Genomic DNA, 72,089 nt, shown 5'->3' with positions numbered 1-72,089 from the left:
TCCAACCACATAACAACCAGAATATGGCATCCCACAAAGTTTTGATATTGTCATGACATAGACTATACCTGGTTGTAACAGAGACCCGTTGGTTGTAATCTGGTTGCATAATTTATTTTCAACCAGAGACCAGCCTGAAAGTCATTATGATGTCACATGGAAAATTTTGCACAGCAGGCAATATTTGGATCTGGTATTTTGTTGGCTTTTTAAACTGCAAAGCGATATTTGGAAATACATTTTCCATCAATGCGCAAGGGTACACATGCAGTGGTCGCAACCAGGAGACAGCTGCGCAGGTAGATGGAGCAGAAAAACATTGACTCAGACAGCAACAGTCATCTGCTTAATGGATATGACCAACAACACACTGTTTCAACCTCACTGGAATGATGAAAGAACAGTCATTTTACTGGGACAAACTGCCAACCAATGGCACTCCAGTCCTCACTGGTGCCTCACACAAAGCATCGGAAGAAACCACGCCTGAAACACTTGACCTACTCCTGCCAATAGAAACTTGTGGCTTTCCCTTCGCCACATGCCGTCTGCAATGTTGAGTCCACCATCAATTATTTACAGATGTTGTGGGAAGAGTAGTTTAATACTTCCTTTAGTGAGGTTTGTATAAAGGTTATATATATGAATTGCTTATTTAAGGTATTAGTTGACCTTGCACTAGGCCTTATAGATATGATATTGATCATCCTGTGGATTTTATTTGAAATCTATATGTTGTTTTATTGTGTTGGTTTATTATTGAGCTCTGCCCTTTAAAATTACCTGTCTCATACAGATCCGTACCAGGTAATTATATTCTCCTGCAGACTGGAATGAATCCCAAATGGCACTCTATTCACTAAATAGGGCTTTATGGGTTCTGGTCAAAAGTAGTGCACTGTATAGGGAATAGGGTGCCATCTGGGACACAACCTGGCATGGCTACGAGAAGATGTTTATGGGTGGGGGTGTTTATCTTCGAGAAGAGTTAGGGGGTGCTGAGATAAATTGCACTGCCCAGACATCCTGCATTATTGACCATGTGAGAATTGGCCGCTCCTCAAAGCAATTTAGTTGACGGTGCTATATTATGATGGTAACATTCAATTCAACAAATCCTCAAGCTTCATTACAGTGTAAAAGTGATAAACTTTAGCCTACCACAGGGGCGGGACTGGGACCAGATATAGGCCTGGGAATTTCAAGTGAACCAGTTCCCGCGACTCAGCAGGATGATGGCATGGCGCCGTGTTCTGCTGTACTCCCTTAGTGTAGCCTGTAGGTCTGTCAATAGCAGGCCAAATACTAAGATAGTAAATTTAATTCTAATCACAGGTAGGTTCAGTTCTGTCATATTTGTCAATTTAAGAAACCATTCTCCCCATTGAGTCTACGTTGAGTCATATCTCAAAATAGAGTCAGCATTTTCATCCAAATTCAAACCATAGAAGACTGTCCTACCTTACATGGTTAGCAGGTGGCGCAGTAGTGACATTTTCTCTGCAACCCTGTCAATAACCCCCATCACTGTCAAGGGCCGGCAGTATCTCTTTCTCTGTAGCCATCAACATGAACCCCTCCAAGTGGTCTTGGAACATAGTGCTTCTCAGTCTGTTCTTTACGAACTTCAGAGTAGAGAAACTCCTTTCACATGCCAATTCAGTGACAGACATAGTGAGGATGAGTATTTAAGTGTGTTATTTCTATCCAGTGTATGCTGCTGCATCTGTTCTCCCTGGTCCTGTTGTACTCGACCCTGCCAAAGGCACATCTACAGGCTGACTGATTTGGGAACAAGAAGCATCTCCCTAGCTACACCTATTGGCAAAGCCAGGCTAGGCCTACGGAACATGTCTGCCTTGTGAGACCGTTGCCATTTCTCTCAATTTCTCCGCACCAGCTTTTCTTTTCCTCTCCATTCTGACAACACAAGGCTACTCAGAATAGTTATTTGGAAAACATGATTAAGACACTGAAGATGGAACAAATATGAAAAAAACCTTTGCTTAGGCTATTGACCAAACCCGTTAGCAATAATGCCAGGCGAGTTCAATTAGGGACGGCCAGTCTGCTCTTCCGGACGGCCAGTCTGCCTCTGGCCTACCATATTGTTTCTCACTATCCAGTCAGTGGACAGGCGCCGGTCCATGGGATGTTGCTGGCTGGATCCTGTTACAAATGCACAGAGGCTTGTTATGCAATTAAACTGAACATCTTCACTTCAGATCAACATGTTAACAACTCATCCAATCATCACATCTCCTTTCAGGCACAACGTGCCTGCTCCATTCTTAAAACCTCTTAGGGATTGCGGACCGCTAGTGGTCCACCTGCGACAACATCTGGTGAAATTTCAGAGTGCCAAATTCAAAATAAGAAAACCGTAATATTAAACATTCATGAACATACAAGTGTCTTACATCATTTAAAAGCTTAACTTCTTGTTAATCCAACCGCTTTGTCAGGTTTCAAAAAGGCTTTACGGTGAAAGCATACCAGTCGATTATCTGAGGACAGCGCCCCACATCAAAATACTTTTTCAACCAGCACAGGTGTCACAAAAATCTGAAATATCGATAAAATAAATCACTTACCTTTGAAGATCTTCCTCTTTTTGCAATCCCAAGGGTCCCAGCTTCACAATGAATGTTTTGTTCGATAAAGTCCTTCCTTATATCCAAAAAGTCAGTTTAGTTGACACCATTGATTTCAGTAATCCACTCCTTCAACATACATATACAAAGGAATCCAAAAAGCTCCTGGTTAACTTCGTCCAAACAAGTCAAACAATGTTTCTAATCAATCCTCAGGTACCCTAATATGTAAATAAACTACAATATTTCAGACAAAAAGAACGGTGTTCAATAGAAAAGGAATAACGAAGAGCCTATCTTTCCTGATGAAAACACCTTGGATAAACTACAACTACTTGTTAGTTTTTCAAGAAACAAGCCTGAAACCCTGTCTAAAGACTGTTGACATCTAGCGGAAGCGATAGGAACTGCAATCTAGGAGCTATTTTTTTGTATATCCCATAGGCCTGTATTGAAAAGACCTGTGACCTCGAAAAAAACAACAATTCCGGATGGATTTTCCTCTGATTTTCGCCTGCCATATCAGTTCTGTTATACTCACAGACATTATTTTAACAGTTTTAGAAACTTCAGAGTGTTTTCTATCCATTGCATATCCTAGCTTCTGGGCCTGAGTAACAGGCAGTTTACTTTGGGCACGTCCATCTGGAAATTCAGAATACTGCCCCCTAGCCTTAAGAAGCAACAGTATTCAATACTCAACTGAGCTACGACACCATATTACTGAACATAACATTCATGAGGTGATAGAGAACAACGGCATGGCTTCTGCTCATTTCGAATGCAAGTCATGAATGACCAGTAGGTATCTTGCGTGTGCAACTCTCCTCAGATATCCAGCTTCAAGTGGTCCGAGGGAGCCTTTGGCCATTCCACTGGTGTCAGGGGTGAAGGAGTGGGTCTGCCCAATGTCCAACTCATCAGGCATGCTGTGCTGTCCTTCACAAGGGACTCAATGTCTCTGTCAATATTTTGTCACCAGACCGTGTCCCTGCATCATTGCTTCACCTTAACGATGCCCAGTTGCCCCTCATGTGCCATGCGAAGCACTCGCGCTTTCAGGACCTCTGGAATCCGTGTGTGATGTCCTCTGGCGATGCACACTTCCTCCCAGCATGAGAGCTCATCTCTCACCCTGTATAATGGCAGTAGGTCTCTGTCCACCATAGCAGGCCATCCTTCCCTGATGTAGGTGCGAAGCTCGTCATCCTGTGGTGCCTGTCTGAGTTCATACATTGAGACTTTAGCTTCCCATGGGCCATGTAGCATGTGGACTCAGTTGTTGTCATCCCCTTCTGTTGCACACCATAGATGCAGGTGAGATCGTCCTGGACAGCAGGTCAGCCACAGCATTGTGGCGTCCAAGGTGAACTCAAGATCTACATTTTACTGGTTCAGACGGTCTGCCCATCTGAAAAGCCACAGATGCTTGTGTTTGGAGCCCCGGGACGCCATAACGTTGTGGCTGACCTGTTGTCCAGGATGATCACACCTGCATCAATGGTGTGCATAGCAACAGAGGGGGAGGCAACAGAGGGGATGATGACAACTGGGTCCACATTTGAACATCTTGTCCATGTTCTGTTATAATTTCCTCCCGGCACAGCCAGAAGAGGACTGGCCACCCCACATAGCCTGGTTCCTCTCTAGGTTTCTTCCTAGGTTCTGGCCTTCCTAGGGAGATTTTCCTAGCCACCGTGCTTCTACACCTGCATTGCTTACTGTTTGTGGTTTTAGGCTGGGTTTCTGTACAGCACTTTGTGACATCAGCTGATGGCTTTATAAATACATTTTATTGATTGATTAGGGGTTGATGGTCTGCGCGGAGTTTGAATGGTCTGCCATACAAGTACAAATGCTAGCGCTCGCACGCCCACATGCAAGCCAGGGCCTCCCACTCTCCCATAGAGTACTTTTGTTCAATCGCAGACAAGGCCCATGAGGCAAATGTCACGCCCTGGCCATAGAGAGGCTTTTATTCTCCATTTTGGTTAGGCCAGGGTGTGATTAGGGTGGGCATTCTAGTTTCTTTATTTCTAGGTTTTCTGTTTCTATGTTTTGGCCGGGTATGGTTCTCAATCAGGGACAACTGTCTATTGTTGTCTCTGATTGGGAATCATACTTAGGCAGCCTTTTTTTTCCACCTTAGTTGTGGGTAGTTGTCTGTGTTTAGTGGCCTGTATAGCCCTAGTAAGCTTCACGGTCGTTTCCTTATTCTTTGTTTTGTTGGCGACATTTATAAATAAAAATAAATGTACGCTCACCATGCTGCACCTTGGTCCAGTCATTTCCACCCTGACGACGGTCGTGACAGCAAAAGCCACTGGCCATTCCATGCCTCCGTGCAGTTGAGACAAAACAGCTCCAAGGGCAAGTGTTGCCAATAATTTGTGAAGATTGTCGAAATGAGCCAGAATTGGGGTCGATGTGAGCTGCACCTTGAGCTCCTGCACAGCATCCCGACGGTCCTGAGGTCATGTCCATGGTGCGTCTTTTTTCAGAAGCCGCCGAAGAGGATCGGTTATCTCAGCATAGTTTGGAAGAAACCTTAAGCAGTATGTTGCCATGCCGAGGAATGACGCCAGCTGTGCTGCATACTGAGGCTCAGGCAAGGTGAGAATGGCATCCACATGGGACAGGATGGGGGTGATGCCCTGGCTGGAGAGCCTGTATCCAAGGAGCTCAATGTCTGACACCCCGAACACACACTTTTCAGTGTTGAGTCTGGCCCTGTTCTCGAAAGCTGCAAGCGAGAATCGTGCTCTGTTTGTGATGCACCATGTACCACAATGTCATCCAGATAGATTGACACACCAGAGATGCCTGCCAGGAGAATAGTCATAATCTTCTGGAAACAGCTGGGCACAGAGCTGAGTTCGAATGGCATGTGTTTGTACCTGAACAGCCCCCCTGTGTGTTATGAACGCATGAGATCTCGACTCTCATGTGCCAGGGGAACCTTGAGGTATCCCTGCTTCAGGTCTACTTTGCAGAATACTGTGGACCCATAGAAATGGGTTGTGAGCTCCTCAGCGGTTGGTAGCGGGTACTTGACAGAAAGATTGCGGTCCATGCAGGTCCTGAGGTCCATGCAGATCAGAAGATCACCATTTTTCTGGGATGCAACGACTAGGTTTGAGACCCATGGAGAGGCATCAATGGGCTCGAAGATGACAACCTCCTGGAGAATGACAAGTCCCTTGTCAATGGGCTCCCTAGGGTCAGTGAAACCCTCTTCAATGGTTGGATTACTGGCTTGTTGACTCTAGGCCAATGGACAAAACCTCCCGAGGTGACCTAGCCCCTCAAACAGTTGTGAGTACTCCATAGGCACTGGTGTAGGCAAGTGTTGCACATGTGCACCAGTTGAATCTGACAGCTTGAACCTAGGGCATGAAATAAGTCCAGTCCGAGGATGTTACGCCATCTGTTGCAACATAGAACTGGGTGGTCTGTGTGGTTTTGTTGTTGTAACAGACTGGCAATGAGACAGTCCCAATGATCGGTGTGGTTGTAGCTGTAGAGGGATACTGCAGGTCTCTGTAGTGGCACATGTAAGAAGAATGAGTCATAAGTGGCTTTGTTCAAAAGTGACACGTTTGCTCCAGTGTCAATCACCAGTGAGGTTTTAACACCCTCAGTGTAGCAGTCACATTGCTTGAACACAACTGAGTCATCATGTACAAAGTTAATGGAAACTGGTTAACTTCGACCTGCATCTTCTCGATGCTGTCCTGCCGACTACGGGCAAAATTATTGTATTTGTTGCAGTTCTTGCAGTGTTGCCCCTTTGCTGGACATGTAGATGCTCTTGCAGCATGCTCACTGGAGACACAATATGAACAACGTCCTGCACATTTTTCACTGGTGCCTCAGCCAGTGTGTGAAGCCCTGCCATGGAACAGGTGGATCTCTAGGGAACGGGAGAAATGGAGATGGTGGAGGTAAGCTAAACTCGGCCATCCGCACCGCCAAATTTTACAAATGCACAGAGGCTTGTTGTGCAATTAAAATGGATGTCTTTACTTCAGATTCACATTCACATTTTAACAACTCGTACAAAACTCATGTGTCCAATACTCACACCTCTGTTCACGCACAACGTGCCTGATACATTCTTAAAGCAACAGTATTCAATACTCAACTGAGCTATGAGACCGTATTACTGAACACAACAGTTCCTGCACAGCACATTTCCAGTGTTAAATGAACACTGACACTGTTAAATTTAACACTAGTCCAATGTTTATATGGGTCCACACTTTTCAGTGCTAAATTAACACACTGCTTAGTGTAAAGCGTTATTTGCATATTTCCCAGAGTGCCTTTCCTTTCGAGTGAACTGTTCAGTTACCACCCATGACTGTATTTGTTAGTGACAGAGACATTTTCAGTCCTGTGGCCTTCATCAAGTGAGATCCTAAGCGAATATGCTATAACTAAAATAAACATCTCTACCAAATATTACCCAAATGTCTAGTCTGAAAGGATGTTTTGTGCCCAGTGGGTGGTTATTAACACCAAAATGGGGGTTATTTTACACCAATGATTGTTAATTTAACACTTACGGAGTTAATGTAACACCTGAATCATCACTAGAAATGTTACACTGAAAAATCAACAAACTAATCAACACTTAGAAAAAAGGGTTCCAAAAGGGTTCTTTGGTTGTCCCCATAGGACAACCATTTTTGCTTCCAGGCAGGACCCTTTTGGGTTCCATGTAGAACCCTCTGTAGAAAGGGTTCTATGTGGAACCCGAAAGGGTTCTACCTGGAACCAAAAGGGTTCTACCTGGAACCCCAAAAATGGTTCTCCTATGGGTACAGCCGAAGAACCCTTTTAGGTTCTAAATAGGACCTTTTTTTTAAAGAGTGTAACTAACACTGGCCAATTTGCTATGTAAGACAATTAGCACAGTAATTTCGACATTTCTACAAGGATAGTTTTAATGTCAGCTGTCCCCAAGGAAAAACATCATAACTTGTCGGTCCCTGACACAAAAGCAGAATGAACAGAATAAGGCTACATCATTAACTCAATTTAGAAAAAATGCAGATTGAACCTTTATTTTGCAACACAAGTTGACATGGGTTACTATGGCAACAACTACAGATGTTCATTTCACCTAACATTGACAAGAATAACAATTATAAAAGTCAGTCCACAATATTGATAACCTCTGATTAGCTCAAGTTTCAAGTTTTAATGTCATGTGCACAAGTACAGTGAAATACCTTTCTTGCAAGCTCTAAAACCAAAAATGCAGTAATCGATATCAATATAGTACTAAAAATAACATAAGGTAGAACAAAAACATACAAGAAATAAAAATAAGAAGAACACGAGTAGTAAGTAAGCTATATACAGGGTAAGCTCCAATACGATATTTACAATGTGCAGGGATACTGGAGTGATAAAGGTAGATGTGAATAGAGCCATTATAAAAGTGTGTGAATGACTAGGTGGTGATTAGGCATCGGGATGTAAGAAGCAGCAGTGTATATGATGATTGTACAGTCGTGGCCAAAAGTTTTGAGAATGACACAAATATACATTTTCACGAAGTCTGCTGCCTCAGTTAGTATGATGGCAATTTGCGTATACTCCAGAATGTTATGAAGAGTGATCAGATGAATTGCAATTATTTGCAAAGTCCCTCTTTGCCATGCGAATGAAGTGAATCCCCAAAAAACATTTCCACTGCATTTCAGCCCTGCCACAAAAGGACCAGCTGACATCATGTTAGTGAATCTCTCGTCAACACTGGTGTGAGTGTTGACGAGGTCAAGGCTGGAGATCACTCTGTCATGCTGATTGAGTTTGAATAACAGACTAGAAGCTTCAAAAGGAGGGTGGTGCTCGGAATCATTGTTCTTCCTCTGTCATCCACGGTTACCTGCAAGGAAACATGTGCCATCATCATTGCTTTGGACAAAAAGGGCTTCACAGGCAAGGATATTACGGCCAGTAAGATTGCACCTAAATCAACCATTTATCGGATCATCAAGAACTTCAAGGAGAGCATTTCAATTGTTGTGAAGAAGGCTTCAGGGCGCCCAAGAAAGTCCAGCAAGCACCAGGACAATCTCCTAAAGTTGATTCAGCTGTGGGATCAGGGCACCACCACTACAGAGCTTGCTCAGGAATGGCAGCAGGCAGGTGTGAGTGCATCTGCACGCACAGTGAGGCAAAGAATTTTGAAGGATGGACTGGTGTCAAGAAAGGCAGCAAAGAAGCCACTTCTCTCCAGGAAAAACATTAGGGACAGACTGATATTCTGCAAAAGGTACAGGGATTGGACTGCTGAGGACTGGGGTAAAATATTTTTTTCTGATGAATCCCCTTTCCGATTGTTTGGGGCATCCGGAAAAAAGCTTGTCCGGAGAAGACAAGGTGAGCGCTACCATCAGTCCTGTGTCATGCCAACAGTAAAGCATCCTGAGACCATTCATGTGTGGAGTTGCTTCTCAGCCAAGGGAGTGGGCTCACTCACAATTTTGCCTAAGAACACAGCCATTCCTAAAGAATGGAACCAACACATCCTCCGAGAGCAACTTCTTCCAACCATCCAGGAACAGTTTGGTAATGAACAATACCTTTTCCAGCATGATGGAGCACCTTGCCATAAGGCAAAAGTGATAACTAAGTGGCTCGTGGAACAAAACATTGATATTTTGGGTCCATGGCCAGGAAACTCCCCAGACCTTAATCCCATTGATAACTTGTGGTCAATCCTCAGGAGGCAAAGAAAAACCCACAAACTCCAAGCATTGATTATGCAAGAATGGGCTGCCATCAGTCAGGATGTGGCCCAGAAGTTAATTGACAGCATGCCAGGGCGGATTTCAGAGGTCTTGAAAAGAAGGGTCAACACTGCAAATAGTGACTCTTTGCATCAACTTCATGTAATTGTCAATAAAAGCCTTTGACACTTATAATTATATGCTTGTAATTATACTTCCGTATTCCATAGTAACATCTGACAAAAATATCTAAAGACACTGAAGCAGCAAACTTTGTGAAAATTAATATTTGTGTCATTCTCAAAACTTTTCACCATGACTGTATATAAGTGTGTGTGTTCAGAGTCAGTACAACTGTATGTGTGTCTTGGGGATAGAAGCTGTTTAGTAGCCTGTTGGTGTTAGAATTGATGCACCGGTACCGCTTCCCATGCAGAAGCAGAGAGAACAGTCTATGGCTTGTGTGGCTGGAGTCTTTAACTATTTTCCAGGCCTTCCTTTCACAACGCCTGATATAGAGGTCCTGGATTGCAGGGAGCTCAGCTCCAGTGATGTACTGGGCTGTCCGCATCACCCTCTGTAGTGCCTTGTGATGAAGGGCGGTGCTGTTGCCATACCAAGCAGTGATGCAGTCATATAACGTTTTGGAGATTTGAGGGCCGATGACAAACCATTTCAAACTCCTGGGATTGTATCATTACATCCAGCACAGGTTACAAGTATAGTCTCCTGAACATGCAAAATAGCAAAATAGCCAATGTAGCCTATATTCACTTCTTTGATGAACGCAAAATAACTATGTGAAAGAATTAATTCATGAAATGTCATTGCATGAAATTAGGCTACATTGTGAGCGGGGACCCCAAATTTGCCTGTCAAAGGTCCACTCATCCAGTGATCAAACAAAGCCCATCTGACAGCTTGCTCACACTCTTATCCATCTATTCAGGATTCTGATAGCATGCCTTTCATCAGTATCAAACCATTAAACAGACTACACTAAGACTTGTTATGGTAGGAAAAGCAGCTTGCTACATCGATGTTGATGTCTAAATTATCTGATCACAAAACATTTTGTCGTAATTGTTTTACTTTCAAAAGCCAAGAGGAAAAATACATTACAATTATATATTTTACTTAATAAGGACTGCCAGGACTGTCAGGCTACCATGCTTGGCTAGGACAACGAGATACAATTTCAATTAGCACTGAAGCGTGTGAAGCGAGAGGTGTCAAAGCCTTTGAGCCCAACAAATGGCAGGCTACCCCACCCAGATCCAGAGGCCTTGAAGCCCCCTCCTGCTGTTCAAAGACCATCCCTTGGCATTTTCTACAAGAAATATGCCTACAGAATTAAAAGCTTCTCCCAAGTGGTTGACACCAACTCCCATTGCCTGCTGCACTGCTGCTTTGATTCCACCTGGCGATCTGTTCACCGTCTGCCCTGGCCCGTCTACCCCAACCACACTCTAACCCTAAGAAGTTCTGGAAAACGGTTAAAGACCTGGAGAATAAACACTCCTCCTCACGGCTGCCCATGTCCCTTAAAATTGACGATGTGGTTGTTACTGACAAGAAGCACATGGCTGAGCTCTTTAATCACCACTTCATTAAGTCAGGATTCCTATTTGCCTCAGCCATGCCTCCTTGCCCGTCCAACATTTCCTCATCTCCCACCCCTTCTAATGCTCCTTGTTCAGGAGCAGAATGACATACTTGATCCTTGTCAGCTCGGGGATTCGAGTAAACACAGTTGACAGTGAGGACGTTTCTTTTTTTGCTGAGTTTATATTCATACAATACACTGGGACCTAGTAGCCATATGAAACAATCCCTAATTTGCTAGTGCCAATAAACATGATCTCATTTTGATTGTTCGGATCCCATAGCCCAGTGTTAGTCGTAGTTATCAGACTGGGATGGGCCCATTCCCATGGGAACACTTTACATTTTCTGTGGGCTTACTGTATGTTGCATGTGTACTGCGTTGCTCAGTTGGCTCAGAGTTTCAGTGGTAGAAGTAGGCACACTTGATGGAGATGTAACAATGTTCATTCCTCCAGCTAATTAGACAGGATTTATACCTGCATTGAAATTGAACAGCCCTTAGATAAACATGTTTAACATGTTCACATAGAAATGTAGTGTGCAGAATGTATATGATTACTTGATTAGGATATCTGCTATAATAGAATTGGTAATGTTGTCAGATCTACTGATTACATTTCTATCTGAAACATTATGAACCTTTCACCTCATCGAATAGGCCTACATGGAACTAATGCCATGGGTGTCCACTAGTGGATTCATTTTTATTAATACAGAATATGAACAATGTAAGAGGTACATACTGTATAACAGAGTTATAAGAATTCCATATTTTCGTTACACCCCTCCTTCATATAGTACATGCAGTGACAATCTGCAACTTCTAACACATAGTCATGCATAACATCTATGAATATATTTTTTAAGTGAGAGAGTAAGTAGCAAAACATTGACCCGTGAAGAGCTTTTAGAAGGAAGAATAGGAAACCCGGACTAAGTAACACTCATAATATCCTACTCTGTTTTGTATTTCTTATGAATTTATTATATAGAGTAGCTGGAATATCCAGTTTGTATGGATGTTTTAAATTTTTTTTTACCTTTCTTGTTTAAAGGCTCACCAAGTGGTGACCACAAAGAGGACATAGAGAGGAATCCAGCGCATCGAGAGCCTCACCTCATACTTCACAGAGAAGTAGCTCTTGTGAACAGTGGAAGCCTCTTATGGTTGTGCTCTGCTTCCCTTCTTCTTCTCTTGCATTTCCAGCTTCCTCTACACACCATCTGTATATGTATCACAAAAAAAACATGGAACCCAAACACAAATGTTTAGACCGTTCAATGCATTCCTGACATAGGTTTTATTGGAACAAACAAGCATCTGACTGATAAAGCATTCTGTTTGTTCTTTGTGAGAGCTTGTACATATTCACACTATGAAAGAAAATATGTCATTAGTATAGCTTGTATTTCTATTTTCCTCCGATTTATAAGACTACACTATACAGTGCATTCTGAAAGAATTCAGACCGCTTGACTTTTTTCACATTTTGTTACGTTACAGCCTTATTCTAAAATGTTTTTTCCCCCTCATAAAAAACACATTTACATAAGTATTCAGACCCTTACTCAGTACTTTGTTGAAGCACCTTTAGCAGTGATTACAGCCTCAAGTCTTCTTGGGTATAACGCTACAAGCTTGGCACACATGTATTTGGGGAGTTTCTCCTGTTCTTCTCTGCAGATCCTCTCAAGCTCTTTCAGGTTGGATGAGGAGCGTTGCTATAACAGCTATTTTCAGGTCTCTCCAGAGATGTTCGATGGGTTCAAGTCTGAGCTCTGGTTGGGCCACTCAAGGACATTCAGAGACTTGTCACTGAACCCGCTCCTGCATTGTCTTGGATGTGTGCTTCTGGTCATTGTGCAGTTGGAAGGTGAACCTTCGCCCGAGTCTAAGGTCCTGAGCGAGCTGGAGCAGGTTTTCATCAAAAATATCTCTGTACTTTTTTCTGTTCATATTTCCTTCGATCCTGACTAGTCTTCCAGTCCCTGCCGCTGAAAAACATCCACACAGCATGCCTGCCACCACCATGCTTCACTGTACGGATGGTGCCAGGTTTCCTCCAGGCGTAATGCTTGGCATTCATGGCCAAAGAGTTCAATCTTGGTTTCATCTGACCAGAGAATCTTGTTTCTAATGGTCTGAGATTCCTTTAGGAAAATTCCAAGCGGGCTGTCATGTGCCTTTTACTGAGGTGGGGTTTCCGTCTGGCCACTCTACCATAAAGGCCTGATTGGTGGAGTTCTGCAGAGATCGCTGTCCTTCTGGAAGTTTCTCCCATCCATCTCCACAGAGAAACTCTGAAGCTCTGTCAGAGTGACTATCGGATTCTTGGTCACCTCCCTGACCAAGGCCCTTCTCCCCCGATTGCTCAGTTTGGCTGTGCGGCCAGCTCTAGGAAGAGTCTTGTTGGTTCCAAACTTCTTCCATTTAAGACTGATGGAAGCCACATTGTTCTTGAGGACCTTCAATGCCGCAGAAATGTGTTAGTACTATTCCCCAGATTTGTGCCTCAACACAAACCTGTCTCAGAGATCTGCGAACAGTTCCTTTGACCTCATGGCTTGGTTTTTGCTCTTTTTGCTCTGACATGGAACCATATAGATGTGTGCCTTTCCAAATCGTGTCCAATCAATTGAATTTACCACAGGTGAACTACGATCAAGTTGTAGAAACATCTCAAGGATGATCAAAGGAAACAGGATGCACCTGAGCTCAATTTCGAGTCTGATAGCAAAGGGTCTGAATACTTATATTAGTAAGGTATTTCTGTTTATTATTTTTAATACATTTGCAAACATTTCTAAAAACCTGTTATCGCTTTGTCCTTACGGGGTATTGTGTGTAGATTTGGATGTCTTCACTATTATTCTACAATGTAGAAAATAGTAAAATAAATAAAAACCCTTGAATTAGTAGATGTATCCAAACTTTGACTGATACTCTATGTGGACACCCCTTCAAATTAGTGGATTTGGCTATTTCAGTCAAACCCGTTGCTAACAGGCAGTGGCGACCTGTCATTCAGGGTAGGTGTGGCAGACCCCGACATTGAGCCCCACATTTTTTGGGGTTGCCTGTTTTGCATGTTATTTTGGCATTAATACGTGTCCCATATCAGTTTGCAAACAATGTAAAATCATTAAGTTAATAAAGCTGCATACAAACATGGTCTCTTTTTTGATGTATTGAGTATGGCAGCTACAAAATGCAGGTGTTTCAGCCTAGCTCTGTGCTTTCTGTGGTGGTGGGAAAATACGGAGCGCAGGGGTTGGTAATGTTCTATTGTTGCGCCGTGACTGGGTTATGTTCTCTAGTTGTGCCGTGATTGTCTCAGTGTTCTGTCACTCATGGGGACACTACGTCACCACCAAATCTAAGGGTAGATCCCCAAAATGCAAGCCCCTTGGGTGCTGCCATAGTTACATTAGACAACTGGGAACTCTGAAGTCTGGAAGTGCCCATCCATGGTCATTGGCCACAGATAAAATGACATCAAATCATGTTATATCTACAGGAGCTTTGATTGGACTGATCATGTCAACATCATACTTTCAAAATCTTAGCTAGCAAGCTAGCAGTCATCATCATGAATCAAGTCGACAATCTACTGGCAAATACTTTTTAATCCTTGTAATTTGAAGATAAATGATGAAGAGAAATTATAGATAAAACGTATGGCCATTGGCCATAAACATTACACAACAAGTTGGAAATCGCAAATTCAACAATGAGTGGTTTGGAATGAATTAGTGGTTAACTGCAAGCAGTGAAAAGCAATCACTAGCCTGCTATTCGGTGGAGTGGCTGTGTGGTCCCAAGTATGATTTCTGCCGTGCTCAAAACAACTGTTAACTAGGAACTGGGAAATCTGAATTCAGTGAGTTCAAGGCAACTGAGAACTCGGGGAAAAACGTGCTCCAACTGGGAAAATAAGTTTTGAACGGCCTTCCAACTTGGAATTGTAAGTCGGGAAACCGGGCCTCTTTCTAGAGCTACGACCTGAAGATCACTGACGTCATCATAACTTGACATTGTTTTTTTCAGTGTTCCCAGTTGTCTTGAAAACTCCATAAATCCAGAGAATGCCAGACTTTCATAACAAAGTTTGATGACAAAATTTCCCCCACGAAGGACCACCACACAGCACAACAAGGTGAGTCCAAAAATGTATTGTATGCTGCTGCATAAATGATGTAATATCCCAGGGTGATATGTATACTCTATCTAAGAAAGCAGTCATTACTGTATGTTGTAAACTGTTAGTAGCCTGTATGCCTCACCCTAATAATTTGGTCTATTTTCCCCTCTTAATTTTACCTACTGTTCTGACTTGGTGGTGCACATGTAGCCTATTCAGTAACCTGTTTTAGAGAAATGTAATCATTGAATATTGTAAGAGCTTTCATTGTTTGCATATATGCCCCCTTTATTTATCATATGTTTCTAACTTGTTGTACAAGGAGAATACTGTAAGAATGGCCCATGTTCTGAATTCTGTCGCTGTACATTTCAAAAGTGCTGAACAAATAGTTAGCTCGCTCATTAATGTCTTAATCTAAATTACAGAGTGCCTCTTATCCGCTTGTCGTCCCCTTATGCCATAGTTTGTACATCTCAATTGTCGGTAGAAACCAAATTTGTTTAAGCAAGTCAGCAATATCAGCTATGTCTTTTTTAAAGGCAGAAAATTAGGCTAAATTAACTTTTTCGCTGCCAGACAAGGCTCCGCTGATAGCCAGGTGTAGTAGTGGTAAGGTGTTGGGACTGCTATTGGGACTCTGCTGTTGGGACAGCTTTATTTAGGCCCTAACAGTTTGTAGGCACCGTTAACCCACTGTTCCTAAATAAGAAAATAAGAATTTGTTCTTAACTGACTTGCCTAGTAAAATAAAAATTCAAATAATTGTTTTGCTTTTTAATGGAAATTCCAAAGCCAAAAATAGTGAACATTAAAATTGCCAAAATACTTCAAATATTCCATTGTCTCTGTCAGGTTCACATTGGGTAGACATCAATAGAAAAATAGGAAATGACTATCAAATAATACAATATTTCAGTTGTGTATATTACTTAGTTTTGTTTGATGGCTTTACTTTTGATTTAATTCCTTAAAGTCCTCATCTCATCTCTGCTCTGCAGACAATAGCAGCCAAACAATGTTATCTCTGTACTCCCAATACTGTTCTGTCTTTTGTTATTATATTTAGCTAGGCTAGCTGCAGAGCTGTCTGACAAAATTATTTCACTAGTTCTTCAAAGAAGACAAGGCATACTTTCATGAACAGTCCCTCTCTCTCATCGTTGTGTACATTCCTCTCTGTGTATCTAACCTAGCATAACACGAGCAAAAGTGTATCCACCTGCCTGAACATAAAAAACTGAATTGAATGCTAAATAAATATGTTTAATTAAATATCATGGTGCCCCAAAAATAAATCAGTGCATAAATGAAAGGTGAAAACAAAACACAAATATTTCGGCCTCAGGCCATCATCAGTGTGAATCGTTGGCACACACACCTGGCTTGTATTAGGATAATTGCATATATCACATGATCAAGCAAGAACACACATAAAAAAATCTATGAATCAGTACAATAGAATAGTAGGGTCCTTGTCCACTACCTTGTATACAAAGCCTACAGACAAGAACAGTATACTTCATGCCTCTAGTGCACATCCCACATTTCTGAAGGAGGGATTACTGTACACACAATTTCTGAGACTGAAGCGCATTACTGGTAAAACAGACTTTGAAAATTAGGCTATGAAAATGTATGGAGCGGTTTAGAAACATTGGAATGTGCTCACGGCTGATCCTGCTTGTCAAAATATTTTCTCTGACCCTGCTCTCTTTTCACACTACAGTGCCAGGAATGTCAGGGACTTCATTGTTTGGGCTGACACTCATGTCCCCCTGTAAATAAATGATGGAAGACTGGATGAGGTGGCTGGCTTCTACCCCTGCCGTAGTTGTATGACATGTAGGGATTGCTGTAAAAAAAAAAGTTAGCGAATTGAGCAGCTCTGCCACTGGCAAACAATACACTATCAAACAGTTCCTTACATGCAGCTCTTTTAACGTCATATACCTTATCCCATGCAATAAGCAATACGTGGGCAAAACCCGTAGACAGATAAGAACAGGTATTATAGAACACAAGAGTGCTGCAAGGAGAAATTACCCTAAATCCCCTATTGCACCTAACTTTTCAGAGTCAACCTGTCTCCTCCATGTCCTTCTGTGCTATACAGCAGATAAAACTTTTGCGTAACAATGAAGAATTGTTATTGAAGTGTTTTCTGTAACTGGTATTTTGCCTCCCACTGGTGTTCAATACCCCCATCTGGTGGTATCTCTAGCTCTATACTCTTACAATCCTGTGTTATTTATTCTGAGGAAATGTTCAAATGGCATTTGTAAAAGCAATAATTTATGATATTTCTCTGTCTGCTTTTGTATATTTTGTGTAAAATATAGATCATGCACTCTATTCTACTAGGTACTGAATCATAGATTTAACATCTTTATTTTGCATCCAAGCCTCAGTATTGGATGTATTCTTTTTCTTGACAGTGTGCGAGCCTCCATCTCTTCCATTGTAGTTAATTACCACGTTTCTGCCCTGAACTAGGTTGAATATTTGCTTAATGAAAACTCCCTTCTGCCCAGCGTCCCACATATTTTTGGTTGTTAATTTCTCTGTAGAGAAATGGCGTGTTGGGCTCACAAAAAAATAAATAATAATACAATTAAAGTAATTTAACTGAAAAAACTAAACGCAATGTTGGTTAATCGCTCCAGTGTCTGCTAAATTACTCAAAATGTAAAAATACCCTTCATGGAAGGCAGTGGTGTGTATTCAATGGAAGCAAGCTTCTCTCTGGGCTTCATAATTTTCATTCAATTCACAAGAGGCAGAATGTATCTCAGAGGAGAACGCATCCAAACGAGTGAAACAGCGCCCCTCTGTCTCTCTATGTGTAGGTCATCTATCTGATACGGTCTGGTCCAAACGAGTATGACATTGTTGCCGCAAGTAGCATTGAATGCAAGGGAAGCCAGCGAGCATTTGGCCTCCCTTGACAAAAAAAGTATAAAAAGTTAGCCAATCAGCATTGAGCTAAACTGAGCGAGCTCAACTGTGAATGGTGGCGGAAAAAAATAAGTGTCAAAAGAAGCCAACTTGGATTTGGCATCTCTCCTATCAAATCTCTTTAAGAGCATACGTCCTTCACAGAAACAACTTGAATTGTTGCATCTCGTTGTGTGGTTGTCCTCCGGTGGCTAGCTAGCTAGCAAAAATGGTCCCTTTCCTAAATTAGCCATGGATGGAGATAGGGATTTGGACTTGTGGTTTGACTTAATTCTCTGTACTGGCCAATGATTATAACAGCAATCCAACCATTAATTCAAACACTGGCCTGAGTGGATAGAAATTCAATAATTACAGTAGCTAGATGTAGAAGGCTAATATTAACTAGCTAATGTTGTCCATGAATGGAAGTTAGGCTAGCGAGCAAGCATTTTAGCCAGGTAGCCTTGGACAACAAAAAATAAGTGAATGCACGTACACGCGCAAACAGAAATCAGAACCATGTACAGCCACATCATATTTAGCTTATGTTGATTGGACAAAAATAATGTTGGTATCTTTTAGTTGTCACTGTGTTAGACTAAGCAGAGGTGATTTGATTATGTTGAAATGTTGAAGTTGAAATGGTGCTGGAATAGTGGAGACAGCTCCTGTTTCCTTTGCGACTTGCGGTATCCGAAAATGTTGGAAACATTAACTTGCTTAACCATGCTGTAGGTCATGTAACTGTTTGTTATATGCAATATGCGTCAAGGACATCACCGGACAGAAGTTTCTATCTGGTTTTGTGATAAAATAAAGGTGTGGTTGGATTTATTCTGCCACTGTCTTCTTATTGTCTCGGCCTTTAGATCACAGTCACAAGGCATATGAATTAACAGCAAACAACGCAATTATGACAACACACACAGTGTAGGTTGTAATATGGGGGGGGGGCTTGGCTTCCCCAGTGTTTTTACCAACACACCGCTACTGCTGGAAGGAGATTACAGCTCTTGTAAAGCAGAACGACAAATCATTGCCATTTTGCACACTGTTGACCAAATTTTACCAGACAGCTTGTTTTATGGGGCTTTGACTCCATCTACTGGTCTATCTCACCATTCAGGTCTACCCAATATGTCACCTACATCATGCTTGAAACATGCAAAAACAAATATTTTCATATGATTATACCAGTGTACCTTTTATTTACAAATATGACAGTCTTGGGCTGCATGTTAGATTTTTTGGGGAGGGGAAAGTAGGCCCTGCACTCTCCAGGGCAGAGGGTTATTGAAGGACAGCTGCTGCACAAACAAACTACACTTATCTACAAGCGTACAAACCAATGCTGCCATCTCTTGCAACTTCTGGCTGTATGACCAAATAAGAGTATTCAATAATTTCAAGAAGAATTCAACAGTTAAACATAGTTTTGTCATCTTAAAGTCCCCCGACCAATAGGTGTCACCGTTTTTATTATGGCCTTCCCAACTTTTTATGAATAAACTCCAAATAACGTCTGATATTCGCTACATTTCATTCGTTCGAACAATAAAACATGATTATGTAGACATTGTCGATACATATGACACAAAATCGGCTGTCAAACACTTGTATAATAAACACGTGGCAATGTTGTATAAACACGTCTTGTGTAATTTTCTGTAGGGAAGGGGAGGGGCAATGGATCCAGCAGCGTTCCGCTGTCTTTCGAGGCATCAGAAGACAAGAAGATGGCGGCACTACGAGTGGTCGTGCTATCGGGGACTGGACGAGCCTTCCTATGCACGCCAAAAATGATTAAGGCTCCTCGGGTATGATGACATGTTTATGTTGTTTTGGAGTTTGTTCGTTTCTAAAAAATATTTCCAAAGCCACCCTGACAGCTAGCCGGGTAGCTAGCTAACACAGACAAGGTCACTCGAGCAATGATTATGTTACCCAGTGTGAGGTAGATAGCTGCATGTTGAAGTGCAACTCAGTGTGCGAACTAACGTTGCTACATTTGACGTGGTGGATGGTTGATAATAGTGATGTTACGTTTGATACCGGAGCATGCGTTGAAATTGAAAAGCAGTTGACTTTAAAATCAAAGCAGTGTGCCGATGCCGGTCTCATAGCATTTCGTAATACTCCGTACATAAATCCGAGACATCCATTTAGTATGGTGTGTATCAGTACTTGGACGGGAGTTCACCTGAGCTGAGTTACGTAAACTAACTCACTCATGTACATCGCCTTGGTCCGTACAATGTACCTTTATTTTTCCGCCCCAAAAACGTAATACTTCGATAGCGCGCCGGACCTCCGGCTAGAAGGTCGAGGGTTCGAGAACTGCTCCCTGCCGTTTCATTATATTACCATTGTAAAGCACCATTTCTCTAACAAAATCAATGACGAGACCTCCACGCTGCCCGTTTCTGTATGATTCAAGAAGGCAGTGAGCTCCGTCGGGTGTTTTGAAAAATAGCGGGTCGGGAAGCGAAACTAATGCGTGATGGTCAGAAGGGGAGATGTCGTGTGGGGAAACTGCTTTAAAAAAAAAACTTAATCTGTCCAATTTATCGCCTCTAAAATGTAAATAAAACACTATAAGGAGTTTATATAATGTGTTATTACATACATATTTGAAGGTTTGTGTCGAATTTGAATCGGGTTTTTAGAGCAATGCTAAAGTGATCTTCAGAAGTTAACAGTGGCATTTGAGTCATGATTGCTTGCAGTGATGACGCAAAAAATGACTAGATATCCCCCTTACCCCTGTCCATTTCTTGTTTTCAATTGGTAGAGAAGTGCTACACCTGGTGGAGAGAGATTGTAAGACAAATAGTTGCTTTATGCGTGCTGTATGTTACAACTTTCAACTTTTCTCCAATACTATAGAGCCATTACCATGTCGATCAACGTTTGAATAGAAACGTAGGTCACACCCCAGATTTCGAAGTCAACACAGTCGCTACAGTCCCATTAGTTTTCTTTGCAGCCTCGTTTGAATGTCGCGGTTGCGCACATTTGTACGGAATGGGGTGAATTTATGTTACTGGTGTTGTGCTGAAAAGTTCCCCCCTGCCAGAACCCCCACCCCCTTCGCGTGAATGCGCACGCACTAAATTCTTCATTGCTGCAACATGCTTGCTAGTTGAGATTTCTGATCACTTTAGGCTGCGTTTCATTTGATTTTTATAGGGGGGGTGGTTATTTATGGACTAATACAGCAACTAGCAATACAGCAACTAGCAAGCATGTCGCAGCAATGAAGAATTGGGTTTCGGCACAACACCGGCCCCACGCGTTCTACTGCTTGATCTCCTGTTAATCTTATTGAATATTAGCTCAAAAGCTTTGTGGATGTCCTGCACCTATAAACAGTACTATTTCAGTCCAGGTCAAGCACGGGTATGAATTTATTTGTGTCCATCACCCATTTCATATGATATGTTACAAATTAAAATTACTATGAATTCTAGCTAGGTGGCTAACGTTAGCTGGGCTAGGGGTTAAGTTTAGGAGTTAGGTTAAGGATTAACTTGAAGTGTTAGCTAACAAGCTAAGTAGTTTACAAATTGCTAAAATGCTAAAGTTATTGATTATGAAATACACTGATTGTTTGAAGCAAAACTACCAAAACTATTACTGATGGTGAACCTGAACAATCAAAATAAAATCTATTGTATGCTCCGTGCTGCATGCATATCCAGATTTGTCTCCGGTAGCACTAGCTTACTTTTATTCCGGTAAAACACAATTTAACAGGGCATAGATGAAAATAACATAGCAAATTATAGTTAGCTTACGCTCTTTTGTACATTGCGCTGTAATATACAATTTACCTTATTTTAGCACCCAAAAAACATAATACTTTCAGGTTAACTAATATGAATACCATTGTAAAGCTGAATTTCTTCCCTTTCCAGCAAGATCAATGACAAGACCATGTTGCCGTCTTCATGATTGAAGAAGACAATGAGCTCTGTCGGGTCTTTTTAAAAATGGCGGGTGGGGAAGCGACACCTACTGCGTGATAGGGAAAGGGGGAGATAAGCCTTGTGTGCAAACTGCTTTTTTCACCTGATCTAACTTTTCACCGCTAAAATGTAAATAAAACACTATAAAGAGTTTATATAATGTGTGAATCTGGTTTTTAGAGCGGAGCTAAAGTTATCTCCGGTCTTCTGGTCAGACTTTGGAGGTGCGCACACCACCCACTGCTTCAGTATATTACTCGCTAACGTCCAGACTAGATAACAAGGTAGATGAAATTAGGGCCAGGGTTGCTTTCCAGAGATACATCAGGGATTGTAACAATCTTTTCCATGGAAACATAGCTCTCTCGGGATATGCTGTCAGTGTCGATACAGCCACCTGGATACTTTATACGTCGCGCCGAAAGTAATAAACATCTCTCCGGGAAGAAGAAGGGCGGGGGTGTATGTTTCATGATTAACGGCTCATGGTGTAATTGTAACAACATACAGGCACTCAAGTCCTTTTGTTCACTTGACCTAGAATTCCTCAAAATCAAATGCAGACTGTATTATCTCCCAAGGGAATTGTCCTTGGTTATTGTTGTGTATATATCCCCCTCAAGCTGATACCACGACGGCCCTCAAGGAACTTCACTGGATTTTATGAAAACTGGAAACCATATATCCTGAGGCTGCATTTATTGTAGCTGGGGATTTTAACAAAGCAAATTTGAGAACAAGGCTACTTAAATTCTATCAGCATAATGACTGTAGTACTCGTGGTGGCAACTCTGGATCACTGCTACTTTAACTTCTGCAATGCATACAAGGCCCTCCCTCCTTTTGGCAAAACTGACCACGATTCCATTTTGCTCCCTTCCTATAGTCAGAAGCTCAAACAGGATGTACCCATGTTAAGAACTATTCAATGCTGGTCTGACCAATCGGAATCCATGCTCCCAAGATTGTTTTGATCTCGCGGACTGGGACATTCCGGGTAGCCTCAGAGAATAACATCGACATATACGTTGATTCGGTGCGTGAATTTATAAGGAAGTGCATGGGAGATGTTGTACCCACTGTGACTATTAAAACCTACCCTAACCAGAAACCATGGATAGATGGCGGCATTTGCGCAAAACTGAAAGTGTGACCCACCGCATTTAACCATGACATGGTGATTGGGATTATGGCCAAATACAAACAGTATAGTTATTCCCTCCACAAGGCAAACAAGCAAAATGTCAGTACAGAGAGATTGGAGTCGCAATTCAACGGCTCAGACACGAGACGTATGTGGCAGGGTCTAGAGACAATCACGGACTACAAAAAGAAAACCAGCCACGTCACGGACACCGTCTTGCTACCAGACAAACTAAACACATTCTTTGCCCGCTTTGAGGATAGTGCCACCGACGTGGCCTGCTACCAAGGACTGTGGGCTCTCCTGCACTGTAGCCGACGTAAGACATTTAAACTTGTTAACCCTCGCAAAGCTGCTGGCCCAGACGGCATCCCTAGCTGCGTCCTCGGAGCATGTGTGGCTGTGTGGTTGGTGTGTTTACGGACATATTCAATCACTCCCTATCCCAGTCTGCTGTCCCCACATGCTTCAAGATGGCCACCATTGTTCCTGTACCCAAGGATGGGACCGAGAGACAGAAGCTGTTTTTCAATCTCAAGGCCATCCAACTGTTAAACAGCCATCACTAACACACAGAGGCTGCTGCCTACATACAGACTTGAAATCATTGGCCACTTTAATAAATGGATCACTAGTCACTTTATTGTTTACATATCTTTCATTACTCATCTCATATGTATATACTGTTTTTTTATACCATCTATTGCATCTTGCCTATGCCGCTCTGTCATTGCACATCCATATATTTATGTATATATTCTTATTCTATTCCTTTACTTAGATGTGTGTATTAGGTAGTTGTGGAATTGTTAGATATTATTGCACTGTCGGAACTAGAAGCACAAGCATTTCGCTACACTGGCAATACACATGGTTAGCAGATGTTATGTGGCCAATAATATTAGATTTGATTTTGAGAAGTACACGGCAGCTTTTGAGAGTCATGATGGCTTGCAGTGGTGACTCAAAAAATGAATGCATTCAGTACAATTGACTAGTGCTGCGTTTCAAACTCAAAAGACACCCTCGTCCACTTGCCTTATGCCCTTGGGGGAATCCCCATCACCATCTTGGACGTCGGTCCAAACGATTAGCCAAACAAGAGAAGTTCGCAACGTAATCCCCTCAGCCCTCGGTTTTTGATCGAGTTTGCGAGTGTACAATTATGCACACTTCGGGGCTTGAAACACCCCATAACTCAATTCGCAATGATCGTACATCCGCTAAGAAAAGTCTGCCGACAGGTCCGTTTTTTTTCCAACTTTTCTCCAATATTATCGGGCCATTAACCATGTCAATCAATGCTTGTATATAAACATAGCATCAAAATCTGCAGTGTGAACTAACGCAGTCGCTACAGTCCCATTTTGTTTTCATTGCAGCCTCGTTTGAATGTAGCGGTTGCGCAAATTTGTACGAAATGGGGTTAGTCAACAGTACATGGGTTTACTCAACTAAAGCTTAATATCACACAAGCCTTTTTAGGGTTTGAATGCTGAAGGTGCCACGTAGATGTCCAAGATCAGGAACAGGCCGTCTACAGTTTGACCAGGCTACTGATGTTGCCTGTGGTTGTTCGGCATCCAAAATGACTTAGATCAATGACTCAACACAGTTAAATGCAGTTCGACACTGAAGGAGAGAAAGCATCGGTTGTCACAAAATATTAGGTATTTTCGTAAGGTAGAAAGATTATAATATGAGCAAACTTTTTTGTGAACTGGTGATTTGTCATGTTTTGAATTGATTTTCCTGACATGCATGCTACGTTTGGATCAGTTTGGGGTCTGCTGACTGATGCACTTGTATCTAATACATTTGAATCAGGGACCGATGTGAATTGTCCCATCATTACACTATAGTATTGGTTACCTAGCAAGCTAGAAAGGAAGACCCAGGTAGCCAGCATTGAGATGGTAACTGAGCCAGAGCAGAGGTAGTTTGAATTTTACATAGCTAACGTTGTTCGGTAGCTAGATAGCCAGTTTGAAAACAATTGATTAGAAACTTGCTAACGTTAGTCAGTATTTTGAGGCTGCAAACTGGGAAACGTCCTCCTAACTACGTGAGCTTGTTTCTCGGTGTTTCGTGTGTGGTTATCATTATCCTTGTGAAAGGTATTCGTTGCCAGCCAGTATAGCAAATTGATATCCTACCGACTTCATGCAACTTCATTAATCACTAGCTATGCTATCTATGTTGCTGTTTGCTGACCCGAGTCCTCTTGTGATGCTAGAAGGCTGACTCCTTTGGTATCTGTTGTGAAACCCAGGATAGAAGGGCAGTTTCATAAGTGCTTAGTTGTATGCCTTTGCCTTGACATGGGATGCATATTCAGTGATCTCATGAACCAATAAAGATTGACCACAATATTACGGTTATTTTGGTTAAGGCAAAAATGAAGGCGACGAATACGTCAAATGAGCAAATGGACGACAAATGTCAGTAGCTAGCTACATTCATTCTATGTCAACTCTCTTCCTCAACAGGCCAACATGTCGTTTGCCAGTCTACCCAGGTCAAAGAAGGTGGCCCTGACAACATTGGGTGTGTTGACAACTGGAGGGGCCGGACTGGCTCTGATGCTGCAGCAGTCGGTTAAGGCTTCAGACCTGGAGCTTCATCCCCCCAACTACCCCTGGACCCACAGCGGCATGCTGTCAGCCCTCGACCACGCCAGGTACTAGCTAACTCCTAACCATGAAGGCCATACAATTACTTGTGTAATTGAAGGCCATACATACATGAAGGCAATCCATATCTTGTGTAATTGCATGTTACATCATATTATATCACCATGGCTTTTTCCAGTGCTAGCAATAGGAAATTTGATTTGAGACATTTAGAGTTTTAAGGAAATATAATTTTTCTTAAGGAATCTTATTACATGCTAGACCATATTTACCTGAAAAGGAGGACTGGATGTAATGTCTGTTATTCTTTATATTGCAGCATTCGCCGTGGATATCAGGTGTACAAGCAAGTGTGTTCAGCGTGTCACAGCATGGAGTACCTGGCCTTCCGTAACTTGGTCGGAGTGTCGCACACAGAGGCCGAAGTGAAGGTTTTGGCTGAGGAGGTAAGGGTTTGTCCTTGGCCATTAGATTAAACAAGGTCATGGCCTTATAGATGACTGTCAGTCACTGGCTAGAACGTGTCCATTATGAGTGAAAAATTAAAAGCTGACCTATCAGTTTCTAGGGACATCTTGGTCATTCTCCATGTCACTGACCACTGTCTGTTCTCTGCTCAGATTGAGGTGGTGGATGGCCCTGACGAGTCAGGAGAGATGTTCACCCGTCCAGGAAAGCTCTCAGACTACTTCCCCAAGCCATACCCAAACCCAGAAGCTGCCCGTGTGGCAAACGGGGGAGCCTTGCCCCCAGATCTCAGCTACATTGTCAATGCCAGGTACCCTGTTGCTCACTCCAGGGCAACGTTCTCCAACCTTTTCTAGCAGGAGAGCAACAAAAAAAATGTAACCTGTCACAGAGCTACTCATTTTTTTTGGTAGCTTTCTAATAGGCATGTTCTTCTCTCCTTCCCTGGGTCCTCAGTGCACTACTTTCTCTTTGACACTGTTTTCTGTCAATATACCTGGTAAAATAATAATCAGAATATGTTCTGTTTTTCACTCAACATTACAATTGTTCATAGAGAAACAACATTGGATGTTCTGAGTACATGCCAATGCTTAAATCACATCAGAATACTTGTTTTCTTACAGACCTTAAAAAAACGATGATTTGATTTGACTAATTCCCCTTAAATTGCGCATCTAGCCCGTGAGGAATGTGGCGGTCTAGTGATGGTTCCGCACTGCTGCTCCTCATTTCATGGCAAAGTTTATAAATATCAAATAATAGATACAAATTATATACTTCTGCCTGGTAAGCCTACGTTGCAGTTTACATTTGAATTGATAAGGTTTTTGGGAAAGTATCTGTCAACCTACACAATGGTTATCACATCAACTGGCTACACACGGAGTGATAGACAAATGTACTCACCACACAGGCGGGCAGTATTGCTGGAAATTAATTGGCAGATAGTTTTATGTTTCGCTTTTTATGCCAATAGTGGCTAACCAGCGTTGGGGTAATGTCAATGGTACTGATTAGATGGGCGCTTGCGGTGTCTGATACTTGTACGATTTGTTTGACAGTTTGCGGTGGACAATGTATGTATTTTCAGAATTGTTTGGCGAGCTACTCATAGGTAGGCTGCGGGTTACCGGTAGCTTACGATTGACCTGTTGGAGACCCATGCTCCAGAGTGTCTGGTGATTTGGGAATATCGACAGTAAACGAAACGTTAGATTCAAGGTAGAATATATTGTAACCTTTACTTCACCAAAAATCTTTTTAAGTGTCTATAAAGCAGGATAATACTTTTGTAAATCCACAACAAGACACTCCACTGCTACCATGATATTGTACCTTAGCTTGCAAGTGCTATGTCCTAAGTTGTTTTTCTCCATTGTTCCAGACATGGAGGTGAAGACTATGTGTTCTCCCTGCTGACAGGCTACTGTGAGCCCCCTGCTGGAGTGGAGGTGAGAGAGGGCCTCTACTACAACCCCTACTTCCCTGGCCAGGCCATCGGCATGGCTCCCCCCATCTACAATGAGGTCCTGGAGTTTGAGGACGGTCAGTAGGATTCCCTCTGCTAGGGATCACTAACTTGAAATAATATAATGATAAATCGATTCAGAAAGTGCTTCTTTTTTTCCTCTTTTATTTTTTTTTTGCATCGCTCGCAAGACTCCATTTTGACCCTTGACATGCCAGACTGAATGTCTAGGTTCTGGTTATAGATTAATAGACTAAGGGCTTCCGAGTGGCGCAGCGGTCTAAGGCACTAGTTCGATTCCAGGCTGTATCACAACCGACCGTGATAGGGAATCTTATAGGGCAGCGCACAATTGGCCCAGTGTCGTCCAGGTTAGGCCGGGGTAGGCCGACATTGTAAATAAGAATTTGTTCTGAACTTACTTGCCTGGTTAAATAAAATGATTTGATATTGGATATTTACTGAACAAAAATAAACGCAATTCAAAGATTTTACTGATTTACACTTCATATAAGGAAATTGGTTAATTTAAATGAATTAATTAGGCCCTAATCTATGGATTTCAAATGACTGGAAATGCAGATATCCATCTATTGGTAAAAGATGGCTTTTTAAAAAAATAGGCATGGTTCAGTATCTGGGTTGTCCACCATTTGCCTCATGCAGCACGACATCTTATTCGCATAGAGTTTATCAGGCTGTTGATTGGCCTGTGGAATGTTGTCCCTCTCTTCAATGGCTTTGCGAAGTTTCTGGATATTGGTGGGAACTGGAACACGCTGTCGTACACACTGATCCAGAGTATCCCAAACATGGTCAATTGTAGACTGGTGAGTATGCAGGCCATTGAAGAACTGGGACATTTTAGCTTCCAGGAATTGTGCACAGGTCTTTGCGACATGGGGCCGTGCATTATCATGCTGAAAAATGAGGTGGATGAATGGCACGACAATGGGCCTCAGGATCTTGTCACGATATCTCTGTGCATTCAAATTGCCATCAATAAAATGCAATTATGTTCATTGTCCGTAGTTTATGCCTGCCGCTACTATAACCCCACCGCCATGGGCCACTGTTCACAACTTTGACATCAGCAAACCACTCGCCCACACAACGCCATACATGTGGTCTGCGGTTGTGAAGCCAGTTGGACGTACTACCAAATTCTCTAAAACGAAGTTGGAGGCAGCATATGGTAGAGAAATTAACATTACATTATCTGGCAACAGCTCTGGTAGACATTCCATCAGTCAGCATGCCAATTGTACACTCCCTCAACTTGAGACAACTGGCATTGTGTTGTGACAAACCTGCACATTTTTAGTGGCCTTTTATTATCCCCAGCACAAGGTGCAATGATCATGCCGTTTAATCAGCTTCATAATATGCCACATCTGTCAGGTGGATGGATTGGCAAAGGAGAAATGTTCGCTAACTGGGATGTAAACAAATTTGTGTGAAGAATTTGATACATTTTTGTGCGTATTAGAGGTTGACTGATTATGATTTTTTCAACACTGATACCGATTTATTTGTAATAATGACAATTACAACAATACTGAATGAACACTTTTATTTTAACTTAATATAATACATCAATAAAAATCAATAATGAAACATGTTCCATTTGGTTTAAATAATGCAAAAACAGTGTTGGAGAAGAAAGTAAGTGTGCCATGTAAAAAACCTAACATTTAAGTTCCTTGTTCAGAACATGAGAACATATGAAAGCTGGTGGTTCCTTTTAACATGAGTCTTCAATATTACCAGGTAAGAAGTTTTAGGTTGTAGTTATTATAAAACTATTTCTCTATACCATTTATATTTCATTTCCTTTGACTATTGGATGTTCTAATAGGTACTTTAGTATTGCCAGCCTAATCTCGGGAGTTGATAGGCTTGAAGTCATAAACAGAGCAATGCTTGAAGCATTGTGAAGAGCTGCTGGCAAATGCAGGAAAGTGCTGTTTGAATGAATGCTTATGAGCCTGCTGCTGCCTACCACCACGCAGTCAGACTGCTCTATCAAATCATAGACTTAATTATAATATAATAACACACAGAAATACGAGCCTGGTCAAATCCAAAAAGTATCATTTCGAAAACAAAACGTTTATTCTTTCAGTGAAATATGGAACCGTTCCGTATTTTATCTAACGGGTGGCATCCATAAGTCTAAATATTACTGCTACATTGCACAACCTTCAATGTTATGTCAAAATTATGGAATATTAGTTTGCAACGAGCCAGGCGGACCAACTGTTGCATATACCCTGACTCTGCGTGCAATGAACGCAGGAGAAGTGACAATTTCCCTAGTTGATATTGCCTGCTAACGTGAATTTCTTTTAACTAAATATGCAGGTTTAAAAATATACTTCTGTGTATTGATTTTAAGAAAGACATTGATGTTTATGGTTAGGTACATTCGTGCAACGATTTTGCTTTATTCGCAAATGCACTTTTGTTAAGTCGTCCCCCATTTGGCGAAGTTGGCTGTCTTTATTAGGAAGAAATGGTCTTCACACAGTTCGCAACGAGCCAGGCGGCCCAAACGGCTGCATATACACTGACTCTGTTGCACAGAACGCAAGAAAAGTGACACAATTTCCCTAGTTAAAATAAATTCATGTTAGCAGGCAATATTAACTAAATATGCAGGTTTAAAATATATATACTTGTGTATTGATTTTAAGAATGGCGTTGATGTTTATGGTTAGGTACACATTGGTGCAACAACTGCTTTTTTCGCGAATGTGCTTGTTAAATCACCCGTTTGGTGAAGTAGGCTGTGATTCAATGATAATTTAACAGGCACCTCATCGATAATATGCAACGCAGGACAAGCTAGATAAACTACACGTTTGATATTACTAGTTAACTAGTGATTATGTTAAGATACATTTAATGCTAGCTAGCACCTTACCTTGGCTTCTTGCTGCACTCGCATAACAGGTAGTCAGCCTGCCACGCAGTCTCCTCGTAGAGTGCAATGTAATCGGCCATAATCGGTGTCTAAAAATGCAGATTACCGATTGTTATGAAAACTTGAAATCGGCCCTAATTAATCGGCCATTCCGATTAATCGGTCGACCTCTAGTGCGTATGGAACAATTCTGAGATCTTTTATTTCGGCTCATGAAACATGTTGCATTTATATTTTTCTTCGGTGTATTCCACATCTTGCATTTTTGTCATGAACTTCTTGACGCACCCATCCCTTTAGCGGGATCATTTTCATCAAAACCCGCTGAATTGCAGCGCGCCAAATTCAATTACTAAAAATTTTTAATTTTCATGAAATCACAAGTGCAATATAGCAAAACACAGCTTAGCTTGTTGTTAATCCACCTGGCGTGTCAGATTTCAATACAGCTTTTCAGCGAAAGCATAACAAGCGTTTATGTAAGAACATCTATCTCAGTAGACAAAATATTACAAACACTAGCAGCCAAGTAGATTGGTCACGAAAGTTAGAAAAGCAGTAGATTAAATCGCTTACCTTTGATGATCTTCGGATGTTTGCACTCAAGAGACTCCCAGTTACACAATTATTTTTATATCCAAAATACCTCTATTTGTTTGGCGCTTTATGTTCAGAAATCCACAGGCTCGAGTGGTCACGACATCGCAAACAAAAATTCCAAATAGTATCCGTAATGTCCACAGAAACATGTCAAACGTTTTTTATAATCAATCCTCAGGTTTGTTTTTAAAATATATAATCAATAATATATCAACTGGGTCTGTCACTTTTTCAATAGGAGAGGGAGAGACGATGGCTGCCCCACTCTGTTGCGCAAGCAAAACTCTGCGAACATCCAGCTATCCACTGACGCAATGTTATCTTTCTCACTCATTTTTCAAAATAAAAGCCTGAAACTATGTCTAACGACTGACACCTTGAAGCCATAGGAAAAGGAATCTGGTTGATATCCCTTTAAATGGAGGCAAGGCATCCAATGAAACAGAGAGCTTTCAGGAAAAACAGCACTTCCTGGTTTGATTTTCCTCAGGTTTTTGCCTGCAATATCAGTTCTGTTATACTCACAGACAATATTTTGACCGTTTTGGAAACTTTAGAGTTTTCTATCCTAATCTGACAATTATATGCATATTCTAGTTTCTGGGCCTGAGAAATAGGCAGTTTCAAATGGGTAAATTTTTTTGGCCATAAACAAAAATCCTGCCCCCTACACTCAAGAAGTTAATCAGATGCTCTTATCCAGAGCAACTTAGTCAGTGCGTTCAACTAAAGTAGAGAAGATGATCACATGTCACAGTCATTGGAAGTAAAACCTTCCATTTTCATGTGTTGACAGGAACCCCAGCCACCATGAGCCAGGTGGCCAAGGACGTGTGCACCTTCCTCCGGTGGGCGGCCGAGCCTGAGCACGACCAGCGCAAACGCATGGGCCTGAAGGTAAGCTGGCAGGGAGGCGCCAACCACTGCCGTAATAGAAATGCTTGTAATCAGAAATGTATTTGCAATCTAGGGTGTATTCAATAGTGCAAACTGTTTTTCAATAGAATATGTTTAACAATGGGAGAAAAAAATAATAATGGGGGGGGGGGGGTACAAATGCAGGTAGTCCCTCTATTTGTGATTTTCTTTGGTTGGTTTCTAGTGAATACATCCCTGATTTAGGACATTCCTTTCCATTGTTTGACACAATACCTTTGTAGTCTTAAAAATTGGTAGGTCTATGTGGGGCATTGCTTGGATCCCTCAAGTATTTTTAAATTATATTCATTACATTCAATTTCATATGTCTGGAACCACTACTTGTCATGTTTTAAAACATAAAATAAGATGTTTGAAAGGAGTCACTAAGTCAAATCCCCTGTTTTGGATTTGTCTTTTCACAGTTGACATTGACCCCATCTCACTCAAACAATTTCTTCCCCCAGCTGCTCATGGGCTCTGCCATCTTGATCCCCCTGGTCTATTACATGAAGAGGCACAGGTGGTCGGTGCTGAAGAGCAGGAAGATCGCTTACAGACCCCCAAAGTAAAGACCTAGACAGCTGCATTCTGACTGCCCATGTTGCTTCTCGGCTAAAATTCTGACCCCTCTGATTTGCGATTGTCCTTTTAAAAAAAACACATGCATTTAAGAAATGGTTGCCCTAATTCACTTTCTGGGTGACCTCTCAATTAGTTATTTTCTGCCAACGGGAAAGGATGTAAACACAACCTCTATACTGTTTTACTGTACAAAATAAATTATTGAAAGAAACGTGTCCAGGTTGTTGTCTAATGGTTAACCTGTTATTTGATGGGACTCAAGTCCTGCAACCTTGTGCTGTTGGGAATCTGTCACCTCATGGGTTCTCTACACTTTGTTGTGTAAATATTACACTGGTGTATTGAATAAACCATGTTCTGCAATGCACCTATGCCACAAATTTCTTGTCTTGATGTGGTTCATACACTTTCTAGAAGATAATATCTTCAATATAGGGATTCTTAAAAGTCTGGACAATCCTTGTCCAGCAAGGAAACTTTATTTTTATAGTTGAAAAATGTTGCATTATTTGAGGTTAATTTTTACATTTAGGTGAATTTTATAAGGGGAAAGTTTTGCTTTTAGAATTGTTTAAATATTAATTTCCATGTTGGCTCTAGGCTGGGAATTGCCCTTGTCCAGAGCAAAATATCCTAATTTCAAACTCGGTTCAATTCTAAGAACTGGCAAATAATAATAACTGCAAAAAAGGATCTAATGTAGTTTCTTGCAATAGCTCTCTGACTTTTGTCTAAAATCCTAAATACATCATGACTGAGCATGGCTTATTTTTAACAATGTTATATATTTTTGGCTTTAACAATTTTGAATTCACCATGATCACAACCATATACAACTCCAGCTGCCTGAGATAGGATCTGCATTTTGGTTCAAATGTTTATTTTAAGGTTTTTAGAGTGGAAGCAATTTAGGAAAAACATAATTGCTACTTTGTATACATACACCTTGAATGGATAAAAATAATTTGTCAACTCTGTAAAACATCTCTGTCAGATTGTATTCTAAACGTCAGCTCGCTGAAAGATCAGAATTGTTATTGGGGATTTTCAAATTAATCATTTCATAGTTTACAAATGTTTGTATTGAACTTTTATTTTGAGGCAATATATCTTGAGTATTTGTTAACTTCGTCACTGATGGCTACCCCCTTAAGATGTTCTTTGTCAACGTATGCTTACACTATTGACGTATTTGCTGTGCTAGAGCTAAGGGATAATGTTTCCTTATATAAATGTTTTAAGTTCTGAATCTAGAAAAACATGCCAAAATGCTGACAAAATTTGCCCTGAAGCATTATATAGCGCTATACAGTAAAACAAGTTTGGATATTTTAATAATCTAATGTTAGAATTAAACCGCAGCGTCTTACTACTGAAAAGATTTTTCTAAAAGGCAATTTATGCTTGATCCGAAATGTGTTTGGAGGATGTGACTCAATCGCGGAGCTTCAGAGGCCAAATCAAGCTCCATACAGCGCCGCTATGCGCCTCTCAAGTGTTGTAACTTTGTGGAAGGCTACTTAGAGCTTCGCTTTGACATGATTGGTTGGTGGTGCGTGAGGCGGGAGGTCCTGTATAAACACCGCCAGCCTGCTCATTATTAGGCGGCAGATTGATGAGGGCAGCCTTTTCTGAGCTAAATTGATCAAGACGCACCACCACATAAAACCTCATAATTCTGCCCCAAAACAATTTCTCTCAACCAGTAGCATATGTACTTTTTAGGTAAACGCTGATGCCTCCCTTTGGTAAGCAATGCCCATTTTGTCAAAGGCACAAAATATTTAGCTTGTCCATTCCCAGCGCTCCACCGATGTTCTGTCCCCCCCAAAAATGAACATAAATCATGTATCAGATATAGTATATGGTATACATTTGGCTTTTTCTGGAGCCAACAGGCTGGACATAAAGTGTATGACAACGTAATGAGGACCTACACTTTTTTACATCATGCAGGTTTCTCCGATCAAATAGCCTAACCTAATTGGCGCTCAATCAAATAAACAAGGCGCTGTTAACAAACAACATATCCTAAAAACAGGACAGGTCAAAGTAAAATGGACAGTATGGAATTGACAATCACAAATTGTGTCCAGGAGTTTCACCCTATTGTCATGATCAGTGGTTTCAAGTTTGTATCTACATTTTTGACAAGCTGATCATAGCAAAAAATAAAATACTTCTGCAATTCCCGCTGTGTAAACACATTGCAAATAGGCTCGCGATAACTCTTGAAAAAGTTGGGTAGCTGATATTCAGAGTTTAAATAGCCACATTTATTTAGTCACGGGAATCAGAATGCAATGGCCTGTTTTACAAACGGTGGGCCTAAAACATGGACGGTTGAAATTTGGTGCAGTCCAGACAGACCTTGATTTCAACGTCCAATGACAGATTTTTGGTCCGGTCCGCACCAAATCTGAACCAATCATAGACGTCTATGTATGGTTCAGACTTTGTCCGGTCTGGACCAGACTTGATTTGGCCCAAACATAAACGTCTATAAATGACTTATTTTCAACTTTCATTCAGAACTGAAAATGAAACGGATTTCAACATCAGGAAAATACATATTTTTCAACGTCCGGAAAATATGCCTTTTCAACGTCCTGGAAAATAAACATTTTAAACATACGGAAAAAAACCTTTCCCCCTTTCATTCAGAACCTAAATTGAACCTAACTTCAAAGTCTGGAAAATTCGTATTTTAGACGTCTTTTCAACGTCATTTTGTTTACTGGAACTATTCTAGTTTTGCAGGGAGTCATTTTTGGTCTCGCCAATGGCGGTAGAACGGCAAGGACCGGCCCTGTGTATAAACTAACTCCCTTCCTAGACAACTTCCTTCACAACAGCTCTGCAAAGAGCAATAAGTATGAATGCCCTGCCTTCTGCTGTAAATACTGCATGGCCAATGCAGACATCAGATTGACCATGAAGCGCCTTTAATTCTGCTAGTTTATACAAAACTCCCAAATTGTAGTCAAGTAAATTCATATACTGACCCTTATGCGGTCAACGCTGATTGGTTCCTTACGCATGCATGCCTTGTGTACCGGAAGTGAATGTCGAGGACTGATGTGTCAGGGATTCTTTCAGCCGATGTATGAAAGAAGATGGACACACTAAATAAACTGAAACAATTTGATGCATATCCGAAAACGCTTGAGGATTTCCGAATTAAAACATGTGGTGGAGCTACAGGTGAGTATTTTTGTGCAGAGTTCTAGTTACAAGCATAACACTAACACTATCCCCAATTGCTAGCAGTAGCATAACCCATTCATAGACGCTAACTACCTTGAGCGCCGATATTGACGATATTATCTTCTGGCCGGCGAACTTTTTTTAAGAGCCCCGACGCTCGTTCTGAACGTTAAAACGCATCCCTTGCGGTACGGTTTTTGGAAACGAAAGGAATGTACCTTTTCGTATCACCCAGAAATAATCTTACATTACTACACATTTTATTGTTAGGGTTCCCACACAGCCATATTTCCATGTTAGAGCGCTTGTTTACGGAAAACAGACAGAAGGCAGAGGCGTACTAATTAGCTAGCTAAGTCTCCGAACACCTGTGTGTAAACGGAAGAAGATGCCACAAACGTGTTATCACTGAAAAATACTGTCAGCTGCAACTGTTAAAACAGGGTACAGTAAGTGTATATTTAGCATTTGTGAAATTATTTTTATGTGAGGGCTTTATACGTTTCTAGAACCGTACCGTAGTTGAGAATCGATTCATGTCTGTATGGTAGTATTGGCTGTTTTGTCTGCCAGAGCCAATTCGCTTCTAAACAGAACTTGTAAGGTGGACTATAGAGTACCATAGTATGAGTGTAATACCCATAAAACCTAGCGGCCAAACAGGGAAATGGTTACAATCGTTTTTGACCATTCATTTTTACCATAGGGGATTCTAGAACCATTTAATAAGGTCTGTGTTTCGTGTAGGTTTATCCTGGCGTGACATTTTGATAACCGTGTAACTCTCTCAGACATGGTGACTTATCAATTTATTTGCCTGTACCCACAACAAATGAAACACAAATTAGCTGCTAATGTGGCATTCATTAAGAACTACAAATTACATGATGATCTGGAGGAGACTGCCGAATTGAGACAACGGTAAAAATCTCTGGATTAAATATCTAATGTTAGCTAAATGTAGTAATTAATACATTGGCTACATTTCTTTATATTTATCTCTTAGCAAAGGTGCAAGCTAAAGATGATGTACAGGAGCTTGCTGGGATTTGTTTTGATGCTAATTAGCATTTTCCAATCTGGAAAATGTATTATTTTTTTCCAAATAGAGCCGAATATCTTGATAAAATTCACCTAGTCAGAGAGAGATTTACATGGTTATCAAAACATCACTCCAGGGTAAGCCTACATGAAGCATAGACCTTATGTTAAGTGTTTCTACATCTGGGGGGTAAACGGATGACTAGCTACTATAGTTTGCTAAAAATCAATGGGATTTGGTGATATTCTGACATGCATTTTTGTCTTTACCCCTTTTACAGTCACCATCATAAGTGGTCTCATCATGTTGATCCTGTTCTTCTCAGAGTTGCAGTATTATCTCACTAAGGAGGTGAGTTCATGTGATTTTTTTTCTGAAAATAGTCAGGTACACTAGTGTAGGTATGCCAGCAAGGTATGTGGTTAAGAAGCTAGCTCTAGGGCCTCCCGAGTGGCGCAGTGCATCTCAGTGCTAGCTGTGCCACTAGAGAACCTGGTTCGAGTTCAGGCTCTGTCGCAGCCGGGAGAACCATGGGGGGGCGCACAGCGTCATCCAGGTTAGGGGAGGGTTTGGCCAGCAGGGATGTTCCTGTCCCACTGCGCACTAGCGACTCCTGTGGCAGACCGGGCGCAATGCACACTGACACGGTCGCCAGTTGTACGGCGCTTCCTCCGACACATTGGTGCGGTTGGCTTCCGGGTTAAGCGGGCATTGTGTCAAGAAACAGTGCAGCATGGTTGAGTTGCGTTTCGGAGGACGCACGGCTCTCGACCTTCGCCTCTGTACAGGAGTTGTAGTGATGGGACAGGACTATAAAACTACCAATTGGATACTATGAAATTTGGGAGAAAAAAGGGGGTAAAATAATAATTCATAAGAGGCTAGCTCTGTGTGGACCACACTGAACAATTCTCTACGGGAGAACAGGCAACTAGGAGAACAATGGAGTTGAGCGGCGAATTGTGAGAGCGGACTGGAGTTCCAACATCGCATAAAATAAAGTTTTTATCAAAAGCATTATATTTCAGCACCCAAAGAATACAGTGCCTTGCGAAAGTATTCGGCCCCCTTGAACTTTGCGACCTTTTGCCACATTTCAGGCTTCAAACATAAAGATATAAAACTATTTTTTTGTGAAGAATCAACAACAAGTGGGACACAATCATGAAGTGTAACGACATTTATTGGATATTTCAAACTTTTTTAACAAATCAAAAACTGAAAAATTGGGGCGTGCAAAATTATTCAGCCCCCTTATACTTTGTAGCGCCACCTTTTGCTGCGATTACAGCTGTAAGTCGCTTGGGGTATGTCTATCAGTTTTGCACATCGAGAGACTGACATTTTTTCCCATTCCTCCTTGCAAAACAGCTCGAGCTCAGTGAGGTTGGATGGATGGAGAGCATTTGTGAACAGCAGTTTTCAGTTCTTTCCACAGATTCTCGATTGGATTCAGGTCTGGACTTTGACTTGGCCATTCTAACACCTGGATATGTTTATTTTTGAACCATTCCATTGTAGATTTTGCTTTATGTTTTGGATCATTGTCTTGTTGGAAGACAAATCTCCGTCCCAGTCTCAGGTCTTTTGCAGACTCCATCAGGTTTTCTTCCAGAATGGTCCTGTATTTGGCTCCATCCATCTTCCCATCAATTTTAACCATCTTCCCTGTCCCTGCTGAAGAAAAGCAGGCCCAAACCATGATGCTGCCACCACCATGTTTGACAGTGGGGATGGTGTGTTCAGCTGTGTTCCTTTTACGCCAAACATAACGTTTTGCATTGTTGCCAAAAAGTTCAATTTTGGTTTCATCTGACCAGAGCACCTTCTTCCACATGTTTGGTGTGTCTCCCAGGTGTCTTTTGGCAAACTTTAAACAACACTTTTTATGGATATCTTTAAGAAATGGCTTTCTTGCCACTCTTCCATAAAGGACAGATTTGTGCAATATATGACTGATTGTTGTCCTATGGACAGAGTCTCCCACCTCAGCTGTAGATCTCTGCAGTTCATCCAGAGTGATCATGGGCCTCTTGGCTGCATCTTTGATCAGTCTTCTCCTTGTATGAGCTGAAAGTTTAGAGGGACGGACAGGTCTTGGTAGATTTGCAGTGGTCTGATACTCCTTCCATTTCAATATTATCGCTTGCACAGTGCTCCTTGGGATGTTTAAAGCTTGGGAAATCTTTTTGTATCCAAATCCGGCTTTAAACTTCTTCACAACAGTATCTCGGACCTGCCTGGTGTGTTCCTTGTTCTTCATGATGCTCTCTGCGCTTTTAACGGACCTCTGAGACTATCACAGTGCAGGTGCATTTATATGGAGACTTGATTACACACAGGTGGATTGTATTTATCATCATTAGTAATTTAGGTCAACATTGGATCATTCAGAAATCCTCACTGAACTTCTGGAGAGAGTTTGCTGCACTGAAAGTAAAGGGGCTGAATAATTTTGCACGCCCAATTTTTCAGTTTTTGATTTGTTAAAAAAGTTTGAAATATCCAATAAATGTTGTTCCACTTCATGATTGTGTCCCACTTGTTGTTGATTCTTCACAAAAAAATACAGTTTTATATCTTTATGTTTGAAGCCTGAAATGTGGCAAAAGGTCGCAAAGTTCAAGGGGGCCGAATACTTTCGCAAGGCACTGTAGCTTGCATTTACACTAGTCGCCGCTCAACTCCACTGTAAATTGTTGAGTTTAGTCGGCTAGGAGAACAGGGAACTAAACATCTAGCTAGCTACTCTGTTTAGGTTCAAGCTTTGCAAGTCACACTTATTCTAGTTTGTAAACTCCTAAGACAGACAGTGGTATTCAAACTTTCAGCCAAGCCCTTTGCGATTTAAAAAAAAATGTCTAATTAAATATCAAGTAAAATGTTGGTCTGATTAATCAGGCTGTAATGCACGATTAATTGGTATATACAGCCTGAAACATTGGAGTGCAAAATCATTTAATGTTCCTTACAAGCCAGAATGTTGAATAAAAGTACATTTGAACTTTTTCTGGTTGTCTGTGCAACTGGTAGAGTAAGGAAAGTATTGCTTACCCAACTTTTTAAAGAGCTGGTAGGTTTGCCACTGCCAGCTGAATGTGAGGGAACGTAATTCGGTAGTGTTTACATCGGTTGTGTCAGTAGATTTAAAATACACACCGGAAATACAAGCCAACAGAACCATATACCTACCAGCTCTCTATAAAGTAGTGTAAACAATACTTTCATGTGGATATGTTGTAAAAAATGTAGGGCGGCTGCAGGACAAGCCGCACAGACAACCGTCAGAGTACATAAAAATATCTATATATTCAACATTCTGGTTTGTAAGGAACATTTACATGATTTTGCACTTCAATGTTTCAGGCTGTATATAACAATTAATTGTGTATTATATACTGATTAATCAGACAGTTAATTTACACTCCATTGCCACCTGGGCAACTGGGAATAGTAAACATTTCAATGGTGGGTATAGTGCTAAAATACAATGACTGGCCTATTTGAGGATGATTAGAATATAACAAATGTTGTGTTTTTCTTATTAAGCCATCTGTCATAACTTTTACCCACAATTCTTTGAAACTCCAGCTATTGGGCCCGGTCCACACTTTAAGTACACTGCTTTATGACTTGCAAAAATTAATATCGTTCTGCCAACCCAGGTCCATCCTGAATTGTTTGTGGACACATCACGAGGAGACAAACTGAAAATCAACATTGATGTGATATTTCCTAACATGCCATGTGCCTGTAAGTAACTTTAGAAAAATACTTGTGTTCAGACCTAGCATGCATCATCACATAACTTACATGTGCACAATTAACCCCTATATGTGCTTGTTTATATGATATTATAAACAAGGACAAGGAACAAAATATGACATTTTATCTGAATGCGTAATGCCTACTTCAACTTAAAATCTTCGGTAATCTCTTTAGGAATGTACATGAAACTATAGGGTAATTGCACAGTTGAAATATGACATTTGTAACACCACCATGTCCTTCAGATCTAAGCATTGATGCCATGGATGTTGCTGGAGAGCAGCAGTTGGATGTGGAACACAACCTGTTCAAGCAAAGACTCGACAAGGAGAGCAATCCCGTCACTACAGAGGCAGAGAAGCACGGTAACCATCTTGTTAATTAGCTTGCTTGCAATTTCATTATATTTCTTGAAGAGCATTCTACACCTTGGAGAGCAGTGCGGTTTTCCCTCATGGGAAAATATAAGCTGTATGAATTGTATTAAATAGTTCATGTTTTTCACTGGGTCATGGAATTTGTTTTGTCATCTCATGTAGATTTGGGACAAGAGGAAGGTGACATTTTTGACCCCAGTAAGCTAGATCCTGAGCGCTGTGAAAGCTGTTACGGAGCAGAGATGGAAGATTTGAAGTGAGTTTCCAAGACATGAATGCCTTCCAAGGCATTACAGAACATACAGTGCATCTACTACACCATCTTCCCATGATGGAAAAGGGGGTTTCTCTGTCAATTTCATAACTAAAATCCCTTGACTGTGAAATTGGACTTGCTACAAAGTATTTGAGGTTTTGTTTTAAAATATGACTGCCCCCCACCTTTTTAAGACCTTAGATATTTTTCAGAACATAGACCATGAATGAATGAGATTATCTATTGTCCAAAATTTTTATGTGACAATGACATATTTCCTGTGCTTTTCTGTAGGTGCTGTAACACCTGCGATGATGTACGAGAAGCCTATCGCAGGCGGGGTTGGGCCTTCAAGAACCCCGACACCATCGAGCAGTGCAAGAGGGAGGGCTTCAGCCAAAAGATGCAGGAGCAGAAAAACGAGGGCTGCCAGATCTACGGCTTTCTGGAGGTCAACAAGGTAACTAGACTTCCATGGATAATTTGGCTAAGTTCATAATCAAAAGAATAGTCAGTACTCGCACTCTGATTTACACTCCAAAAGGGGATGTTTTATTTCATGGCTGACAGTGTTTAAACCATTGCCTGGTCTTCAAATGGTCAGGTTAGAAACAGCATGATTTGTTAGAAACAACAACAAAGGAATCATCACTTTTTGGGAGCATAATTCTGTGTGGTTATTTAAAAAGAAATAGGGATGGAAGTGTACTGTAACTGGGAGTTATATTTTGTGAGGTGCTTTAATGCATTTATATACATTTTCAATCTGCAAATATTATGTTCATTGTCTGTCTTTCTTTTAAACTCTTTGTCTGTTTTTTTGTTAGGTGGCAGGAAATTTCCACTTTGCCCCTGGAAAGAGTTTCCAGCAGTCCCATGTTCATGGTAAGACCTGCATTTTACTATCCTAAGTGTGGACAACCCAAATCTGATTTTCTTTCTGTATACAATCTTTTTTTCTGACTCCACAAATTTTATCAGATTTGTGCATTCATACTGATCTGAATTGGGCTGCCTATGTAAATGCAACCCCGGTCGAAATGGGTTGGTCCCCTGGTCTTATATCAATTATCAATTAAGTAAGAATTCTGTTTTCCATCAATACCCATGACAGAAAGTCAATCCTCTGAATTGCACAAAGACAAACGGGTAGCAGACTGATTTGGGTTGGAAATCAAAAATTGCTTACTTGCTACCAGAAACACCTTGTGATTTATTAAAACAGTCTGTCTCAGACCAGGTACAGACCCTTTTGTAGTGTAGTTTGCCCCTAGCACATTCTCAGAGGATAGCAAGGAAAGACCAATGTTAACCGGTAAGTTCACTTGCAAGTCACTATGCCAGTAGGCATTTCTAGTGCATCCATAACTAATCTTTCCAGTAAAACACTCGTAAATCCTTTTGTAAATGGTGCATGTTTTTCTTTTTCATCATTCCTTTCGTTGTCTTATGCTAGACTTCTTCCGTTCTTTCCTAATAGGATCCGCTGCAATCTCAGTAATTAATTGTAGCTCTTTTTTTTCTCATGAAAACATCTGATCTTTATGGCAGAGGTGAAAATGTGTCAAACTAAGTAGCTCTTTTTTTCTACATATAAACGTAACGTTTTGACTGTAAATGGATAATTGACTCACTTGCTTTATCATTGTTGCCTACTGATAACACTAACTTACTAATCAAGTTATTTTGCATTGACACTTACACTCTGGATAAATATGAATGTGAAATGTATTAATTTGTTTGGCATACTGATCGCAAAACATTTATTGCAATGGATTTTACAAATTAAATCATGTTACTCGGCTTGACAGAAGTTGACAATTGCACTCCAACTGTGGAAGCGGGCATAAGAGCAGAAGTCGTTACTATAAAAATTCTTACTGATGTAACCTTTGTAACTGTGTGACAATACAGGCATATTTGTCATTGAGGCACTGTTGTAATTTCATTTACCCTAATAACTAATTTCTCAAGAATTGCTGATAGAGTAGCATGGTACATAACCAGATGAAGTTGTAGGCCCAAAGTACTATACTCGCTATAAACTTGCTTGGAAGCATTGAAAGGTTTCTTTTGTCATCAACACAATGTACAGAAAGTATAGAGCAGAAGGATTCACCAGCTCAATGCTGATTTTATTTGCTAGACTAGTACTACTGTCCATGTCTGCTTAAAGGCAGAAATAAGAGACAAGAATCCCTTTTTGAAAAGAATTTGGCCATATATGAAATACCAGATGTGATGAACCCCCTTCAGAGGCATATTGCCTTTGGCCAGCCTCTTTTTCTATGTAGCCCAACATGCGTCATATAGTGACTCTTCTCTCTTCTTTCTGCAGTGCACGCTGTGGAAAGTAAGTCCATCTTTTTGTAGCTTTTATTTTTGTAGTAAACGTCCCCCCCTTACCCTGGTCCCAGATCTGTTTGTGCTCCTCTATTCCCTTGCTGTCCTTGTCATGACAATGAGTTGGCGTAAGAGCACAAACAGACTGGCACTCAGGCCACATCCCTCCCTTCTAAATTGATCCAGTCAAATATCAAACTTTGTTTATGAAGAGGTTGTCAGTCAGAATTGACCCTGTTATTAAATTAAAGCCTAGCGAAGACAACCAAAGCTGCTTCTAACTTGTGGTTTAAAACAGTCCTTTTGAATAACCAGCGTGTGATTGTTGGTTTGATCTTTATTGGAGGTGGTACAAGCAGTAATCTAGATCACATTTCGGAGGGCTCAACAATTATAACTTGTAATGGGAGAGTCGTAGATTGAGTAGTAAGCCCTCATAACTGCCAGAACATAACTGATGATGCTATCACAGCATTACTAACATCTTGTCTCAAATTATTTTCAGTTCATGATCTGCAGAGTTTTGGACTAGACAACGTAAGTACATTTGACAAATCTTGTCTTGCCCAGGCAATGTTCTCCATACACGTGAGCACTTATTTGTGTTGTCCTACAGATCAACATGACTCACTTTATCAAGCATCTGTCCTTTGGGAGAGACTACCCTGGTATCGTCAATCCTTTGGATGGTACCAATGTTGCAGCACCACAAGGTTAGTCATCCCATTTATCAAAAGCCCCACACCAAACATTTGGCCTACTACCAGCAATTGAAATCACAGCATTTATTGACATAATTTCTCCATCGTTCTGGGACAAAGTGTGACATGGGAATGAGTTATGACAAAAGTCCCACTATGTAATTTTCAGTAAGTATGGTAGGTGGTCTCAGCAGCGGATGCCCATCCCAATGGACATAAATGTACCAAATGTGCCTCCACTCTGCATCATCGTCTTCCCAACTCCTCCCATCAGCTCTCTGCCTCTCATGCCAACCCTGAGGGAAGAAAAAATACAGCATTTGAACAAAATTTCAAAACAATCGAGTTCTATTGAACAAACCACAATATGCAGTGTGGATGCCTGCAACAAAAACATGTAAAGAAATGATGCCCAAACACACTATTGCATTCTTACAAAGTGTATTGCATTTCAGTGTAGGCTTACTTGTAATAGGTAGATAGCTAGACGTTGGGTTAACTTAACTAACCTTAGACAGGAAAAGGTTCCAAACATGGCACCAGCTGCCATCCCAACAGCGAAGCCCATCATGAATCCCATTTTAATTCTGTCAATGCAGGCTGGCTGTTGCTGGCCATACGGTCCTACTGCCACTGGCATCTGTATTGAAAGAAAGTACAACCATCAAAATACATGGCAGGTTTATGAATCAGTTGCGCTAGCTAGGCGTTTGTAGCTAGCTTGCTACGTCGTAAGACTACACCAGTGGCTAAGCTTAAACGGTAAGTTAAGATAGCGGAGTTAGCTAGCTAAGCTATCAACGTTATTTGCCACCGAAAACAGATTGATATGTAGCTAATGTCACGAACGTTGTCCACCCTTTATCTCGAGCTTCTGTTTACCCAGCTAGCTAGCTGCGTTTTGGCTGGCTAACTGGTTTGCATGTCACCTAGGTCAGGCCTTGAAGACATTTGAAAAGATAGAACAATATAATAGTCGGGCGTTAACTATCATCACTATTATTCGCTCTAAGCAGCACTTACCTTGGTTTATTGCGTAATGTGAGTTATCGGTCACTAGAGAAGAAACCCCTTTTCGATGAGACTAGGTAGTTTGGAATGCTGTACTAACAGGCGGCCATTACTTGAGAGGATTGCGAAACCAACGCAGTGGAGACAAAGATCAGTTCGTGAACGATTCGTTTTTCTGAGTGAGTCGTTCATTTTAGTCGATCCTTTGACCTGCTAGCTGCAATGAATTCTACAGCAGGATTCAAGCGCGTTCCGACCAACAACTCTGTCATATGTGCGCAGGAAAAATAGATAATGCTGCAGGCAGCATAGTGAACAGATTTTGTAAAATGTTTTTCACCTTTATTTATCCAGGTAGGCTAGTTGAGAACAAGTTCTTATTTACAACTGCGACCTGGAATAGATAGTTGATAGCATGGTGCAAAAATGAATGCAATTGACTATTGAATGTTATGATGGACACAGCTTTGAAGAACCATAACATACAGACTCTGCTCAACAAACTCGAGAACGAATCGTTTGTGTTTCGCGAATGAATCACACTCACGGCAGTCAAGCAATGCATTTCGCCAAGAGTCGTTCACGATCTAGTCCTTTTGCGGCCAAACTAGATCTCCGTTTCAAATGTACCAATAAATAGTCGTATTTGTAAGCTTAGCATTCAACAAATGTAAATTTGTTTAAAGCACGCTTCTACAAGTGGGGGGGGGGGGGGGGGGGAATAATGTGTTCATCGTTCGACGGTAGGGATCAGTCAGTAAAAAAAAAAACTACTGTTGTATTCGGCGCATGTGACGAATACATTTCGATTTACAAAAAAAAAAAAACATTACAAAAAAAACAGTCAGGGGAGGGGGGGGTGGAAGAGAGAGAGAATGTGTTCATCGTTCGACGGTAGGGGTCAGTCAGTAAAAAAAAAAACTACTGTTGTATTCGGCGCATGTGACGAATACATTTCGATTTACAAAAAAAAAAAACATTACAAAAAAATCAGTCAGGGGAGGGGGGGGGGGTGGAAGAGAGAGAGAATGTGTTCATCGTTCGACGGTAGGGGTCCACCGTGCTCTGGGCTTTACTGACTCAAATGAACGAAGTTAGTCAACAGATTCGTTCTTCTGACTGGGCGAGTTGAAAAGATCAGTCAGTAAAAAAAAAAGAACTTCCGGTCACTTGATAGAAATGATCATTTTGTGAACGTCGAGAACCGAATCACATCTGTGAAAGGATATACTGAAAATTTGAGCCCCAGGCATCGATTATCTGATAAGTTATACTAACATTCTCTGAAGATGGTAATTCTTGACTGATTTTTTTGTAATGTTTTTTTTTTTGTAAATCAAAATGTATTTGTCACATGCGCCGAATACAACAGTAGTCCTTACCGTGAAATGTTTACTTACAAGCCCTTAACCAACAATGCCGTTTTAAGAAAATATTTAGCAAGCAGCAGCAGTGTAAAAACAAGGGGGGGGGGGGTCAATGCAAATAGTCCGGGTGGCCATTTGATTAATTGTTCAGTCTTATTGTCCTACATCTGTTAATGAGCCTTTTGGACCTAGACTTGGTGCTCCCCTACAGCTTGCTGTGCTGTAGCAGAGAGAACAGTCTATGACTTGAGTGACTGTAGTCTTTGCCCATTTTGGGGGCCTATCTCTGACACTGCTAGTAGAGGTCCTGGATGGCAGGAGGCTTGGCCCCAGTGATGTACTGGGCCGTACACACTACCCTCTGTAGCAGCCTTGTGGTCGTATGCCAAGCAGTTGACATACCAGGCGGTGATGCAACCAGTATGCTCTTGATGGTGCAGCTGTAGAACTTGTTGAGGACCTGGTCTCCTGAGTGGGAAAAGACATTGTCGTGCCCTCTTCACGACTCTCTTGGTGTATTTGGAACATGGTAGTTTGGTGGTGATGTGGACACTAAGGAACTTGAAGCTCTCGACTCGCTCCACTACAGCCCCGTTGATGTGAATGTAATTTTGTCATGTAACATTTTTATTTGAACTCGCATTTCACGATCTGAGATAATGGTAGGCAACATTTTAGGCTTTACATTAGAAATATGTACATTTTATTTTCATAAATGTTTAAGCACTGAATGAAGAGTTGTTTGTGAGCCAAGTGAATGGCTCTTTTAGGTGAACAGCGCAAAAAGATCCTGCTCACCAAAAAGACTCAGAATGCTCATCGGTGTGTAGCCTGCTAATTATGTGGTGTCAATCTATAGCACTACCCTGCGTTCATGAGTGAAATGTTGCATTTCTGCAGACTACATGGGCTCTGCTGCTACACATTACAAAACAATCACTTGTTTTATTCCAGCATCCATGATGTATCAGTACTTTGTGAAAATTGTCCCAACCATCTACGTGAAATGGGATGGAGAGGTGAGTGAGTATACATTAGACATGACAGCTGTGAAATGAACTCGGGTGGGTAGTTATTGACCGTACCAACAAATTGTAGCTATTTGATGGAGTTAATTTAAATGTGATATAGCTATAAAATAAATTAAGGGAATTCATTATTGAATTGTTGTATATTTCCCTGTGCATGACTGTTTATGCATGCTAAGAAAGGTACTTAGGCTTAATGGACAAACATGGAAGGCTTTTGTATTGCTTGTGTCTTACAGGTGGTTAAAACAAACCAATTCTCTGTGACCCGACATGAGAAAGTAGCCAACGGGCTGATCGGAGACCAGGGCCTACCTGGGGTGTTTGTATTATATGAACTCTCCCCCATGATGGTGAAATTCACAGAGAAACAGCGGTAGGTAGCTTAAAACAAAATTGAAAATCCATATACAGTTGAAGTCAGAAGTCTACATACACCTTAGCCAAATACATTTAAACTCAGTTTTTCACAATTCTTGACATTTAATCCTCTTAAAAATTCCCTGTCTTAAGTCAGTTAGGATCACCACTTTATTTTAATAATGTGAAGTTGTTCGACGTTATGCGGAACATGTCCCAGTCCACGTGATCGAAGCAATCTTGAAGCATGGAATCCGATTGGTCGGACCAACGTTGGACAGACCTGAGCGCAGGTGCTTCCTGTTTTAGATTCTGTCTATAGGCTGGGAGCAACAAAATGGAGTCGTGGTCAGCTTTTCCAAAGGGAGGGCTTTATATGTGTCATGGAAGTTAGAATAACAGTGATCTAGGGTTTTGCCAGCCCTGGTAGCACAATCAATATGCTGATAGAATTTGGGGAGCCTTGTTTTCAGATTAGCCTTGTTAAAATCCCCAGCTACAATAAATGTAGCCTCAGGATATGTTGTTTACATAGAGTCGAATTAAGTCCTTTCAGCGCCGTCGATGTGTCTGCTTGGGGGGAATATACACAACTGTGATTATGAGCGAATAGAATTCTCTTGGTAGATAATGCGGTCGGCATTGTGAGGAATTCTAAGTCAGGTGAACAAAAGGACTTCAGTTCCTGTATGTTGTTATGATTGCACCACGTCTCGTTAATCATAAGGCAGACACCCCCGCCCTTCTCCTTACCAGAGAGTTGCTTGTTTCTGTCGGCGCGATGCGTGAAGAAACCAAGTGGCTGTACTGACTCAAATAGCATGTCTCGAGTGAGCCATGTTTCCATGAAACAAAGAACGTTACAATCTCTGATGTCTCTCTGGAAGGCAACTCTTGTTCGGATTTCGTCTACCTTGTTGTCAAGAGACTGGACATTGGCGAGTAGTATGCTCGGGGGCAGTGCGCGATGGAGCCTGACCAGAAGACCGCTCCGTCTGCCCCTTCTACGGCATCGTTGTTTTGGGTCGCCGGCTGGGATCCGATCAATTGTCCTGGGTGGTCGGCCAAACAGAGGGTCCACTTTCGGGAAAGTCGTATTCCTGGTCGTAATGTTGGTGAGTTGACATTGCTCTTATATCCAATAGTTCCTCCCGACTGTATGTAATAAAACCTAAGATTTTCTGGGGTAGCATTTTAAGAAATAACACACAAAAAAAACTAAATGCTGCATAGTTTCCCTGGAAAGCGATGCGGCTATCTCTGTCGGCGCCGGGGGAGTAAATTATGTTTTGAGATGTTGCTTCAATATATCCATATAATTTTCCTCCTTCATGATGCCATCTCTTTTGTGAAGTGCACCAGGCCCTCCTGCAGCAAATAACACCCACAACATGATGCTGCCACCCCCGTGCTTCACGGTTGGGATGTGTTCTTCGGCTTGCAAGCCTCCTCCTTTCTCCTCCAAACATAACGATGGTCATTATGGCCAAACTTTTCTATTTTTGTTTCATCAGACCAGAGGACATTTCGCCAAAAAGTATGATCTTTTTCCCCATGTGCAGTTGCAAACCGTAGTCTCGCTTTTTTATGGTGGTTTTGGAGCAGTGTCTTCTTCCTTGCTGAGCGGCCTTTCAGGTTATGTCGATATGGGACTCGTTTTACTGTGGATATAGATACTTTTGCATCTGTTTCCTCCAGCATCTTCACAAGGTCCTTTGCTGTTGTTCTGGGATTTATTTGCACTTTTCGCACCAAAGTACATTCATCTCTAGGAGACCGAACGCATCTCCTTCCTGAGCGGTATGACGGCTGCGTGGTCCCATGGTGTTTATACTTGCAAACTATTGTTTGTACAGATGAATGTGGTACCTTCAGGCATTTGGAAATTCCTCCCAAGGATGAACCAGACTTGGGGAGATCTACATTTTTTTTTCTGAGGTCTTGGCTGATTTCTTTAGATTTTCCCATGATGTCAAGCAAAGAGGCACTGAGTTTGAAGGTAGGCCTTGAAATACATCCACAGGTACACCTCCAATTGATTCAAATGATGTCAATTAGCCTATCAGAAGCTTCTAAAGCAATGACATCATTTTCTGGAATTTTCCAAGCTGTTTTAAAGGCACAGTCAACTTAGTATATGTAAACTTCTGACCCACTGGAATTGTGATACAGTGAATGATAAGTGAAATAATCTGTCTGTAAACCATTGTTGGAAAAGTAGATGTTCTAACTGGCCAAAACTATAGTTTGATAACAAGAAATTGGTGGAGTGGTTGATCAATTTGTTTTAATGACTCCAACATAAGTGTATGTAAACTTCCGACTTCAACTGTAGCATTGTCATTGTGTAGCCTATTTAAATAATAAGATGTGTGTTACATCTAACATGTTTGCTCTTTTTTCAGATCATTCACTCATTTTCTTACAGGAGTGTGTGCCATCATAGGGGGTGTTTTTACAGGTGGGCACCTCTGCATTCAGACAAACAAAAGGGTGTAATGGGTTTGCTAAAGATGTTGCATAAAGCTTATTTCATTATTAAATGTTTTTTTAATTGTTATCACTGGGATGTGATGTTTTGACTTTCCCATTTTACAAATACAGTACACATAGAAAACACATTTTTCACTCACTACATCTTCAATATAATTTAATCTAGTTTATAATTAGTGATGGCTTTCTCAGTTTGGAGGTACCATGCAGTATTGGAGGTAGATGTTTTTCATTTGTTGGAATTAAAAATATGGACAGTGGTTATACTGTATGTGTGTCAGATATGTCATTTTATATACTGTATCTTGTATCTTTTTCCCAGTGGCTGGACTCATTGATTCATTGATATACCACTCTGCAAAAGCCATCCAGAAGAAGATTGAACTGGGCAAAGCATCTTAGTGGAGTGTTTGACACGAGCAAACCAGCCTGTTCATCAGTCTCCGGAGGGGCCTATCTGGAAAGGGGAAGTGACTACAAACTGACTCACGCTTCCTAACATGGCAAAAAACACTAAGAATCTGAAAAATCTCCCTCAATATGGAAAGGAACTTTGACTGCTGTGTCTCCCATGTTGTTCGTTTTACATCCCCATCCATACAAATAATGAAAGACAGAATCACTGACCAGAAGAGGGACTTAACAGAATTTTTTGAACTCATTTGATTCATCCCCAGTCCTAACAAACTGATATTTTATTTTGCCAATCTCAGCTACCCTAAACATACTTTAGTGGCCAGTGGACATATTTATCCTTGTGTTTATCCCAAGCCTTAATTTCTAAATATGTACCCTTCTTTTACATGTGTATTGCTTCCCCATCACAAATTAAGTATTTGATATGATATGCGACCCGGGCAGGGTGAATGTGTTTTTTAATGTGTTCAGGGGTGTATTCATTAATCAAAATGTTTGGCAATGGAAATGGGAATCTCTTATTGGACAAGTTCAGGTAGGTCCCTCCCCGTTTTGGCCTGTTTGCTTCCAGTTGGTTCTTAGTGAATACCCCAGAGTGATGGAAGCTCTGCCTGTTGTTGAGGACTACTTGAGGAGACTGGATTATGCAGTTTAATAATGTTTTTGTTCATTTGTTGTGATTGCACATTTTGAGATCCTATTCAGGGGCCTGGGTTGAGTGAAGGAGTGTGTGTGCAAGAGTGCACACGTGTGTGAGCGCATGTGTTGTCTGGTGCTGTGCACAGCCTATTTTGTGTGTGGGAGAGATGTATTTATATGTTGATTGTCCCAAACTGTTTTTAAAATGACAAATAAATGTTGAATACACCAGCCTGTAATGTAATGATTTGTCTGACATTTTGTGTACACAATGTGTCCTCTGTCTAATTCCTGTCCCAGGAACAACCACAAGTGACAGATTTCAGAGATCTAGAACCCTTAACTGAAAAATGTATGGAATTTATTTGAACTCACTTGCTTATGGCTTGCTTTAGCTCTTTGCCCTTCATATAATTATATACAGCTGAAGGGGACCATTTATTTGTGTTAGGGGTTTCTTATTGAACACTTAAATACAATTGAAAACTGGCTGGTTTGAGCCCTGAGTGCTGATTGGTTGACAGCTGTGGTATACCACGGGTAAAATACATTTATTTTAACTGCTTTAATTACTTTGATAACCAGTTTGTAATAGCAATAAGGCGCCTTGGGGGTTTGTGACATATGACCAATACACACGGCTAAGGGCTGTGTCCAGGCACTGTGTTTCGTCGCGCTTAAGAACAGCCCTTAGCCGTGGTATATTGGCCATATACCACAACCCCTCGGGCCTTATTGCTTAAGTATTGTACATGACTTTATTTTCATCCTTCTTCTGGGCCTTGACTAATTGACTTCTTCTCTAGTGTGAAGTACTTAGTCATCATTACAATAAAAAGATAAGGGTCCTGCTATACAAGTTAGAGACCTTACTGTCTACTCTGTTGCGAAAGGACTACTGATATCTGTGGAATGTCAGTGATAATGTCACTTCCTCTCCAAGCTCATGTGCAATAGCTTAAGGACAAAAGGTTACCAACCAAATGATCACTAGCTGTATGAGCCTCTTCAGTGATATCTTTGTCGAAGTAGGCTACTTACTGTTCAATATCCTTTCCAAATGAGCTGAGGTTTTATGTTTCAGCCACAAGGGGGAGCACCGGTTCTTTCAATATACCCAGCTAAGTACGCTAATAATTGTGGGAATTAAAAAAATGAGTGAAATACCATCCTAGACAGCTGAATAACATTATTGTGAGTAACTTCCTGTATATGTGTCACAGCCACGTATCTATGAGCCATCTTGCTCTTGAATGGCTTATTTTTAAACGGAGGCCCAATGTTGACCCACAATATGCCTGTACAAATGCATTATTCCGTAGTTACACTCATACAATGCTAATTCCCTGGGGAGTCTACAGCTGGAATTGCATTTCCATTGCATGTATTCACTGGAAGCTCGGCCTCTAACTCCCACATCCTGCAGTTTGGATTGTGATGCAATCATCCACACAAGAGCATGAGGGGCGCTAAGCAAACGGCTTTGAAAAGTTGCGGATGTTTTTTTGAGCTTAGCTGGGAGCTGTATGAGTCTGGTGAAAGGAAAGGCAATGTCAGTGAATCTGGCTCATGCCCATCACGGCCGGCGTATTTGGAGTGTGAGAGAGGATAGGATTGTCTATGACACGATTCAATGACCACTATTTCAAATGGATACTCAAAAAGAAGTGATTCACAACCTCTTTTAGTTAATAAACCCCCAATCACAATTTGTTCTACCCAAAGTGCGACTGATCATTCAGCCTATGTTCTTATGAGTCTTGCCAAGTACCCCCTGTGGATAGGCCAGGTACCCCCTGGTACCCCCTATTGCTCTAAGGCATAAGTATAGGGGGTGGAGAAAGAAAGGGAAAGTATAGGCCTATAGTGTAGGGTTTAGCTGACTTGAAAAAAGGTGCTGTTACAACTTTGACTTCAATCATTTCCCTGTGACAGACACAAAACATAATTTTCCCAGCTATCTTACTCATCAATGTCACACAGAGCAACTGAACACAGAGAGAAAAATATGACCATTTCGTTGAACAGGTAGGCGATGAGTGGCCTACATTTCACACTACATTAACACCAGGCTAAATGGGGCCTTTTGTAATCAGGAAACAGCAGAGGGAACACCCCCCTATCCACATCGATGGAACAGTAGTGGAGAGGGTAGCAAGTTTTAAGTTCCTCGGCATACACATCACAGACAAACTGAATTGGTCCACTCACACAGACAGCATCGTGAAGAAGGCGCAGCAGCGCCTCTTCAACCTCAGGAGGCTGAAGAAATTCGGCTTGTCACCAAAAGCACTCACAAACTTCTACAGATGCACAATCGAGAGCATCCTGGCGGGCTGTATCACCGCCTGGTATGGCAACTGCACCGCCCTCAACCGTAAGGCTCTCCAGAGGGTAGTGAGGTCTGCACAACGCATCACCGGGGGCAAACTACCTGCCCTCCAGGACACCTACACCACCCGATGTCACAGGAAGGCCATAAAGATCATCAAGGACATCAACCACCCGAGCCACTGCCTGTTCACCCCGCTATCATCCAGAAGGCGAGGTCAGTACAGGTGCATCAAAGCTGGGACCGAGAGACTGAAAAACAGCTTCTATCTCAAGGCCATCAGACTGTTAAACAGCCACCACTAACACTGAGTGGCTGCTGCCAACACACTGACACTGACTCAACTCCAGCCACTTTAATAATGGGAATTGATGGGAAATGATGTAAATATATCACTAGCCACTTTAAACAATGCTACCTTATATAAATGTTACTTACCCTACATTATTCATCTCATATGCATACGTATATACTGTACTCTATATCATCGACGGTATCCTTATGTAATACATGTATCACTAGCCACTTTATACTATACTATGCCACTTTGTTTACATACTCATCTCATTTGTACATACTGTACCCGATACCATCTACTGTATCTTGCCTATGCTGCTCTGTACCATCACTCATTCATATATCCTTATGTACATATTCTTTTTCCCCTTACACTGTGTACAAGACAGTAGTTTTGGAATTGTTAGTTAGATTACTTGTTATTACTGCATTGTCGGAACTAGAAGCACAAGCATTTCGCTACACTCGCATTAACATCTGCTAACCATGTGTATGTGACAAATAAAATTTGATTTGATTTGATTGAATGAATGAAGCTGTTATGGGCCTCTCCAGTTAGTTAGTCATATACTTTTGATTTCATTTTGGTAATGTAAAAGAGTGAGACACAAAGAAAACCTATGCGGTCTGTATGTTTCCTAAGCCAGAAAATCAGCATCTAAATCCAGTGTTACAATTAAATAAATGAAGCATGTCATCCATATGTCATATGTTTTGTACTACCAAGTGCACATAGTGGACAAATGCGCACTTGGTAGTACAAGGATTCTTTACTGTACAGTAGTAGTGCAAAATCTACACTGGCCAGTCATTTTATAGTGGAGGTGATTGTGGAGTTTAGACCAACAACAACAAAAGTTCTGCCTGGAAGAGTGCTGCATATCAAGCGCTTACATCATTGGAAATCTATGACAAGGATTTGGATCCATGACAAGCATCGCTATGACAATAGATTTTCCAGGATAATCAAATCGCATTTAAAGTGCTATTTGACTTTGGGCACCCTTGTAATCTTTTTTTATTTATTTTACCTTTATTTAACTAGGCAAGTCAGTTAAGAACAAATTCTTGTTTTCAATGACGGCCTAGGAACATTGGGTTAACTGCCTGTTCAGGGGCAGAACGAAAGATTTGTACCTTGTCAGCTCGGGGGTTTGAACTTGCAACCTTCCGGTAACAAGTCCAACGCTCACTAACCACTACCCTGCCGCCTACGAGGCTAATCTTGAACAAATCACTAGATGGGGGACTACATAAAGTGACCAAACCACAGATTATTCAGACTTCACCCACTCTTCTAAACAGAGGGCAGAGGGTTCGGAGAGACAGAGAAAAGACAGAGGTAGTGGGGGGTGAACATTTAAAAACAGCTTACTTACCCTTAATTCTCAATGCATTCCTCATTGATTGCTGTGTTGGCTTGGGGGTCTTTCAGGGATGCAAGAGGGCATTCAGGCCAGCAATTGAACAGTGGATAAGAATAAAGCTGTATTGATTGGCAAATGGTCTTGGGTATGCGCATGAGTGGGGGAGACATGGGTAGCACCCAGGTGTGATGGGGGCAGGGGTCCTCTGCTGCAGCATTGAATGTCATAAGATAACTGTAGGGGATGGTGGTTGCTGTGAACTTCTTTTGACCAGAGCTCTAAGGGCACTTGACAAAAGTAGTGCTCTAAATTGGGTCTAGAGCGTGTTCCAAATGGCACCCTGTTCTCTATATAGCAGACTACTTTTGTCAAATGCCTATAGAGCTCTGGTCAAAAGAAGTGCTCTATGTAGGGAATATGGTGCCATTTGGAAAGCACCCAGTGACTCCCTCCTCATATAGCAGCAAATTACAGTCGAGATACAGTCAGGTGCAAAAGTAGGAGAGTTTATGTTCTTAGAGAGCTTATGTAACAGAGATAAGAACGTGCCATAAGCTCACTTCACAGCTAGCTTGAAATGTTGCCAATGGAGCTATTGAATAGAATTATTTTCAATATTTCAAGTGATTGGTACATTGTCAAGTAGGACTGTCATGTTTGTTTGCAATCACAAGACCACTGGTTTGAGTCCGGTATGGGGACAGGGAAAGTCGAGGAAGCTATAGTGTTAGCCAGAGGTGTGGACTCGAGTCACATGACTTGGACTCGAGTCACAAATATGATGACTTGCAACTCGACTTTGACTTTAACACCAATGACTCGTGACTTGACTTGGACTTGAGCCTTTTGACTAGATCTGACTTGATACCCTCCCCAAGCCCAAATAATAAAAATGATGCTATTAAAAAAAATGTGCAGCGCATCAACTCTTCATTTAACGGATTACAGTTTGAATCGGACAGCAGCCAATCAAATTGTGCCAGCTGTGAAAAAGTTGTGCGTGACAGTGCAGAGGAACGTCAGCGGGTGAATTCAGATGGAGCCCTTGGAAAGATGATACCCCAAATTAGTATTTTCGGATATAAAGACACGCTGTATCAACAAAAAATGGATTGCAACTTGCAAAACATGCGGGAAGAAAATTATAGACAGAGGAGTAACAATTTTCAACTTTGTTCGACATTTGAAGCTGCACAAAGAACGGTAAGTCGTGGCTAATATTGCCGACAGCTATATATTTTATTACTTTACGAGTGTATCATGTAGGCTAACATGACACACAGTCAGTCAGTGCGGGAACGTGATCAATTAGCCTACTGTAACCACACAGAGTGTGTGTGTGTGTGTGTGTTAAGGTTGGGTGACTGTGTACAAGCCTACATCGCCAGATTGCTCCCCATAGTGATCCTCGATAGTCAATCACAATGGGGGGGGGGGTCTCATGGAAATATAACATTTACAGTGCCTTGCGAAAGTATTCGGCCCCCTTGAACTTTGCGACCTTTTGCCACATTTCAGGCTTCAAACAGAAAGATATAAAACTGTATTTTTTTGTGAAGAATCAACAACAAGTGGGACACAATCATGAAGTGGAACGACATTTATTGGATATTTCAAACTTTTTTAACAAATCAAAAACTGAAAAATTGGGCGTGCAAAATTATTCAGCCCCTTTACTTTCAGTGCAGCAAACTCTCTCCAGAAGTTCAGTGAGGATCTCTGAATGATCCAATGTTGACCTAAATGACTAATGATGATAAATACAATCCACCTGTGTGTAATCAAGTCTCCGTATAAATGCACCTGCACTGTGATAGTCTCAGAGGTCCGTTAAAAGCGCAGAGAGCATCATGAAGAACAAGGAACACACCAGGCAGGTCCGAGATGCTGTTGTGAAGAAGTTTAAAGCCGGATTTGGATACAAAAAGATTTCCCAAGCTTTAAACATCCCAAGGAGCACTGTGCAAGCGATAATATTGAAATGGAAGGAGTATCAGACCACTGCAAATCTACCAAGACCTGGCCGTCCCTCTAAACTTTCAGCTCATACAAGGAGAAGACTGATCAGAGATGCAGCCAAGAGGCCCATGATTACTCTGGATGAACTGCAGAGATCTACAGCTGAGGTGGGAGACTCTGTCCATAGGACAACAATCCGTCGTATATTGCACAAATCTAGCCTTTATGGAAGAGTGGCAAGAAGAAAGCCATTTCTTAAAGATATCCATAAAAAGTGTCGTTTAAAGTTTGCCAAAAGCCACCTGGGAGACACACCAAACATGTGGAAGAAGGTGCTCTGGTCAGATGAAACCAAAATTGAACTTTTTGGCAACAATGCAAAACGTTATGTTTGGCGTAAAAGCAACACAGCTGAACACACCATTCCCACTGTCAAACATGGTGGTGGCAGCATCATGGTTTGGGCCTGCTTTTCTTCAGCAGGGACAGGGAAGATGGTTAAAATTGATGGGAAGATGGATGGAGCCAAATACAGGACCATTCTGGAAGAAAACCTGATGGAGTCTGCAAAAGACCTGAGACTGGGACGGAGATTTGTCTTCCAACAAGACAATGATCCAAAACATAAAGCAAAATCTACAATGGAATGGTTCAAAAATAAACATATCCAGGTGATAGAATGGCCAAGTCAAAGTCCAGACCTGAATCCAATCGAGAATCTGTGGAAAGAACTGAAAACTGCTGTTCACAAATGCTCTCCATTTAACCTCACTGAGCTCGAGCTGTTTTGCAAGGAGGAATGGGAAAAAATGTCAGTCTCTCGATGTGCAAAACTGATAGAGACATACCCCAAGCGACTTACAGCTGTAATCGCAGCAAAAGGTGGCGCTACAAAGTATTAACTTAAGGGGGCTGAATCATTTTGCACGCCCAATTTTTCAGTTTTTGATTTGTTAAAAAAGTTTGAAATATCCAATAAATGTCGTTCCACTTCATGATTGTGTCCCACTTGTTGTTGATTCTTCACAAAAAAATACAGTTTTATATCTTTATGTTTGAAGCCTGAAATGTGGCAAAAGGTTGCAAAGTTCAAGGGGCCCGAATACTTTCGCAAGGCACTGTATTTGGAAAGTAATAAATATATAGATATTTTAAAACCATTCATGATTTGTGTAAATGTAATATACTAACTATTACTCTTGATAAAAATATGAAATGGTATTACATTTGGTGAAGAGCACATTATGGCTTGTTTAGGACTCAAAACTCAAAGTTTAGGACTTGAGACTTGACTTGAGACTTGATTTGATACTTGACGGTCTTGACTTGAGACTTGACTCGGGCTTGCCTGTCTTGACTTGCGACTTGAGACTTGTAAAACAATGACTTGGTCCCACCTCTGGTGTTATAGCAGCACACTGACGTCGGTTTCACTTACAGCTTTTCATTCCCCCCCATTCTTCATATAGATTTATTTGACACAACTAACTCTGCTTGATATAGGCAGAGAAGGGACACCGTTGTTCCATTTTGACATATATTTTTTCCACTCCTATATTACTTCATTTCAGAATAACTTTTACATGGATTCAGTTTTTACATGAGATTGAGGACATTTGTCAGCAGCCTACGCTTCTTATATGAGCCAAGGGCTTAAGTAATATAAGCCAAGTCAAGTTTTTATGCTACATAAAGAGTAAGCTCAAATGCCAATTAGGTAATTGCAACATAGAAATTGCATCCATGTAGAATAAGTTATTCTCGTAATAAAGCAATGGAAAGCTATGGCGAAATGCTAAAGAGCATACATTTTTTTCATAATTTGGAACTATTTGGAACCACATTGCAAGGCTAGAGTGTCCAGCAGTGCTAGGCTGGAGTATCTGCTGGGCCCCTCTTCACTCTTAGTGTGAAACAGGCTGTGAAATGTTAGGAGTTCAGTGGGTCATGAGAATATTGGCTCCCTGACCCTCCCATTCTTGAAAGGACTTAAGTGAACTTTCACCCAAAAAAAATCTTACTCTCAGAATAATTTGTTAAATAGAATTCCATGCAGCTTTTTTTTGCATTTTATTGATATTGGACACATTTTATACATATTCATATGAATGATTGATATCCAATCAATTTCTGTCATGTGCAGTGCTATCCATAATTTCAGTTTTCAACGCTGCCAATATTTCCTTTTTCTTGATTGTCCATAATTGAGTTTCATAATGAATTGAGGCTCATAATAAATTGAATCGGCAAAGCCCCTATGTGCATAGGCAAGCCATATTTTGGCAAGCCATATTTCATCGGGCCCATATAGCAGCACACACACTGTTAAATTTCATGACACTCGTGGCAGCTGGAGTTTGCCATATAAGACTGGCCCCAGTGTTTCTCAGAACTTCGCCCCATGAATGACTGGGGTTGTGAATGTCGCTGGCTCGCATGGTGTCAGGTTTTGGGTCAAGTGCGGGCACCAACTGACTAGTGCTTTGCCCTATATGGCGAGGACTCTCATAGCGCTAGGCAGCAATGTGCCACGCTGAACATACAGTCATAAGACTCCTCTGGCATCTGGAACAGCTCTCCGTTCCCTCTCTTTTTCCCCCCTCCCCCTTTCTTTTCCCTCGTTCTTTCTCTCTGTCTCTATCTATGTCAGAGCAGTCCTAAAAATAAATACTATGGTGTTGCTCCAGACTCTGAGTTCTTCCACCCCTAGTAACCTCTCTCTTTCCGTCTCTCTTTCTCTTTGCTCCCACCACCCACACTCTATCTCTCTCTCTGTTCCCCCCTCTCTTTGCTCAGCCCTTTTTCTCACCACAGTTGCAGAGTTCCTAGTAATATTTCCCGTAGGATTCACAGAAGAGCCCCTTTACTTCCCAAAACTCCTGCAGCCCTTTTTTTCACTTTCACCCACATCATCACACATGTGTAATCCATGTGACCTCCCCTGCAGCCCTGTCTGTCTGTCTTCCTCTTCTTTACTTCATCTCTCCTCCAGTCAGGAGCACTGTTTCTCTCTTTCTCTGTGTGTATTTGTGTGTGTACTGGGCGCAGCTTGGGAACAGTGCCCTCACCCTGAATGTTCTATATAATAACTCAATAAGGGAATCTACCTCCATCAATGTGCCTGCCAACTAACAAATTCATGAATTAGTTGATTCATCAATATGTCTTCTTTGGATAATTAACTGTTTTTGTTGGGAGTATATACTGTGAAATACATATGATACTATGATATTGTGAATGATATATTTCAATGTGTGGGTATATTTAGATGACCACCTATGTTCCATATGCTACAATTATGTGCTTTCTTGGGACCCAACCTACAAACTGTAATGACAGCTTGTAACTTGAGTCCCATGTAGTCCAAAGGCTCCTCTATCAACTCCCAACTCTGAGAAACAGGGAAGTCTTATAGTGAGAGACACAGTAAGTGAGGGGGGAACTCCATGTGCATAGAAACAGATGTTGAGCTCAGCAACTGGGGGCCCTGTGTGTGTGTGTGTGTGTGTGTGTGTGTGTGTGTGTGTGTGTGTGTGTGTGTGTGTGTGTGTGTGTGTGTGTGTGTGTGTGTGTGTGTGTGCGTGTGCGTGTGCGTTTGCGTGCGTGTGTGTGTGTGTCTGCGCTGCAGGGGCCGGCTGATTGCGAATAAGTCAGGGGTCTGTTTCTCATTCCAACACAGTGCCCCTCTGTTCCTCTTGTGGTGTCTCTCCATGGTAGAAGGGAGTAGGGGTGGTCACTAAAACGTCCTGAAAACTTGGTGTACTCACTGACCTTTAATACTAATGTCCCATCTCCTCCTTTGTCAGAACTGCTCACAAATGCTCATAGTAATTATTTTTGAGCTAAAGCTACGATTTTTACACTGGATGAAGAAATATATATTTTTAATAAACTGAAATCAAGATGCCACATACAAAAGAGTAACATTTAAATTTACCCTAGACAAACTATAGATCGTACCGTACATAGTGAGTCTTTTGACACATTTAAAGGTCCTGTTTTTTTAAGATCGAGCCTATGTTAAGAAAACGAGGAAGCGAAAATGTCAATGTGGCCTTCAGTTGTAACAGTTTAGACGCTTCCTTCCTCTTCATTTCTCTTACCTTGTCATTGTTCTTTTTTTTCCTGTCCTGTGCACTTCCCATATCTTAGTAACATGACCACCATAGACATGAAGTTGAACAAGAGAGTTTATTTGGGCCAGAATCTTACACACTCTTGTCCAGAATTGTCCAAGCTCGTATTGACATTAAAGGCGCACTCCTTAATGAAAAATAAATAAATAAACAGCAGCCACTTGGTTTGCTACAAAGCTAAGGGCTGCAGCTGGAGAAATGCACACTCAAACACTCAGATTCCTCCAATGGAGGAACTGACAGTCCATGGGGTCACAATGATAATTTTCATAAGTGACATTCTCGAGGAATCAATTGATATATCTCATTAATTTAAAAAAACTCTAAAATGGCACAAGTGTTTTTTTCACCTCATTAAACTTTGTCCAACAATAGACAATTTGATGTTGCGTCTGACATTCCCTGTCTCCTCTGGAGAAAGCAAATTCCAAAGGACACGTATGGGCCTATTAATTTGTGCTTAATTTCCCAAGAAGAATCAGTTGCATGCTGCCACCAACGAGATAAGGAAATCCAGTGTGGTAATCTGTAGAGGAAGACCCTGGATCACTCTGTAGTGGTATCTGTGTCCCCCACACAGCCCCCTATCACAAAGCCACAAGCAACACAACCCATTTCCCCCGAACCCCTGCCCATAGCAGACTCGTTGAGGCCGGCAATGTTGAAATGGCAGATTTCTTTAAAAGAACAGAAACGTTAACTGGTGGTTTTCATCTCAAACCCCTTCCTGGTCACCGCCCTCCTCCTCTCTCCTCACTGCACTATCGGGGGACACAGAGGAGATGTCACAAGGTTGCGAGGGACCCTTCCCTCACCAAAAAAGGCCGCAAGGCTGAGGGTGAGGAACCGTTCTCCGTGTCTTACAAAAACTGACTTGGCAGAAGAGGCAGAGGGGTCACCCTTTTCTCAGAAACGGTCGGCATCTGGAGAACACTGACGTGTGGCATGTTCCCTTGCCTCTATGGTGACATTGTGTCACATTGTCCTACTCATGCTTTCATTGTCCTCACAATGCAAAGGGATAGAACATATGCACATGGCACATCCAATGGCTTTGTGCAGGGTGGATATCCAAATATTCATCAGCAAATAAGAAATCTATTTTACGAAATATCTCAAATGAGTTTATTGTGATAATATATTCAACCCTTACATCTTCATCAGGTCATCACAATGCACATCACTGTCCTATTACTTTTTGATATGTATTCAACATAAAGATTTTGTTCACAGACACGAAGGGCAAAGTGAATTGGGAAACGCCTCCATGTTCTTCTGTGTTGTCTGGGGTATATTCGAGGTTTCACTGCAAAGAAATGGCCACATTGACCGCAGCAGCAAGTGGAGCACCAGTACGGTGCAGTACGGTGTCTGGGAGCCCCAGTACGGTAAATGGCTCTACAATACCCTATCTGTGATTATGTCAACTGCATTATCCCAGCTGTCATCCATTATAACTTTCTCTATTCATGTGTGCAAATAAAGATCAGTAGCCTTTGTCTGCTAAGTCATGTAAACTCCTACCTACCTCACCCTTGCTACACAGCTATATGCACAATCAGCATTTCACTCTCCGACATTGTCCAGTTCCAATATGGGATGTACAGTTAACAAATGTCTGTGTATATTTTGTGACAAATGATGTCTGTTGAACCATTGATATCATAATGGAACAATGACAGTCTTTGTTTAATTCACATGATTCTGCGCTAACAGACAAACTGTTCTATTGTGTCTCCATATCCTTTTATATACTCTTAGAAAAAGGTACTATCTATAACCTTAAAAGGTTTTTTGGCTGTCCCCATAGGAGAACCCTTTGGAATAACCCCTTTTTGGTTGCAGGTAGAACCCTCTGTAGAGAGGGTTCTATGTGGAACCAAAAGGGGTTCATCAAAGGGTTCTCCTAGGGGGACAGCCGAAGAACCCTTTAGGGTTATAGATAGTACCTTTTATTCTAAGAGTGTAGGCATATGGGAGCTATTGCTGGGTTAGCTGCCTGCCAGCAATGCAATCGGGTGGACTTTAATATATTCCCAAAAGAGACTGGTTTCTCTGATGTATACCACAAAGCATGACAACCACACATAGCGCCCACCACATAAAAACAGGCCCAAGTGGAAATGTACACCGAAATTCACCCACCCCACCTCAAAAAAAAGTTTCTCCATTACACAGAACTAAACTTTTTTTCTACTATTAAGTCACTGACAAGAAAATGTTAGGATGTTACAGACCTCAAGCTAAGACAAGCCTCCTAGAATATTTAGATAATTGGCCCTCAGCTAGAGATGTTCTCACAACTTATTCTAAGGATTCTGAACAACTTGAACAAGGATTCTGAACAGCTTGAACAAGTAGTCTCTGTTCTCTCATAACATAATGATAACTCAAAAGTTATTTCCATAGAGCAATTTTCTGTCTATAAACTTTTGGCAAACGGAAAGAGGACAGTCTATTGGCTTTCATGTGCTTGTTCCAGTGATGTAACCAAACCATTATCCAACCTTGTCACGTTCATTGGTAGTTGGAGTCCGGAAGTAAAGTTTTACTCTTTGGCAAGCGTTTGTGGAAAGATCCTCAGCGTGTTGTATTGGGAATGGCATACGCATTGAAAGTAGATGGATAAAAGTTATTGAATTTATTAAGATCTAAGCCATGTTCCATTGATAGAATACAGTGTTTGGTATAAAGTAGCCTACAGTACCAGAATAAAACTCTACATTTCAACAAGAAATGGGATTTAAAAAAACCATGTTTTATGTAATTGAAATATGAAATAGGCCCATGCATCGTGTGGTTTGTAGGTAGCCAGGGAGAAAGCAACAGTTCTATGGCGCTTAAATTACACGAGCGGAGGCGTGAGCAGAGTTCATTCAGTTTCTACTACAGGCTACACTGGTTCAGTGGGCCAGTCTGACAGCAGAGTTCATTCAGTTTCTACTACAGGCTACACTGGTTCAGTGGGCCAGTCTGACAGCAGAGTTCATTCAGTTTCTAATACAGGCTACTCTAGTCGTGGGCCAGTCTGACAGCAACTTCTAGGTGGCACATTAACCCACTCTTTCAGTTCACCCATATTAGCCTGGTTGAGCAAGAGCCAGCAGCCAGTCAGTCCTCCTAACAAAGACTGATCTTAGCTCATATAGACAATATTGTTCATGCTATTTGAGGTAGCCTACTGATTGGCACACTGATTACACATGACTGAATGTCAATGAAGATGTATGAAAGTGGCTCATTGACATAATTCCTATAGTTTTTCAGAAATGAATGCATCATTTTATTTTGCTTTTAAAAATTAGGGTAGATTTGTATTGAAAATCTAACTTAAAAACCCATGTAAAATCAAAAAGAAGTTGATTGTTCGCAGAGTACATTGCAAAGTGATTCAATTCCTAACTTCTGTCCTTAAACAATAGATTGTGTCTGCAAAAGTCCACTTTGTAGTCTGGACCAATTGTAACAGATGCAACTCAGGCTGTACATATTTCTTGTTCTACTAGGCAGTACATTCCGCAAAGAGTAAATGGCGAAGCGAGAGAGGTAACTGGGCCCACAATCTGTCTTCTCCAGCAGGGGACTTTATTTTCCGCTCACTGAGCGAGTTTTTGTATGGAGGTCAATGAGAGAGTGTAGATTTTGGTTAAAAAAACAAACATGTCATGGTTTATTTTCTACGTGTGGCTTATTTGATCGAATAGAAGTTTCACAATGATTAGATTGTTACGAGTGTACTGATATAAGTAGAAGACGTGACATCCCGGCAACTTTAAGGAAAAAAACACTTTATATAGGAGTTGTGCTTGGTCTTCACTAGTTACCACAGCCACAAAGTAGTAAACCCAGTTTATATCAACAATGTATCTTCTTAAAATGTGATTTAAAATCTAACCGTAACCACACTGCTAACATTATGCCTAACCCTAACCTTGAAGTAGAACTAAAAAGCAAATTTGGGTTTTCACGATTTTTTTCACCAATGTAGCGTTATCTTTACTTTGTGGATGTGGTAACTAGTGGAAACCGTTGTGCACGCGTATCTGCCCTCTTATTGGCTAGAACGGTCCCACCTGATATTTTCTTCTCCCGACTGCATTCCATTTTTGAAGACTTTTCTTTACGTTGTTCAGGCGGCCACTACAGTATCTGGTCAATGTAATGGATCATCTAATCTGTGAATCCCCACCGAGTTTTGCTTTTCCTCATGTAACTAATGTGAATACTATAGTAGGGAACCCTCTACTTCCATTTTCGCAAGGTTAAACCGTGTAAATCATTACTATTATTTAGTATTTTAATTAATAGATTCGGCATTATAGTTTGGGCGTTTCGTTTTGTTGAGCATGCAAATCATTTATGGTGCGTTCCTGGGCTGGCTGGTGAATTGCTTTGAAATGTCCAACCTGGTCATAAACTCATTCCCATATGCCCATATCATAGAACGGAAGATGCCTTATTATTCTTAATATTATTGCTGCTGCTAAGAACCAGACGAGACACCCGGCATTTGTGAGAACACACGTGTATATTTGTACCCAGCCCGCCTCCATTTTCTTGGAATTCCTTAATGCGCATTGAGAGTAGATCCATCCGCGTCTCCAGACGGTATAGACCTTTCCTTAAACACGTTTTGCGGTGTGTGTTTTGTCCCCGTATTTTCCGAGCAGATGCATATGTATTTATACCAAATTAACATTAAAAAGGCAGTAGAGTATTTAAAATCTAATGTCCCATATTGATTGTTACGTTTTGGCGCGATTTTGGGCTGTGGAAGGATACTGCTGTGCTGTGGTAGTATATAGTGAAATCTGTCTCGCCGCCACACCCACCCACAGATAGATCTGGTATAGTGCGTGAGGTATGGTAGCTTGATTAAAACGCAGTGGAGCTTCAGTACTTTTAGATACAGCAGAATAATTACATTAGTTTATCTCCGTTTAATTTTCGTTGCAATTTAACAACTCACGAAGAAAAGGCGTCTTCTTCATTTTCTCACCCCCTGAAAGAATAAAGGTAAGAGTTTATATTTACAGCGTCAGAGTTTAAATCACATGGGTTTTTTCACGTGTTTTTTTTTTCACATGCCGGTAATTTAGCTGGATTTCTTTCGTAGTTTGTCTAATTTGCTCGCTATCAGACATTTAAAACACTACCTATTTCAAAAGAGATTACAGAATGCACGAAAGGGTAATTTATTATGCATGAGTGATTTTTAGATTCAATTCTTTATTTTGGCAAACATTTTTAATGTGCAACTGTCAATGCATGCTAGGCTACTTTGTATTTTTTTGTCAATTCAGATTGACTAATCAAATGAAATGTCCAGGTTGAACGCCCATATTAGCCTAGTTTTGCCATAGTTATTATCTGTTCTGCTAGCCTACTGCTTGTTTATAGTAACTGCACCACTTTAGCCCTTTAAAACGTCTACTGGTATTTTAGCCACGATTTACGATTGAGTTCAGAGGCGACAAGTGTGGGCGGGCTGGATTGCCGTAGTTTTTCAGCACCCATCTGCGGTATTTAAATATTCAACTTAAAGTCAGCCATTCAGCTAACTGTGGTAGATACATTGTAGTTGATTGATATACATGTACCAGTGATATTTCTGAAATGTTAAATACTACCAAATTTAAACATTTGTCCCACAATCCCCCCTTTTCCGTAAATGGTGCGTTCCTTTATTATAGCCAGCCTACTTATGCTAAAATATTTATTTTATTCTGCTGAGCTATTTAATTTGTTTATATTCTTATCTTTAATTTTAAAAAATATTGTTGAATTGTCGAGAAGGAAACGAAAAGTAGCATTTCGTTTGATATGTATATCCCGTACATACGACTAATACAAAACTTGAAAATGTGAATCTGAATGGGAGAGATGTTGAACTTTCCCTGAGGAAAATGTTAATTTGGAGACTGGGCTCCCCCAGCTGTTTAAATTATGTCACGAGGATAACATCTGGTTGATGACCACCCTCATTGGGGCGGGCAAGGATGTAAACATAAATAAAAAGTTGTGCTTGCAGTTGGAGTACTAAGAGCATCACTAAAAAGTTTTGAGAACTCTCATCACACTTAGTATTTTGCCCACTTTGCGGTGGTGCGTTCTGAACTGCATTCTACTGTTCTTTTTAACGCATTTTTATCTTCCCTCTTCCCAGAATCAGCCAAAATGCTGCAGAGTTTCTCTCAGTCGCAAGATTGGTTCTACTCGGAGCCTCTCTTATTTGATGATGAATTCTGCCAGAGCTTGATGAAGGACCTACAGTCGCTCCCCACGCCACCCCAGTCCCCTCCGATGAAGGCTGGACTCAATGCCAAACCACTTTCCAAGGAGGACCAGTTGAGCTACGTCTCTGATATACTCCTGGAAGATCAAGACCCACAACTAAATTGGAATTTTGACATTTTGTACGATGGCAATGCAACCGTGACAAAGGACCAACAGCCAGAGGAGTCCGACGACTGTTTGTGGCATTGCCTTGGTGATAAGTCTATGGAGGAGAAGCTATCGTCTGTGCTCTCCAGCAGCCCGCTGCTCTCGGACATAGACACAAGAATCTTTGAGGAAATTGCTGGCTCCACACTGGACTGCCACACCGCGGCACTCGCGTGCCAAGCTTTGGAGAATGAGGATTTACTATTGGACAGGCATGACCGTCAGGAGCAAGGCAGCGAGTCGACCTCCGACTACGGCTCGGCGGGAGGCGAATTCTCAACTTATTGGAGCAGTGCTAGCGATACTGGTGAGTTGGTCCTCATTCTTGCCTAAGCTGTGCTTGTAAATTAAAAGGTTACAATAGCATGCAAGTTATTTGCTTTAATGTTAAGAGGGAGTGTTAGAAAGTGACTTTAGGCCGTTTGACATAGGTAGTGACACCAGTTGTACAATAGTGGGCCGCCTCATGCATGCTTTTTAAAGGGAATTTTAAATTAGGACCATGTTTTTCTTGCACCGTTCAATACTATTTCTCAAGAGCTTCTGCTGAAATTAACAAGTTAGGCTATCTGTTCTGCAAGCTTGCAATACAACATGATAAACAACGTAGAAGGAAAGTTGGTAACATTGTCTAGAAGTCGCTGTTAAAAATGTGATATTCTAAAGCCAATGCATCTTAATTGCAGTTGTTCAAATGTTAGTGGAAATGCCTGCTAACCCAATCTCTTGTGGATTCTCTTCTCCACAGAGGAGGAGATAGACGTAGTGACCGTGAAGAGGACTGCCAGCCCCTCCCAGTTGGCAGAGGAGAGCCGGCGGCAACGACGTGCCATCAAGCGCCAACACCTGGAGATCCAGCTGCAGCACAATTACGCTGCCCCCTGCCCCACATCGCCCCTCCGCCTAGAGCTCTCGACCGCCTCAAACTCCCACCACAAGCGCTCCCGGGTCTCCGACTCACACAGACACCACCAACACGGCTCGTCGGGCCGCTCATCCTCGTCCCGCCACTACCTCAGCAGTCACCACCAGTCCAGCTCCTCTAGGCAGTCGCCGGACATGGAGGACGAGGAGGAGAGGAGGCATACCCACAATGTGATGGAGAGGCAGCGGCGCAACGAGCTGAAGAACTGCTTCCTGCGGCTCAGGGACAACGTACCCGAGCTGTCCAATAACGACAAGGCCTCCAAGGTGGTCATCCTGAAGAGGGCACGTGACAGCATCCGCGGCCTGGAGCTTGAGGGCCAGAGACTGAACGCCAAGCGAGACAAGCTCCGAGACGGGCAGGAGCAGCTCAAAGCTAAACTGGAGCAGCTCAGGAGGTAATGGTGGGACCAAGGAGATGAGGTGTGTAACAAACATTTAGAGACATTTAAATAAACCGGTTGAGAAGACCTGTCTGGACTTCAGATTTAACGCTGCGCACACTCTGCATGGTGGCATCCATCTCCTGCAGTGACTGTTCAAGAAGAAGTGAATGTTACGTTACTGAAACAGTTAAATGTGGTTAAAAAAGTTTGGTTTGGAGCAATAGGGCCACGTTCAGCCCAGTAAAAGGATTTTTGTCTTTTATTGTCCTAGCGATTTGCCAAAGTCATTGTTCATAAAGTAGACTACATGTAACAGTCTACATCAAAGTGAGCAGCCATTTGTTACTGAAACATGGAACTTCAATAAGGTTTCTTCCACATTCCCCCATATGTTATGAACTTGGTTGTTCTCTTGCTGTGGTTTTTTATTTTGGGCTGGATCCAAAGTTTGAGTTCTAATAAGGGGTTGAATGTAATGTATTCCAATTATTGCTATTAATTGCAAACAAAATGTAATGTCTAAACACATTTACCCAATTAGACTTCTTCTTTTACTCTCAAACTTTAAAGCCCTGACCTGTTGGGTTCTCATGCCTTGAAACTCATTCTGTTGTCGACTCGTAACTGTACAATGTTTTATAAGTTTTGTTAAAAGCATATGATTTACTGTACCTACCTCGACCAGGTCTCGGACCTGACAATTTGTTTGGTTTCTCAGAAGCAACGATATAGATTTCTTTGTATATTTTTTGTTTATTATGTAACATAAATTATTTGTATTTTTTTCTTGGTTTATTTGCAAGTAAATAGTTCTGTTCATCAGCGGACTTTGTTTTTATAATGTAATAAAGAATGGACAAATCAGTTTATTTGTGTTATTATACAGACTGTGATACCTTGCATCATGTCAAGGTGTATGTATATGGTTTGCTTCCAAGAAGACTGCTATTGAACAATCAGTGTACGGTACTAGTTTATGGTATTTGGGTCAAGGTGCGTGGGTGAATGATTGACAGTTGTGAAGGTCGCACAGTACCAGATTGAAAAGTACCAGATTTTCAAAGCCTTGTCAAAAGATAATCCCAATTTTTATCTCAAGCTGAGTTGTGACTGATAACACAAGCAATAATTTGCCTGTCACACTTTCAAATTATATACAAAGTTCAGTGTGCTTAGATGGAGAGACACTTTACCTTTCTTACATGAATACACCCAACCACCTGCCTAAGACCTAGATTCATATGACCTCAGTTCTTCACGTTGAAATTTACCGCATGACTGTCAACATCACAGTACTGAAAGAAAACAGACTTATTTAACCAAAATTGTTTCCTTGCATGGGAACCCTGGATCCTGGCCACCTACAGAAGTTATTGTAACAGCAAATGAAAGCCCAACCCTCTCCAGATCTTGTACTAACCTGCCTGCTGCTGTAGTTTACTTTGAAAATCTAGCAATGTATCTAGCTCTGGTTCTCATGGCACACACCAATGTTGCATAACTCGGAGAGCGAAGTAGTGAACACATGTCACAAATGGCACACAGCCCATCTGTGAACTATTGCCTACAACAACCTACAACTTGGAGGGTGCAGGGTGGGCTTTATCTTTAATGTCTGGCCAAGAGTTACCCTACTGACCGATTATGATGCTTTTTGTGCCTGGCTGTGTCATAAGCACAATTTTCAGCTGTCTGTCTAGTGCCCTGGGGCTAGTCCATGATGTCATGATATTCACTCCTTGGTTGTGTTCATTAGGGCACACACAGGAAAATGTTTTAAAACATGTTTGCAAAGAAGTCCAGGCTGTACCTCCTTGTTTCAGTCCATTTTTTTCTCCGTTTGGTGATTAATAAAAATTACCCTGGCTGCCAGGAGTCCGGTAGAGCTGGCTGAAGGCTCTTGATGCATCCCTGGGCAGTCACTGACTGTCAGTGGAGATATGAGGTAGGCATGCAGGTTTTGGTGACTTTGAATAAGTGTAGCTTCTCTGAGATAAACGGGGCAGAAGATAATTGTTGAGTTACATTACTGACAAAAAGTGCACTGCATGTGGACACCTTTAAATTAGTTGATTCGGCTATTTCAGCCACACCAGTTGCTGACGGGTGTTTAAAATCCAGCAATTTTTTTTAAATTTGACATTTAAGTCAGTTAAGAACAAATTCTTATTTTCAATAACGACCTAGGAACAGTGGGTTAACTGCCTGTTCAGGGGCAGAACGACAGGTTACCTTAGTCTTCTTGGGCACAAGGACTATGGTGGTCTGCTTGACACATGTTGGTATTACAGACTCCGGCAGGGACAGGTTGAAAATGTCAGTAAAGACACTTGCCAGTTGGTCAGCGCATGCTCGGCGTACACGTCCTGGTAATCCGTCTGGCCCAGTGGCCTTGTGAATGTTGACCTGTTTAAAGGTCTTACTAACGTCGGCTGCGGAGAGCATGATCACACAGTCGTCCGGAAAAGCTGATGCTCTCATGCATGTTTCAG

At 41.4% G+C, this 72,089-nt stretch overlaps 4 protein-coding genes across 6 annotated transcripts; 3 read left to right on the top strand and 1 right to left on the bottom strand.

The window, feature by feature from the left end:
• The first annotated feature begins 19,678 nt into the window (after positions 1-19,678).
• On the top strand, positions 19,679-33,110 carry LOC110493871 (cytochrome c1, heme protein, mitochondrial). Its single transcript, XM_021568424.2, has 7 exons — positions 19,679-19,847; positions 25,632-25,822; positions 26,095-26,221; positions 26,396-26,553; positions 27,631-27,791; positions 32,037-32,137; positions 32,626-33,110. The coding sequence occupies exons 1-7, from the start codon at positions 19,767-19,769 to the stop codon at positions 32,728-32,730; spliced, it is 924 nt and encodes a 307-aa protein (XP_021424099.1). The 5' UTR covers positions 19,679-19,766; the 3' UTR covers positions 32,731-33,110.
• A 2,490-nt stretch (positions 33,111-35,600) lies between these two features.
• ergic3 (ERGIC and golgi 3) lies at positions 35,601-51,991 on the top strand. Of its 2 annotated transcripts, XM_021568421.2 has the most exons (14): positions 35,601-35,947; positions 37,273-37,343; positions 40,658-40,745; positions 41,006-41,125; positions 41,300-41,393; positions 41,688-41,853; positions 42,221-42,278; positions 43,732-43,746; positions 44,242-44,273; positions 44,353-44,449; positions 47,770-47,834; positions 48,083-48,219; positions 50,609-50,664; positions 51,019-51,991. In XM_021568421.2, exons 1-14 carry the CDS (start codon positions 35,860-35,862, stop codon positions 51,096-51,098), a joined length of 1,167 nt encoding a protein of 388 aa, XP_021424096.2. In that variant the 5' UTR covers positions 35,601-35,859; the 3' UTR covers positions 51,099-51,991. The 2 variants fall into 2 exon arrangements, with proteins under 2 accessions (XP_021424096.2, XP_021424097.2); XM_021568422.2 differs by lacking the exon at positions 43,732-43,746 and having other exon boundaries at positions 35,604-35,947.
• romo1 (reactive oxygen species modulator 1) lies at positions 44,056-45,473 on the bottom strand. The gene is given in 3 exon segments (NM_001160686.2): positions 44,056-44,733; positions 44,947-45,077; positions 45,461-45,473. Coding segments are annotated over 2 exon segments (240 nt in total). The 5' UTR covers positions 45,461-45,473; the 3' UTR covers positions 44,056-44,624.
• Positions 51,992-66,627: 14,636 nt separating the features above from the next.
• On the top strand, positions 66,628-70,461 carry mych (myelocytomatosis oncogene homolog). 2 transcript variants are annotated; one of them, XM_021568423.2, is made up of 3 exons: positions 66,628-66,859; positions 68,010-68,594; positions 69,036-70,461. In XM_021568423.2, exons 2-3 carry the CDS (start codon positions 68,021-68,023, stop codon positions 69,611-69,613), a joined length of 1,152 nt encoding a protein of 383 aa, XP_021424098.1. In that variant the 5' UTR covers positions 66,628-66,859; positions 68,010-68,020; the 3' UTR covers positions 69,614-70,461. The 2 variants fall into 2 exon arrangements, with proteins under 2 accessions (XP_021424098.1, XP_036805752.1); XM_036949857.1 differs by lacking the exon at positions 66,628-66,859 and adding an exon at positions 66,922-67,033.
• Positions 70,462-72,089: the final 1,628 nt, after the last annotated feature.

Source organism: Oncorhynchus mykiss, chromosome 17 (genome assembly GCF_013265735.2).
Source record: "Oncorhynchus mykiss isolate Arlee chromosome 17, USDA_OmykA_1.1, whole genome shotgun sequence".
NCBI classification, from domain to species: Eukaryota; Metazoa; Chordata; class Actinopteri; order Salmoniformes; family Salmonidae; genus Oncorhynchus; species Oncorhynchus mykiss.
This window is presented reverse-complemented; position numbering and strand designations above follow the sequence as displayed.

What these genes read in the sequence shown, in the direction of transcription:
- LOC110493871 (XM_021568424.2), top strand. Translation starts at nt 19,767, where the DNA reads ATGGCGGCACTACGAGTGGTCGTGCTATCGGGGACTGGACGAGCCTTC. An exon ending in GGTCCTGGAGTTTGAGGACG is followed by an intron (nt 27,792 to 32,036) that starts GTCAGTAGGATT and finishes ATGTGTTGACAG; the next exon opens with GAACCCCAGCCACCATGAGC. An exon ending in GCAAACGCATGGGCCTGAAG is followed by an intron (nt 32,138 to 32,625) that starts GTAAGCTGGCAG and finishes TTCTTCCCCCAG; the next exon opens with CTGCTCATGGGCTCTGCCAT.
- ergic3 (XM_021568421.2), top strand. Translation starts at nt 35,860, where the DNA reads ATGGACACACTAAATAAACTGAAACAATTTGATGCATATCCGAAAACG. An exon ending in AACATGTGGTGGAGCTACAG is followed by an intron (nt 35,948 to 37,272) that starts GTGAGTATTTTT and finishes CCCCTTTTACAG; the next exon opens with TCACCATCATAAGTGGTCTC. An exon ending in AGAGTTTTGGACTAGACAAC is followed by an intron (nt 44,274 to 44,352) that starts GTAAGTACATTT and finishes GTTGTCCTACAG; the next exon opens with ATCAACATGACTCACTTTAT.
- mych (XM_021568423.2), top strand. Translation starts at nt 68,021, where the DNA reads ATGCTGCAGAGTTTCTCTCAGTCGCAAGATTGGTTCTACTCGGAGCCT. An exon ending in GAGCAGTGCTAGCGATACTG is followed by an intron (nt 68,595 to 69,035) that starts GTGAGTTGGTCC and finishes TCTTCTCCACAG; the next exon opens with AGGAGGAGATAGACGTAGTG.